This window comes from Pseudorasbora parva, chromosome 1 (assembly GCF_024679245.1).
Source record: "Pseudorasbora parva isolate DD20220531a chromosome 1, ASM2467924v1, whole genome shotgun sequence".
NCBI classification, from domain to species: Eukaryota; Metazoa; Chordata; class Actinopteri; order Cypriniformes; family Gobionidae; genus Pseudorasbora; species Pseudorasbora parva.
The window spans coordinates 12,388,197-12,460,285 of record NC_090172.1 but is presented as its reverse complement, the minus strand read 5'-3'; the positions used below and the strand labels follow the sequence as shown (position 1 = coordinate 12,460,285).

At 37.7% G+C, this 72,089-nt stretch overlaps 2 protein-coding genes across 2 annotated transcripts in view; one reads left to right on the top strand and one right to left on the bottom strand.

Annotated features, from left to right (window-relative positions):
* Window positions 1-28,816, top strand: part of LOC137046931 (sodium/potassium/calcium exchanger 3) — a 79,154-nt gene extending 50,338 nt beyond the window's left edge. The window contains exons 5-17 of the mRNA XM_067424467.1: window positions 3,386-3,470; window positions 5,702-5,805; window positions 7,125-7,199; window positions 9,408-9,433; window positions 15,359-15,412; window positions 18,772-18,914; window positions 19,027-19,193; window positions 21,028-21,238; window positions 22,450-22,616; window positions 22,772-22,886; window positions 25,605-25,717; window positions 25,813-25,878; window positions 28,232-28,816. Of these exons, the coding sequence (XP_067280568.1) occupies window positions 3,386-3,470; window positions 5,702-5,805; window positions 7,125-7,199; window positions 9,408-9,433; window positions 15,359-15,412; window positions 18,772-18,914; window positions 19,027-19,193; window positions 21,028-21,238; window positions 22,450-22,616; window positions 22,772-22,886; window positions 25,605-25,717; window positions 25,813-25,878; window positions 28,232-28,342 (1,437 nt within the window). The 3' untranslated portion in view covers window positions 28,343-28,816. The remainder of the gene's footprint in view (window positions 1-3,385; window positions 3,471-5,701; window positions 5,806-7,124; window positions 7,200-9,407; window positions 9,434-15,358; window positions 15,413-18,771; window positions 18,915-19,026; window positions 19,194-21,027; window positions 21,239-22,449; window positions 22,617-22,771; window positions 22,887-25,604; window positions 25,718-25,812; window positions 25,879-28,231) is intronic.
* Window positions 28,817-42,996: 14,180 nt separating this feature from the next.
* ywhae2 (tyrosine 3-monooxygenase/tryptophan 5-monooxygenase activation protein, epsilon polypeptide 2) lies at window positions 42,997-70,472 on the bottom strand. The gene is made up of 6 exons (XM_067424341.1): window positions 70,217-70,472; window positions 62,711-62,910; window positions 58,256-58,362; window positions 57,634-57,840; window positions 51,666-51,802; window positions 42,997-45,574 (listed from the first exon to the last, which is right to left on the bottom strand). The coding sequence occupies exons 1-6, from the start codon at window positions 70,278-70,280 to the stop codon at window positions 45,522-45,524; spliced, it is 768 nt and encodes a 255-aa protein (XP_067280442.1). The 5' UTR covers window positions 70,281-70,472; the 3' UTR covers window positions 42,997-45,521.
* Window positions 70,473-72,089: the final 1,617 nt, after the last annotated feature.

The following is a 72,089-nucleotide window of genomic DNA, read 5'->3' as shown; positions in this document are numbered from 1 at the left end:
ATAGGTCCACGGAAGTGATGCCTATGTAAGTCAATGACAAGCAGCATCCATGGTCCACACATGATTCCCTGTTCCAACACCTTATTCGTTAGTTTGATTCAGTCAGAATAATTTTATTTACATTTATTTGCATTTATTTAGACACATTTTGAACGCGTAACCTAAACCCTTCCCTAAACCTACCCATTTGTGTATTATAAAAAACAGGATATAACAGGCAGATACGACTGCAGGCACAATTTATTCAGAAAGTACAAATATTCCAAGTGTTCCGAGGCCAAACGATTGATTTGTGTAAAGAAAATCCCCAAAAGCGATCAGTAACATTGAGTCCATCTGGCAAAGATGAATACATTTCAAATATTTCCGCCGGAGGAAATGTCACATCAGCTTTGACAGCATTGGCTGTCGTGTGTCTCGTGACAATCGCGTCATTATGTCAGCTTTGATTGTAAAATGCAATTGGCTCTCATGTGTCTCGTGACCGATCGCGTCATGCTAAAGAGTCGTGTTTATCATTTGAATGAGAAATATGAATGAGTGTGTGTTCTGTTCACAATCATCATTTCAACAACTAAAACATTAAGATCAACTCTGTTCTTCACATGAAGATATCGTAAGACTTCAGAAGACTTGAAATGCAACATGAGTTAACATTTTTATACTGTTCTTGGTCAGTTTTTACAATAAATACCTGTGACCTGTTCTTTTATTTGCATGTTACGTGTTTTATATTGTTGAGTATAAATTACTCAACAATATAAAGAGTTAGTTGCTCCAAAATATAACATTAGGCTATAAATATTCATAAAATCATGTCTCCTTTTACAAATGCACATAATTAAATGTGTGTTGGGAATCCGTGAGTAGACCATGGATGCTGCTTGTCATTGACTTACACAGGCATCACTTTTGTGGACCCATCAAGGAATTTTCGGTGATTCCGTAAAACTGCCAGGTAGATGCCATTCGCTAATGACTTTTATATCTCATTGTTTTCACCATAATAGCCTATTAAATACATAATTTCTGTAAATAGCATGATTCGTGGCCATGATAATCTGCTGGTGAGGTGGCTGGACAGGCCAAGTAATAATAAATATCATTCCAGTTAATTGTGGGTGGGTCGTGGGTGGTTCGTGGGTGGATGAAATAAATCATTAATGGTAAAGTGATAAATAAAAAGTATCAAATAAAAAATACAAATAATTAATTAGGTCTTATTTAATTCTATAAACTATAATACTGATCTGCCAACATTGTCGCTCTATGATAAATTAAAATAAGAAGATAACATCACTGTTTTCTCCAAAACGACTGTACAGGCAAATCAAATTTTGTTGCAATATTATCCTGTTTAACACTGTGAAGCTGCTTTGAAACAATCGTCATTGTAAAAGCGCTATATAAATAAAGTTAATTGATTGATTGATTGATTGATTGATTGATTGATTGACTGACTGACTGACTGACTGACTGACTGACTGACTGATTGATTTATTGATTGATTGATTGATTGATATATTGACTGATTGACTGATTGACTAATTGATTGACTGATTGACTGACTGACCGACCGACCAACCGATTGATTGATTGATTGATTGATTGATTGATTGATTGATTGATTGATTGATTGATTGATTGATTGATTGATTGATTGATTGATTGATTGATTGATTGATTGATTGATTGATTGATTGATTGATTGATGAAGTGCAACAAAATCAAGTAAAACATGTGCCTATCCCAAAATTCATAAATGAATCACTGGCTTATTAACAACTGTACGCAAGTTGAGTTCTGAATGTCTGTATGTGTGCACGTGTGCTTTAATGAAGCCATATAATTAAGCAAATTACATTATAGCTTTATGAAAGGAGGCCTAAATCTGCCCGTGGCCATATGCACATGCATACCATGCATACCCAGAGGTTACACCACTGTATCCTATAAGATCAAGGGCCTCATCCTGAACTATTAAGAGAAGTCAGAGAGAACTTCATGGTAAAGATGATTATAACTGGATTTACCATCTCACTAATTTTTTTTGTGTGCATAGTCAGCTTTTATGGATGACCTCACTGTAACTACATCTTCATCCTCAGTGCTGCTTGGTAGGGGGATCTACCTGATCTCCCGGGCAAGGATGAGTTTTAAACCTGCCTAATTAAGGGCCATGGTGCTAAAGAGGGGTAAAGTGGTGGAAAAGTTTTGTTTCTTTTTGGATGGCATTGCGATTCCATTGATCACTGAGAAACCAGTCAAGAGCCTAGACAAGGTTTTTTTATTCTCAAGGGATGATGTGTCTATCCCAGCAACAGTTAAGGAGCTGAAAACTGGTTCACCACAGTGAACAAGTCTTGACAAGTCTCAAGGCTTGAATTTACCCATTTTACCTCAAGTCCTCTGGTTTTCTGCTGGTGTATGAAGTATGGTAGAGGAAGGTCAACGCCAATCTCCATAGATGGCTTGGTCAGCTTTGTAGCCTTATTAGTGCAATACCTAATGGGAGGAGCAACTAACTTTTGCTACTGATTAGCAGTCTCAATGCAGAGTTTAAGGTGGCTCTTACAAGACAGACAATGCTCTATCAGGACTCCAGAGACTCAAGAGGGGCAACAGCAGGCATAATGGTGCAGACAGGCAGGAAGTGGAGAGCTCAAGAAACCATGGAAATAGCAAAGTCTTGGCTGAGACACAGGGCTTTGATGAGCACAGTGGTGACAGTACAGGCAGTGCTGTGAGCCATCCCACAGCCACGCTATGACTAGGCCCAGAGTAGTGATAGACCAAGGTAGTAGGGTCTAGCAAGCAGAACACCAGCAGATTCAATTCTTAGTCCAAGTTTACCCAGCCAAACTAATCTCCACATTTGGGGCAAGAGCAATTCTCCCATATGCCCGCTGTGCCCCAGGAGAGGTTCACTCGAGCAAATCCTTAACTTCATTGAGGTCAGATATGGTATTAAAATCAAACTCTACAAAGCAGGTTTTCCTCATAAAGTTGATAGTTCCCTGGGAAGATCATATGTAGGAAGCAAATGAGCGGAAAAGTCTAACTACAAGGAGCTGGTGGATCAGTGCCAAAGGAGGGATTGGAAGGCACGCTGTAAGCCCATATACATGGGTTGTAGAGGGTTTTCTGGCCATTCACTGTGTAAAGTATATACTTGGCATATATCTGGGGCTATAAAAAGTATGCACAAATTTTTCACAAAGGAAGATTGGTTCATGGCATTTAATGTGGTGTCCATGAATGCAGATAAATATCTTGAAACATTGTGTAGGTCACTGTACAAGGAACTGTCTCTTTTTTGTATTATTTGCACAGTATTGCCAGTACCCATGATTAATATTCTATTGTATATAATGTTCTTCACTAGAATCTGCAACTGAGTGAAGACGTGGCCGGAGCTACTTTTATGGCTGCAGGAAGTTCAGCTCCTGAATTATTTACTTCCTTAATTGGTCAGTTTGCTTTTACACTACCTTTGATTACCTACCTCCACTGGATTGGTTATGATTTCACTTAAGATGTAAAATGTAAAATTTTATACATTACATTACAAAAGTACTCTCCTCAAAACTGTGATGATAAATAGATTTTTACCAAAAAATGCAATAGAATTAAAAATGTAAATCATCATGTACTCACTTTCACTACAAACCTATCGAACACAAAAGGAGAAATTTTAATATTGAAGTTGTTTTATTCCATATAATGAAACCATATGCAGTCAAATGCATTGTCTTTTCTGTCAAACTTATGTTGAAACTGTTAAATACTTTAAAATGTTATAAACATAATATGATTTTCTTTTACAATATATATACATGCAATTTCGTGTAAATCTGCTTTGAAACAATGTATATTGTAAAAAGCGGCATCAAAATAAATAAGACTTGTCTTGATTAAGTTACCAGGCACTGTCAAGCTTCACAGAGGACATAAATTGAAGTCATCATTTAGATCTCTTATTTAGATCCCATTGAATAAATAAGATTTGTAGGCTACAGTTGAGGGGAATATTACAAATGAATAAATAGTTAAATTTCAGTTTGTTCCACTAAAAGTTATTGAAAGTTATCCTTTTGTGTTCTTTGGAAGAAATGTTTGGAACAATATTAAGTTAAATTTATCCTAGGTGAAACGGGTTGAAAGTTGGGACACTGTACAAATTGTGAATAAAAAAGGAATGCAACAATATACAAATCTCATAAACTTATGTTATTCACAGTATAATATAGATAACATCAAATGTTGAAAGTGAGACATTTTGAAATGTCATGCCAAATATTGGTTAATTTTGGATTTCATGAGAGCTATAAGTTCTAAAAAAGTTGGGACAGGTAGCAATAAGAGGCCGGAAAAGTTAAATGTACATATAAGGAACAGCTGGAGGACCACTTTGCAATGTGTAAGGTCTACTGGCAACATGATTGGGTATAAGTGCCTCTCAGAGTGGCAGTGTCTCTCAGAAGTCAAGATGGGCAGAGGATCACCAATTCCCCAATGCTGCTGTGAAAAATAGTGGAACAATATCAGAAAGGAGTTTCTCAGAGAAAAATTGCAAATAGTTTGAAGTTATAATCATCTACAGTGCATAATATCATCCAAAGATTCAGAGAATCTGAAACAATCTCTGTGCGTAAGGGTCAAGGCCAGAAAACCATACTGGATGCCTGTGATCTTCAGGCCCTTAGACGGCACTGCATCACATACAGGAATGCTACTGTAATGGAAATCACAACATGGGCTCAGGAATACTTCCAGAAAACATTTGGATGAACACAATCCACCGTACCATTTGCCGTTGCCGGCTAAAACTCTATAGGTCAAAAAAGAAGCCATATCTAAACGCAGGCATTTTCTCTGGGCCAAGGCTCATTTAAAATGGACTGTGGCAAAGTGAAAAACTGTTTTGTTGTCAGACGAATCAAGATTTGAACGAATCAGGGGCGCCATGTCATCCGGACTAAAGAGGACACGGACAACACAAGTTTGTATCAGCTAAAAGGTATATCCAAGTTCTGGAACAACATATGCTCCCATCCAGACGTTGTCTCTTTCAGAGAAGACCTTGCATTTTCCAACATGACAATGTCAGACCACATACTGCATCAATTACAACATTATGGCTGCGTAGAAGAAGGACCCAGGTACTAAAATGACCAGCCTGCAGTCCAGATCATTAACCCATAGAAAACATTTGGCACATCATAAAGAGGAAGATGCGACAAAGAAGACCTAAGACAGTTGAGCAACTAAAAGCCTGTATTTGACAAGAATGGGACAACATTCCTATTCCTAAACTTGAGCAACTCGTCTCCTCAGTCACCAGACATTTGCAGACTCTTATAAATAGAAGAGGGGGTGCCGCACAGTGGTAAACATGGCCTTGTCCCAACATTTCTGACATGTGTTGCCCTAACCCTAACCCGATTCTATAAAATTTAAATCAACTTATTTTTCTCAGTTAACATTTTTATATGTCATCTATGTTGTATTCTGAATAAAATATTGAATACAGTGTCCCAACTTTTTTGGAATCGGGTTTGTAAACGGCTATACTGTGCATTTTTACCAAGTCCACTGAGTTCTTTTTTTATCATTTAAACCACACATGAAAATGTGAAATTATCAAATGTAATTTCTCTGTATCGCATATTGTTACCATTGTTCATGTGCTTGTTTGCAGGTGTATTTATCACAGAGGGGGATGTTGGCGTAGGCACCATTGTAGGGTCGGCTGTCTTCAACATACTGGTCATCATTGGAGTGTGTGGCATCTTTGCCCGTCAGGTAGACATACTGATTTACAAAACTGATCTCACAATTTATTATATACTCTCAGTTTAGGAGAAGATCTCAACAGAAACATACAACTGTGTAAAGAAGGTACAAAGTATTAAAGGGGTCATGACAAAAAAAGTTATTTTAGAGATGTGAACTTGAATATTAAGATATTTGAACTTGAAATTGCAAGTTATAAGCCTGGTTTCACAAACAGAGCTTAGATTAAGCCATGATTGTGTCTTGTTTAAATTAAGACATTTGATTAGCTTTTATAAACGTGCTTTAAAAAAAACATTACTGGTGTACTGGTTGTTTTGAGACAAAACAATGGAACTGATAGGTTGTTTTTAATTAAAACAGCTCATACATGTATTTTAGTCTGGGACTTTTTAAGACTTGCATGTGAAGTCAGAAATGCGAATAAATAAATTTGTAATTGCGTGACAAAAGTCAGAAAGTCAGAAAAGTTCTGAAATTAAAAAAAAGTTAAATAAATATTATTATTTATTTTTTAGCATAAAAGAAGCGTGTGACTCCATGATTGGTTAATTTAGTTTTGAATTTTTCACTAGTTGTAATTGTTACTAGTAATAGATGAACTCGTAATATCTGTAGTAGTAGTTGACCAACAAAGGGCTCCAGTGATATTTTCAAGGCAACACGATGTCACCCTAAAAAATGGGTGAACAAAATTAATTAAGGACTCCAACAGTGAAGGAAATTAAATTTTTTCAAAAACTTTATTGCACGGAATGAAAAGTGGAAAAAAGATGATGGCAAGGAAGATAATGGGATTAGGGATAATAATGACAAACAGGGGTTTATAATGGTTGTTGTTCATATTATTTTCTGGCAGTAATTTGACAACATAGGCTACTGTATTGATAGGCTATTATAACTATTGAAATGTTGAAGCAGCAGGACTTGTGTCTGAATGTGTATCGGGAATCAAAGCAGTACTGTTCTGACGTCCTAAAAATGAACAATCCACTTGTTCCAGATGCTGGGAACCTTCTAAAGTGTGTACAAAGATGCAAAATTGTCTTTAAGCTATGGCACTTGCAGGATGTTTTAATAATCCAAAGACCACTTACAGTAGACATATACGTCAAAGGAAATTTTCATTTCTCATGTCATGAACCCTTAAATGATGAAAATGCGTGAGTTGATGTTGATCCAGGAACATGTTGCACTTCTGCGTGTGAGGCACAACTGTACAGAGTTAGTTTAGCGATTCTTTATTATAATCACATTAAATATAAATGCACTAAACACTTGAAATAAACATATTACGATAGTTTTTTGTTTGTACATTTGTGCCCTAGGCGGTGATACTTACCTGGTGGCCTATGTTCAGAGATTCGCTGTACTACATCTTCTCAGTGTTGGCCTTAATTTTGGTGAGTGTATGAGTGCATATGAGAGAGGACAAAAGAGAAGAGAAATGGTAAAAGCAATTTATATTGTTTTATTAAGGCCAGGTTTTGCAAATTGGGGTTAATTGAATTGAACGTAACATTCAAATAACCAAATTGGGCTACATAATTCATTGCAATAAAACTAAAATAGCAATATACTGCATATTATTAAATCAAGATTATCAAATCAAAGAAGTTACCTTTTGAGCGTAATGTTATGCTGGGTAATGACGTTGACGCTAAAGGATCGCTTCTGCTTAGGGTCCCAAGCTTAGGGTGTGTCGCCATCACAAGACTACCATGACAGACGTGCCTTCGGGTACGGTCTTAAATGGTAGCCCAGCTCATTACTGCAGGGAAGGCAACCACATGTTGGTCTGGCAGATAACACTGGGATAGTCCCCTGAACAATCTGGATTCCAGATGATACAGCTTTAATGATAGCTCAGGAGCAGGGGTTTCACTGTGACCCACCGCGAGTCATAAGGGTTACATGCAGTACCCTTTCATGAAGACCCCGGCATTGCCTAGGGTCCCACTCTTGGGGAAGGTTGCTGTCACAGGGTTATCACAACAGATGCCTCCTTTCACAGGCTGGGGTGGATTTTCAGTTAACAGTCTGGGAAGAGACATCATCTCATATGACAGATAATTGCCTGGAAGAAAAGGGCTGTATTTCTAGCTATAGAAATACTTTTTCCCATATCTAAGGCTACTACTATATGTGTTGGTCAGGTAATGGATGACAAATCAGTAGTCTTCATGATGGGCTGGTTTGCATCCCCTTTTCAGTTTGGCACTGCATATCCTGCTCTGGACCACAAATGTGGACTTTCAAAGCGGTCTATATTCCAGGGATTTGAACATGGGATAATATACTGTCAAGCCAGAGGCCCGGGGATTGGAGACTCCACTCGGAGGTGGTGGAGTTGATTTGGCAGAGGTACGGCAGAGGGGAAGTGGACCTGTTTGCCTCAACACAGTCGACCCTCTCTTCAATCTGGTTCGCCCTCACATCTCCAGCTCCATTTGGGCTTAATGCCATGGTATAGACATGACAGAGGCTGCAACTGTACGCCTTTTCCCCCAGACGCTCTACTTCTGGGAGTCCTAGCGAGACTTTGTCATGAGTTCACCTGTAATTTGTGACTCAATTCTGACTGGCCCAAATTTGTTTCTCAGACCCTATGTCTCTCATGGAATCCTCTCCTTTGGAGATTTCTGACCAGGAAACACCTTCTGTCCCAGGCACAGGGGTTGACCCTGACCCTAAGATTTGGAAACTGTAGGACTGGCCCCAGAGGGGTTCCAGCTACTAGATTCAGATCTCTCAACTGAGGTTTTTTAGACCAACCTAAATTCTGTAGTACTTTAGGTTATTGCAGGAGTGACTTCTGGCTGGACAATCACCTGCTACCTGCTAAAGTTTACTTTACTGCCTTCGGCTTTTGATAGAGCACCTTTGGAGAGGCATCCTGTGTGTCTCATTGTATACATGGTGCCAGGCAGCTGTGGCCTATCTGCAGACTGCAATTTCCTTCCTGGCATCTTTCCATAGTCTCGGAAGTCTTTTTAGAGGCTTCGATTGAGCCCTTGGAGTCAGCTTCAGAGTTTCTGACTTTGCTTAAGAGAGTAGGAAACTTGCAGGCCCTTTAAGTTGCCCCCTCCTGCTTAGTTTTTGGAAATTAATTGAAGAGAGATTGAAAACATCTTGAAACATCTTCCTTAAAGCAATTAGAATCTGAAGACATGAATTTCATTTTCAATAAATTTTCATTTATTGGTCTTAGTGAGCCACTGAAGCTGTCACCTGACTATGCCGTTGACCTATAAAAATGGGATTTTCCAGATGTGCTTCAGGTACTGGCTCATGCAGTAGCATTCTCTTGGCATCCACGATATGATGCAGTGCCTTGTTCCCTCACAGTGAACCGGGTTACATACATAACCTAAGACATTTCCAGTATTTTACTGATATTAACTTAAGATCTCCTGGGATACTTAAAGTAAATATTTTACATCTTTGGATGAAAAAAGTTTGTGAACCCCTTAAAAGTATAACCAATCAAAAATGACTGGCAGCGGTAGTCTCTTGATTTAGCTGTTTTAGTGATTTAATTAAAATTATATATGAAGAATACATTATCCAATCCCAATATTTTACCCCTTCATTTGTCTACCTTTCTCCAGGTTATCTATGACGAAAGAGTTGTATGGTAAGTTTTGCATCTGTATGTTTCTTCTACACCCATGTCCACATGTTCAAGCAGAGTAGTCTCATTTTAAAGCATGTTAAAAGTTAATATATTTATACTTACACAAGAACATTATAAACACAACCCTTTTGTTTTTGACCCTGTTTTTCATGAGCTGAACTCAAATAATATTGTTTACAAATCTGTCTTAATCTGTGTTAGTGAGCACTTCTCCTTTGCCGAGATAATCCATCCACCTCACAGGTGTGGCATACCAAGATTCTGATTAGACAGTATTGCACAGATTATTGCACAGGTGTGCCTTAGGCTGGCCACAATAAAGGCCACTCTAAAATGTGCAGTTTTATCACACAGGCACAACACAATGCCACAGATGTCTAAAGTTTAGAGGGAGTGTGCAATTGCCATACTGACTGCAGGAATGTTCACAAGATCTGTTGCCAGTGAATTGAATGTTAATTTCTCTACCATAAGCCATCTCCAAAGGCGTTAGAGAGAATTTAGCATTACATCCAACCGTCCTCACAACCGCAGCCCACGTGTAACCACACCAGCCCAGGACCTCCACATCCAGCATTTTCACCTCCAATATCGTCTGAGACCAGCCACCCGGACAGTTGCTGCAATGATCGGTTTTTATAACCAAAGAATTTCTGCACAAACCATCAGATACCGTCTCAGGGAAGCTCATAGGCGGGTGACGTCATTGACCAGGAAGCTATAAAGCACACCCGGACCAAACAGCGTCAGCTTCTGAAAAAGTCGAACAAGTCGGTCATAGGCATGCCGGGAGTATGGCATAGCGACGCAGCGTCTCGTTCCCTCTTCGGGAACCATGTTTACATACGTAACCTGAGACGTTCCCTATTCTGAGAAACACTACGGGAACGAAATGCCCACGTCGCCATAGTCCCAAGTGTCTGATATGTGAAATAATCAACCCACAAACACCCGGGAACCTGGGGTAGAGGCTACATCTAAGTTGTAAAACCTCACAAAAGTGTGCAGAGAGGACCACACTGCCGCATCACACACCTCTTGAAGCGAAACTCCTGATACTAGAGCCATAGAGGCCACCATACTCCTAGTTGAATGGGCTCGGACTTTCAAAGGTGAAGGCTGTCCAGCCGACTCATATGCGATAGAGAGCCTCAACTATCCATTTACTCAACGTCTGCTTAGATGCTGATTTTCCCTTACTCTGGGACCCGAAACACACGAACAACTGATCAGTTTTTCACCACAGGGCAGCTCTGTGGACATATGCATCTAAAGCCCTTACCGGGCAAAGCAGATTTAATCTCTCCTGGTCTTGGTTAAGGAACGGAGGCGGAGAGAATGCCTGCAGCATCACAGGGCCCGCCACATTAGTGGGGACCTTAGGAACATAACCTTCCCTTGGGAATAAGAACGTTTTCACTATTCTAGGTGCGAACTCAAGGCAAGAGGGAGCTACCGAAAGAGCCTGCAGGTCCCCTATTCTATTTATGGACGAGATGGCCAGAAAAAAACACAGTTTTTAATGTGAGAAACTCCTCTGGTACCTCTTCAATAGGCTCAAGCGGGGCTAACATTAGGCCTTCTAGTACTATGGCCAAGTCCCAGGTAGGCACCCTCGAGCGTGCCGCAGGCCTCAGCCTCAGTGTCCCACGAAGGAAACGAGTTACCCATGGGTGTCTCCCTACCGATGCATTTTCCAAAGGGCTGTGGTAGGCAGATATAGCCGCCACATACACCTTTAAAGTTGAAGGGGATAACCCTGAGAAGACCTTTTCTTGCATAACCTCTAGTACTGAACCAACCGGGCAGTGAACTGGATTTAAAGAACGGCCTGTGCACCAGGCGACGAAAACTCTCCATTTTAGGGCATATAGTCTCCTCGTAGATGGTGCTCTGGAGTGCAACATGGTTTCTATTAGGGGTTGAACGACTTTTTCACAGCTGATATTTTTCACAGCTGATATGGCATATGACACAGTGCTGCCCATAAGGTTATTGATCCTACATGACAGCTTTTGTATTAGTTCTTTTGTCTTATTGTCATTATATTTCTCACAGATTTCTGTTTGTTCTGAATAAGATACAGATAAAGTAGCACAATAAAGATTACATGTATATGAATGCATTAGTGATTGTGTGTGTGCAGAAGTGATTGTGTGTGAATTAATAATACCTGGCAGCATCTCTCTACTATACTAATAGTGAAGCCATGAGTTTAAATTAATCAAGAAATATATGCTAGAACGTTTCAGTTTCTAAGCTATTTTTTGATAAATCACAGAACAGTGTTGACAATACATTTCTGCGCTACTGAATGGTTTTGTGTGAGGCGCGCGCGATCTCCGCATGATGTGTGATAGCTGAGCCGACGTTCGTCTTGTGTCCCAGACTACCCCCTAGAAAAGTAGTGCTCTGCTGAGGTGCCAACACACTTTTCTTCATATTTAAACTTAGCCCCAACACTTTCATATGGGCGAGAACAGCATCTCGATGCTGAAGCGCCAACTGTTTCGATTGCGCCAATATGAGCCAATCGTCTATGTAGTTGAGTATGCGAATGCCCTGGAGTCGCAACGGAGCCAGAGCTGCATCCACACGTTTCGTGAAAGTAAGGGGTGATAAAGCTAGGCCAAATGGCAGCACCCGATAATGGTAAGCTTCGCCCCCGAAAGCAAACCTGAGGAACTTTCTGTGCTGCGGAAGGATGGAGATGTGGAAGTACGCATCTTTTAGGTCTATTGTGACACACCAGTCCTCGGACCTGATCTGACACACGATCTGTTTCAGCGTGATCATTTTGAATTTTAATCTCTTTACTGCCCTGTTCAACTGACACAGATCTAAAATAGGCCGCAGCCCCCCATCCTTCTTTGGAACTATGAAGTACCGGCTGTAAAACCCTGACTCTCTGCAGTGGGGACGGACCCTCTCTATAGCCTCTTTTTGCGGAAGAGTCTGTACTTATTGCTCCATGACCAGAGCCTGCTCGGGGTTTACTACTGTAAGAGTAACCCCGCTGAATACGGGTGGGTGTAATCCGAATTGAATTCTGTACCCTCTTTCTACTGTGTGCAGGACCCATTGTGAGATATTTGGCAGAATTTTCCACGTTGCCAGAAAATCTACTAAGGGAACCAGCCTCTTGAGGCTGGCCTCTGGTTTTCTCCAAACGGTCAGCTCGGTGTCCTGTATCGGCATACCGGCAGGAAGCAACCAAACTCGCCTCTTGTAACCTCTCGATGACCGTGTTTACGGAGTCGCCGAAAAGGCCGGCCGGGGAGATAGGAGCATCCATAAGGAATTTTTATTTCAGATAAATTTAACCACAGATGCCTCCCCGTAGCTACCAGGGCTGCCATAGACCGACCAATAGATTTGACCATCTCCTTGGTAGCCCGGAGAGACAGATCTGCTGCTCTCCTAATCTCAGCTATAGTTTTTCTCCCCACTTCCTCACACTCATCGTCAATATCCTTCAGCAGGTCAGCCTGATAAGCTTGTAACACAGCTACCGTATGCAAACATGCAGCTGCCTGACCCGCTGCCGAATACGTCCTGCCACCTAATGCTGAAGTTGTTCTGACTGGCTTAGTGGGCACCTGCGGGGCTCTTAGCGACGATGCAGACTCTGGGGAGAGATCGCTCGCAAGCGTCTCTTCCACCCGAGGCATCGCCGCATATCTGTGTCTTTTCAACCCCACGATATTTGAATATTCACAAGTGGCGGGGTTGAAAACTCTAAACGATGCCGGTTTTGCCCAGGACCTCGACACCTCAGTGTGAAGGTCTGGGAAAAACGGCAAGCCCCGCTTTGGAGGTTGAGATCTTGATGGCAGAAAGCACTCGTCTAATTTACTAGACTGACGAGTTTCCTGTCTCTCGGCTGGCAAGTCAAGGCTTAATCTAGCTACAGCATGAGTAACAACCTCCAAAAGCTCCTCTTGAGAATGTGTGTGTATTGGCATTGTGTGTTCTTCGTCAAAGCTTACAACATCCAGTTCCTCGGAATTGGAATGCTGATCAGCCTGCGCCTCAGCACGAGCAGAAGAAACCGCGGAGCGTGCTTCTAACTCGTGAATTGAAGCGCCAGATCCAGCGGGTAAAGGCAGAGATAGGGGATCACCCATCTCTGACCCCGCCGCTAGATCCATTTGCGATCCCCAGGACGCGAGCCAAAGCACCCTCCTCGAAGAGTGTCCGGCGAGATTAAAGCGTTCTCATGTTTAGTTTCTCGCAATGCTCACAGTCAGCCCCCTCAAGGGCTGCCTGGGCATGCTCAGATCCCAAACACATAACACACAGATCATGTGTATCTCCACCCGTGATGTAACGTGGGCAGGGAGTGACACACTGTCTAAATTGTCTACTAGCCATTTCTTTTGTCTTTTGAGAGACAAACACACAGCAACTTTGACAAACAATATTTCACATAGAGCGCTTGTGAAGACACAGAAGCTGACGCTGTTTGGTCCGGGTGTGCTATATAGCTTCCTGGTCAATGACGTCACCCACCTATGACGTATCGCCATGCTATTGGACAGATTTCACGAGTGCTTCATGACGTAATCACACAGAGGCGTTCCCGTAGCGTTTCGACACAGCTCGAGTTCCCTCGGAAAGGGAACCCTGGAGTATATTCAAATGATTATGAAAGTAATTCCAAAATCTAGTAGCGGTGGCTTTGGGAGTGGCCTTGTAGGGCACCGAAGCATTCTGGGAATTGTTGTCTTTCCTCCCCATGAGACAAAAAATACATTTTCTGTCTTTTATCAGTCTAGAAAGCACAAGTTAAAAAATAATTTCACATTTCTACTACATTAATGACCCCGTTTATATACAGATTCATATTCCCAGCGCTGAAGTACTCCTTTAAGAGGTGTTTTCTGCACGGATGAATCCCGGTTTTTACTGTACAGGGCAGATGCCAGACCGTGTGTATGGCGTTGTGTGGGTGAGTGGTTTGCTGATGTCAACATTATGGATTGAGTGGCCTATGGTTGCTGTGGGGTTATAATATGTGAAGGCATATGTTGTGGACAACGAACACAGGTGCATTTTATTGATAGCATTTTAAATGTCTGAGGCGGTCAGGATCAGTATCTGGTGTGAACACCATTTGCCTTACGCAGTGCAACACATCTCATTTGCATACAGTTGATCAGTTTAACTCCTCTTCAATGGCTGTGTGAAGTTGCTGGATATTGGCAAGAATTGGAACACACTGTCATATACGTCAATCCAGAGCATCCCAAACATGGTCAATGGGTGACATGTTTGGTGAGTATGCTAGCCATGCAAGAGCCTATTATATTTTCAGCTTCCAGGAATTGTGTACAGATCCTTGCAACATGGGGCCGTGCATTATCATTCTGCAACATGAGGTGATGGTCGTGGATGAATGGCACAAAAATGGGCCTCAGGATCTTGTCACGGTGCCTATGTGCGTTGGCCACTCAATCCACAATGTTGACATCAGCAAACCGCGAACCCACACAACGCCAAACATGCTTTCTGCCATCTGCCCTGTACAGTGAAAACCGGGATTCATCTGTGAAAAGAACACCTCTCCAAAATGTCAGACGCCATTGAATGTGAGCATTTGCCCTCTCAAGTCGGTTATGATGACAAACTGCAGTCAGGTCGAGACCCCGATGAGGACGACAAGCATGCAGATGAGCTTCTCTGAGACGGCATCTGAAGGTTTGAGCAGTAATTCTTTGGTTATGCAAACTGATCATTGCAGCAGCTGTCCGGGTGGTGTGAGGCTGGTTGGATGTACTGCCAAATTATCTTTATTATCATTATCTTTGAGTTCAGCTCATGAAAAATGGGGGCAAAAACAAAAGTGTTGTGTTTATAATTTAGTTCAGCGTATATCCTATCTATGTACATATTCACTAACAATCTGTATATCCGTTTTTATAGGTGGGAATCCATGCTTCTGATTTCCATGTATGGAGTCTATATCCTTATCATGAAGTGAGTATAAGTCAAATACATGTTAAGCAAAAATATCTGGTTAGGTTTGAGAGGAACAAACCTTGGAAGGAACTAAATTTTTTTTAAATATAATCTCAGAGTAAATACTGGTTAATTTAATGCTACGGGTTAAGAATTTCCATATTCAAGTTAATGCATGACACGTCTTTCCTCCATATGAGAGAGGACCAAGTTTCATTTATTGTTTAGAAAGGAGCCTGGATGAGTAACAGTGTTCTACAAAAAACAAAGCTTCTAGAGACTTCTAGATGACTACAGTCTTCATTAAGAACCTTTTAATGCCATTAGGGGAAGCTTAAACTGTCTAAATATGCCTGCTATGTATTTAGGAAGCTGAAGCCTGTTTTGTTGCAGAGGTGCTGATAATACAAGATATTACATATTTATCCCATACAGATGCAACAATCCTATTAAAAATATGGAGTATATTATGAAGGCTGGTGTGCTTGATGTCCCCATGAAGTGCCTTAAGAAAACAACGGCTCAAAAACCCTTTGAGAAATGTTTGAAATTTATATTAGTTAACTGTGAAACAGCTAAATTTACAATAAAGCATTTATTGATACATTTGCAAAAACTAGTTTTAATAATTAACAACGAATTTTAAGAATTTACATTCTCATTCATCACATTCTTTTAAAAAATATATCATTTTAGACAACAGCACAGCTTCAGGCGAGTATATTGTTAATATAGTAATAATGAAAAATACTTAAAATATCTGATGAAATTAAATTAGATGAACAAGAACTAATCGTTTTCACAAAAAGAACATCAAAATAATGCTCTGATGCATTGTATATAATATGTTTTTAGCAGGGGCGTTGGACTGGGGGGTAAAGGGTACCGAGTACCCAGGATTTTAGCACTGAATACTTACAAGAAATGTGTCTAACAGCTTTAGAGATAAAGCATGATTAAGAATTGCTAAATAAATAAAAAGAACAATTACAGATAGTGCTGCTTTAGATACTCAAAACCCACCAGAGGGGGCTAAAATTATATCAGAATGCATAGGTATGCAAAAGCAGAAATACTACTGGTCAAAAATTTGGAATCTTTAAATGTTTTTTCTTTTTTTTTAAGTATTTAATGCTCACCGAATCTGCTTGTATTTGATTAAAAAAACAGTAAACCCACTAATATTGAAATATTAGTACAGTTTAAAATGTTTAATATATTAACCAATGTGGTAACACTGTTCATTAGTTAACTACATTAGTTAACATGAACTAATAATGATCTGCATTTATAAAGCATTTATTTATCTTTGTTTATGTTAATTTCAACATTTACTAATTCATTATTAAAATCTTGTTAACATTAGTTAATGCACTTTGAACTAACATGAACAAACCACAATCAGCTGGATTTTTATTAAAGTTTACAAAGATGAACAAATAGAGTAACAAATGATCTGATCATGGTTAATTCATTTTAATGAAAACGTTAACTAATGTTAACTAAAATGACCATTAGTCTAAAGTGTTACCAAACATTTTATTTATTCCTATGATGCAAAGCTGAATTTACAGAATCATTACTCCAATTTTCACATGATCCTTCAGAAATCATTATTTCTAATATGCTGATAAAGTGCTCAATAATTAATAAATGCTGCTATTATTATCAATGTTGAAAACCGATCTTTGATTAATAGAATTTTCAAAATAGCTGCATTTATTTGAAATAGAAATCTCCTGTAGCATTATACATGTCTTTTTGAAGTTATTTTAAAATGCAATGATATTTCACACTATTATTTATATTTTTAATCCAAATAAAATACAGCCTTAGTGAACAACTCCTTTCAAAACCATGAAAAAATCTTACCGACCCCCAACTTTTGCAAAAATTGGTACCTATATTGGTAACACTCTATTATGTTGCTTATAAGCATGTATATTACTAGGATACTGCAGGACCTTATTCTACATACACTTCCTTAATCCTTCCTACCTACCTAAACTTAAATGCTAAAAAAATTAATCCAACTGCTGCTTTGTGCCAGTCATTTAATGGTGTCAATTATAGGTAACAATTCTATGAGAGAAAAACAAACAAACAAAGAAAAATAGCTTAGACAACGTGCACAAAAACCCTGCTGCTCCTGACGAAACATGATGTCTTAAGAAACAAACCGATCTGTTTCTGTGAGAAACCGAACAGTATTTGTTATTTTTTTACCTCCCAACGGCTGTAACTCCGGTCTGATGAGGTCAAATTGGTACGACCATAGATATATATTATGTAGATACCTCATTTGACCGATCCACGCAGGCACTAATGAGGAATCTATATAGATATGTATATATATATATATATATATATATATATATATACATATCTATATAGATTCCTCATTAGTGCCTGCGTGGATCGGTCAAATGAGGTATCTACATAATATATATCTATGGTCGTACCAATTTGACCTCATCAGACCGGAGTTACAGCCGTTGGGAGGTAAAAAAATAACAAATACTGTATATATATATATATATATATATATATATATATATATATATATATATATATATATATATATATATATATATATATATATATATGATCGCACCAGTTTAGACTTATCAGACCGGAGTTACAGCCATTGGGAAAACTTGATGAGACTCGTTATGATATGAGGTAAAAAAATAACATACTGTTGTGTTTCTCACAGAAACAGATCGATTTGTGTATTAAGACATCAATGTGTTGTCAGGAGCAGCAGGGTTTTTGTGCACGTTGTCTAAGCATGTGTTTTTGTTTGTTTGTTTTGCTCTCATAGAATTGTTACCTATTCACACCATTATATGACTGGCACACAGCAACGGTTGGAGTTAAAAATCTTCATTTGTGTTATACTAAAGAAACAAAGACACCTACGTGTTGGATGCACTGGGGGTAAGCAGATAAACATCTAATTTTCATTTTTGGGTGAAATAACCCTTTAAAGTCAGCATGAAAAGAAAGTTGCAATAACCTTTTCTTACCTATCGTGACATATATCAGCGTGAAATGGCTTCTCAAACAAGAAACTTGTAGGGCTGTATTGTAATTGGGACTTGATTTTGTTTTGGAAATTGATTGGATTGTTGTGGTTTGCTATTGGTTGGTCTCATGTGAATGACAGGTTGTCACGCCCTTGCACCAGTAAACATCTCATCAGAGAAGAGAAGATATGTCACTGCAAGAGGGAGAAGTTGATCAAAGACTCCAAGACATAAATAATGTGCAACAGTGATGTGTACAGATGAATAATTTATAATACTGCAATATTCCATAAAAAGGTTGTCAATTGCCAAAGAATAGATTTGATTTCATGGTGATCTCATTCGCAGGTTTAACAGTCAGATTGGCAGCTTTGTCCAAAGATCATGCAGAAGTCCAGTCCAGTGTTGTGTCAGGAGAGAAATGTCCACAGATAAAGAGGGTGATGAAGTGGGAGTCAACTGCAACACCTCCATGGTGCTGTTGAAGAAAGGTCATTTGCATGCATGCATGTTTTTATTTACTATAGCAGGAAAGCAGCGCCTCCACTACTTCCACTACTGGTGGGCCATAATATGCATTTGTTTTCTCTGTGTTGTCATCAGCTCCAGCAGGCTCAGGGCCAGAGTCTCCAGTAGTGATGGTGGATGAGCTGCTGATCTTGAAGCCACACCAGCTCTCATTCCCGGAGGCTGGGCTGCGTGTCATGATCACACCACATTTCTCCCCACGTACCCGACTGACCATGGCTGGACGCATGCTCATCAGTGAGGTAAACTTGCATTTTTTTATGATACCTAATAGTACAGAGAATTTCTTTCAAATTCCAGTTTATTTCCCAAATTCGTATAATTAATATTTAAAAATATTTTGGGCCCCACTTTATATTAGATGGCCTTAATGTCGCTGGTAGGATAGAACAGAAGGATCCAATTGCGAATGAACAATAATTTATTTCTCTAAATACACACGGTCGATCAGAACAGTAATGTCTCATAAGGCAGAAAGGCAGCTCAATCCAAGAAGGGGAGACGGCAGGGCACTGGAAGTTCCTCTGTGAAGCAGAGAGGCAACAGGCAGACGGTCGGCTGGAACAGGAACCGCAATCCCACGACGAACACGAAACACACAGGAAACCCACAGGACACACTGCAACGATCTGACACAAGACTGAGTGAGACACAGGAATATATGAGCCTGGTAATGAGGTGCAGCAGGTGAGAGTAATCGTGATGAGTAATCAGTGACCACGCCTGCAACAACACCACACAACACAGACAGAATAAAACGATGAATTCATGAACCGTGACAGTACCCCTCCCCCTAAGAGAGCCTCCTGGCGCTCCCAGGAGGACCTACCTGTCAATTGAAATCATCGATATGGGAATGATCCAATATGTCCCTGGCAGGAACCCAACTTCTCTCCTCCAGACCGTAACCTTCCCAGTCAACCAAGTACTGAAATCCGCGTCTCCTCCATCTAGAATCCAGAATGCGGTTAACCGAATACATAGGTTCCCCATCTACGAGGCGCCGGAACCGGGGAACCGGGACTGGCGGATTTATGCTGGACTGAAAAACAGGTTTTAATTTGGAGACATGAAAGACGGGATGAATCCTCCCGTACACTGGAGTGTTTGAGGCGGACTGTCACCGGGCTAATTATCTTAGTGACAGGAAACGGGCCAATGAATTTAGGAGTGAGCTTATTACTTACGGAGCGCAAAGGAATGTTCTTAGTAGAAAGCCACACTTTTTGACCCATGACGTAAACGGGAGGCTTAGACCGGTGGCGATCGGCTTGGGCCTGGCCTAGGCCTACCGACATGGAGCAGAGTCTCACGGGCTCCATTCCATGTGTGACGACACCTCTGGACGAAGGCATGAGCGAAGGGGACCGTGACTTCGGATTCCAGACTGGGAAAGATAGGTGGCTGGTACCCTAAACTACACTTGAATGGAGAGAGGCCCGTAGCCAACACTGGTAACGAGTTGTGAGCGTACTCAACTCAAGAAATCAGTTGGCCCCAAGAGGAAGGGTTCTTGGCAGCAATACATCATAACACTCTCTCAAGATCTTGGTTGGCTCGTTCAGTTTGACCATTTCTCCATTACATAGACAGAATGAGACGAAGAATTCATGAACCATGACACTTAAGTACTATGTACTTACATCAACAAAAAAAAGTACAATGTACTTACTGTGTTCAAATTGCATTACAAAACACATTTTTTGATGATATTGAGGTGTGATACGGGTAGAGTTAGAGACAGGTGTGCAGGTGTGGGTCAGTTTAAGGTTAGGTTTAGGTGTAAGGGAAGTGTGTAATTACAAATGTAACTACAGAAATTAATTACAGACGTAATTACATGCAGGTATTTTTAAAATGTAAGTACATTGTAAAAACATGTATGTACACAATAAGTGCATCGTATAAAATGATTAATTACAATGTTAGTACATAGTAGTTAAGGCCACCTAATATAAAGTGGGTCCATATTTTGTCATTTCTTTGAATGGCAATTAATAAACTCTTCCTGTCATTCCAAAACTGAAAATTCCTCACTTTGCCTCCTCTTTACCATATCTCTCCTGCTCATTTCAGAGACAGAGGCTCCTCAGGGAGAGCAGGACCCCAGTGAAGACATTTAGTTCTAGAGGGATAGTAAATGGAGGAAGTGCTGAAGCACAGCAGACACTTGAGGACACGGAAATAATGGATGGTAAGAAAGGAGTAAAGGTGGAAGTGGAAAACAATCAGCCTGAAGAAGAGGATGAGGATGGGGATGAAAGATTCAAGCCTCTCCATATTCCTGGTTAGTACATGAGAGCACATCAAAATGCAATGTATTAGTATTGAAAACATGCAGGTTTCGCTTAGTATACCAAGCATTGGTTTATTCATTTGGTAGGCCATGAATCTCTAGGAGAATTTTTAGTTACCTTTATCTAATATGTATTTTAATGTATGCAATAATTCAAGTCATTTATTTATGTAGTGGTTTATGCAATATAAATAGTTCACATGAATAAACAGGAAGATATTAGTGTTAATGTTGTAAAATTATGAAACATTCAATTTCAACTGTAGAGCAGCTTTACAGAATACAATAGTGTCAATATTCAGCTCAATTTAGTCCACCGTTGATACCGTTGAGTTCAATAACTGTGTTAATGCTATAAGATTCATCAGCTCTGAAATTAATTGGAAAGTTATGAAATTTGGTACACAGATAAAGGACAGTCTGATATGCCAACATAGCATATTTGGAGTCTCTAACTCAATCGCTCTAGCGCCACCAACTGTCCAAAGATGCACATACATTTATGCTAATAACTTTTAAACCATAAGGAACAGAAACACAATCTTTTTCCTCTCTCATTGGTTCAAGTTAATTCAAACACCCTATGATGTCATTTTCTACCATTTAGAATTTTCCGAAAAACCTACTTTTTCGAACTCCTCCTAGGTTTCATGAAAAATTAACCAGATCATCTTTAGACTATGGCGATAAAAAGTTATGGAATTTTAAGTTAATTTGTCTAAACGTTCTCGAATAACAAGTAATCAAATTTAACGAAAAGTGCGGCAAAATGGACGCTAGGCCATCTCCACATTGCGTAAGCGAATTCTGATGAACCTTGGTGTCTGTTATGACAACCATGCCCTGAGGTTACCTGCACAGTTCTGGCTAAGTGCCAGCTTTTTGCTTATAATTTCTCTTTAAATTGGATGCAGCATGCCAAACTGAAAGATTCCCAATTTTTCCATATCAGTCATTTTGAATTTTGCCTTAAAATGCTATATTTTACGAACGCATTGACACATTACTGTCTTCGGCACCATGCCCTGATGCTACTGGTTATTTTTATTTTTTTTCTTAAGATTAATTTGATTCTTATTGATTGATTCTTATTATTGTTCATTTATTTGTATTTGTTTTACAAAAAATATCCTGAGAAGTAATCAAAATAATGCTTTGATAACATTTTATGGTTAATTTTCTCTGTGTATTGTGTGCATTAGCTGGTTACTCTGCACGTATAAAGTGGTGTGTATCGTGGCCGCTGGGTGTTTTGCTGTATTGTACAGTGCCTAACTGTGTTTTGCCACGTTGGCATCGCTGGTTCATGATCACCTTTTTTGCTTCAACTTTCTGGATTGCTATTTTTTCCTACCTCATGGTGTGGATGGTAAGAAAAAAAATATATATACATATTTATTTTTTTTAAAGGACACTTTCTTCTTTCTAAATATACCAATCTTTACTTTCTTGTCATTCCATTGGTTGGTCCATTTTGATGATTATCATATTATCATGATTTGGTGTGTTGATAATGCTTTGCAGGTCACTATCATCAGCTACACACTAGATATTCCGGATTACATCATGGGAATAACTTTCCTGGCTGCTGGAACTAGTGTCCCTGACTGCATGGCAAGCCTTATTGTTGCCCGCCAAGGTGTGTAACCTTTGTATGCACATACAACTGTTTATATACATTCTTGTATTATCTTTAATATAATATTAACATTTTAGCGTTATTTACTAACAATGAACAATATTTCTAAAGCATTTATTATATTTATTATAATTCTTTGTTAATGTTAATCTCAGCATTTACTACTACATTTTTAAGATCCAAAATTGTATCTGTTAAAATTAGTTAATGCACTGTAAAGATGGATATTTAAATATAAGATTAACAAAGGTTATGAAACTCAGAAAGAATATATTGCTTGTTCCCATTCAGTCGGTCACTCTCGACGCCACATCGGATTTGCCGACGAATAGGAATAGGAACCTTTTTTCGTCGCCAACTCCGACGTAGCGTCTCCGTTCCCTCCTTCGGGGAACGAGGGTTACATATGTAACCGAGACGTTGTTAGTTCATGTTAATGTTTTAACTTTGTTAATAAATTAATTAGGGCTGTCCTCGACTAAGGATTTAGACAATACAATCAGAATTGTCGAATCTCTCTATGGTCGACTGATAGTCGAATCATCTATGTTCTCAGCCACTCCCTCTGTTCGCTGATTGGACCGGTAAAAATTTGTTCGGAGAAAACCTAAGACTACACAGCAGTCCCAGACGTAGTACTGAAGGAAAATGAAAATTGAGCGGAAGTACGTAGGAGGGCAGAGCCAGGCTAATCAGGAATAGCTAAGAAAGCAGTCTTGCATGCCTCCCAGAGTTCATCAATATTCTTTGGTTTCGTCTTCCATGCGTCCTCTTTCATCCTACCCCACATATGCTCAATGATGTTCATGTTTGGTGACTGGGCTGGCCAATCCTGGAGCATCTTGATCTTCTTCGCCTTGAGGAACTTTGATGTGGAGATGGAAGTATGCGATGGAGCACCGTCTGGCTGCAGAATTTGGCCTCTTTTATGGTTGGGAATAAGAGGTAGCTAAGATTTCTTGGTATTTTAGACTATTGGTGTTGCCTTCCACCCTGCAGATCTCTCGCACACCCCCATACTGGATGTAACCCTAGACCATGATTTTTCCGCCACCAAACTTCACTGTTTTCTGGGTGAATCTCGGATCCATTCTGGCTCCAGTAGGTCTCCTGCAACATTTGCGGCGACTGTGGTGTAATTCAACAGAAGAATCATCTGAAAAATCCACCTTCTGCCACTTTTCCAGCATCCATCCTTTTAGCAGGCTGTGGGCCTTGGCAAATGCCACACGTTTTTTCAATTGTCTTTTGTTTAGTGCTGGCTTCTGGGCACTAAATCGACCATGGAGGCCATTTCGAGACAGAATCCGACAAACTGTTCTGGTTGACACAGGGACTTCAGGTGACCAGATCTCATGGAGCTCTGCTGCAGTGAAAAATGGGCTGGCCTTGGATTTTCGAGCCAACAAACGGTCCTCTCGAGCAGTTGTCTTGCGGGGTCTGCCTGACTTGGGCTTGTCAAAAACGTCTCCAGTCTCTTCAAATCTTTTTTTTATCCTCTGTACTTGACGATGAGACACATTGAAGGTGTCTGCCACATCAGCAGTGGATCTGCTCTTCAGCCTCTTGATAATCAAAACTTTAGTCTCAGGGTGAATCTTAGGCATGTTTGCAGAGGTCTAGTTGCAGTTGATGTGAAGGTCTAGTGTACTGGGGTTCTTTTTATACACACTTGAGACCTAATTGATCCATTATTAGTCACAGGTGAAGCTCATATGACAAGGTGACAACACTTATGTCTTTGCAAAAATTGACTCAATGGGCTTTACCAAGCTGTGAATATTAGAATACTTTTTGAAAGTTTAGCTTTTCACTGAAACATTATCACAAAAGCTGGTGGGATTAAAATGAGCCATTTCTTGTAAAAAAAAATCTTGATTAGAAATATATTTCAGCGGCACTTTAGGTAAATTTGTACACAAGACTTTTGTCAGGGACTGTATATAAAAGAACATTTTGATAAATAAACCTAAAAAAATACCTGCCTAGAGAGGAAAAGAACACTTTGAGTGCGTTTACATGCACGTTCTGAAGCCGATTGTGCCTAAAGTGGGTGAAGACGTACGCGAAGCTCAGTTTTGCGCGCCTCAGGATCTCACTCACACCGCCACCTGACGCGCACATTATATACACGAAAGCGCTCTGTGGTGCAGCAGGATTTTAAATAACGTCCCGAGTGGCCGCGGACAGGCGCTGAATGCTGCCGCCAGTGTGTGTACACTCATTGAACGTGTTCTAATTTTAAAGGCGTGGTGCGAAGCTCAGCGCCCTTAAAGGGGTCGCACACCGATGCTCAGCGCTGCGACACGTCTTTAAAATATTGAGCTTCCCCATATTGCCAAAATGGTATGATCCTCGTTTCATAACACCCGCGAAGATTCGACCGTGACATCGGTGGTCGAATCAGTCTCCGCATTTCGATGCATCGAATCTTCGACTATTCGGGGTCACCACCTAAAATTAATAAATAATATGCATAATTTCATCATCTTCCTCAATCCCTAAATTACACACACACGTTTCCATGTTTTATGGGGACTTTCCATGGAGATAATGATTTTTATATTGTACAAACTGTATATAAAAACCACCATGTGTTCCCAGACAGACAAGGATACTGCGATCTTTGTGGGGAAAGTAGCGTTTACCAGGACCACACATGCACACACACAATTATTTTGAAAACGTATTACATTGATGTTGTATTTGGTGTCTCAGGTATGGGGGACATGGCAGTGTCTAACTCCATTGGCAGCAATATCTTTGACATCCTGCTAGGACTGGGCTTCCCCTGGGCTCTGAGAACTCTAGTAGTAGACCATGGATCTACAGTGAGCATTTTATTTCTTCTATAACCAAGCTGTTTGTCCAAAGCAAATGTGTTCCCGTCGATGCTTTCATCTGATTGGTCTGTCTTTTTTTTCAGGTATTCATCAACAATAAGGGCTTGGTCTATTCTGTCATCCTGCTGCTCGCATCAGTCTTCCTCACTGTGAGCAACCCAGTACTAAAACATACAATCCCTACACCAGAGATTCTAAAAACATATTTGGTCTGCGGATTAATTACAGTGGAAATTAAAAAAAACCTACAAATATTTTGATAACACTTTAGTTAAAGGTCCAATTCTAACTATTAACTAGTTGCTCATTAGCATGCATATATCTAGGATATTGACTGTTTATTAGTACTTATAAAGCACATATTAATGCCTTGTTCTGCCCAATACCTAAACTTAACTACCTTAATAACTAGTAATAAGTAGTAATTAGGAGGCAAATTGAGGTAAAAAAAAAAGTCGGAATTAATACGTAGTTTGTTAATAATGAGAATTGGACCCTAATCTAAAGTGTAACCAATATTTTTAACAAAAGATAACACTTTATTTTAGAGCATCCTTGTTACATACTCAACTATAACTAACCCTAAACCAAAATCGGTAACACTTTATTTTGTGACATGTACTTAACATAGTAATAACAGTAAATTATGCATAATTAAATGCAACTAACCCGCAACCAAACCCTAATCCTACCCTAACCCTAAATTACATGTAGTTACTAAATATTACTCACTACTTAAATATATAATTACACTGTAACAACACCGTATAAAGTGTAACACCAAACTCTACCCTATAGAAAGTACATGAAGTTAATTAATGGTCTGTTTCGATGCGCGCAGTAAAAGTTGTTTTACTATTCGAATCAACAGTGGAGTTTAAAAAATACGACAGATGGATCGACAACGAGGTTCAGGCTTTATTAAGCTTGTGGAGGACGAAATTCACAGTACTTTAGACTGCGATGGAAACTCAAACAGCAACAGGTCTGCCAATTCTCTTAGGGTGCGTTCACACTTGTAGTTCGGTTCGTTTGGTTCGTTTGGTCCGGACCAAAAAACAAAAACAAACATAATAGTCCTGGTCCGCTTAGCGTTCACACGGGCATTTTTAACAGCGAACCTAAAGTTATCGCACCAAAGGCACAGGGAGACGCTCACAACCTGATTGGTCGGCTTATATGACGTAGGAGCTCGTTTACCGAACATGCAAAACAATGCTGTGTGCGGATTACACGCGCGGGCATTTTATGCGTGTACATATGGCATTATTTTTTACCAGAGAACTCATGAAGAGCTCATGAAATGTTCAAAACAACGCTGTGTGCTGGATTAAACGCGGTCATTTTATGCGTGTAACACATATGGCATTATTTTTTTTACCAGAGAACTCATGAAGAGCTCATGAAATGTTCAAAACAACGCTGTGTGCTGGATTAAACGCGATCATTTTATGCGTGTACATGTGGCATTATTTTTACCCGCTGAGAACTCATGAAGAGCTCATAAAATGTTCAAAACATTCTAAACAGCAGCAGGATTTCCTCCGTTGTGCAAAAGAGACGGCCGTTCTGTCGTCTGTCCCTGCTAATAATGGGCAACACAGGAACTTTGATGAGAAGAGCCAGGTATGCTTTTTGTGTGTTTTTTTCTAGCATTTTCGAAACATGCTCGTCAGACCAAATATTGATGAGGCTCTTCCTCGTTGCTCTACGTTTGCCCTCTAACGTTAAAGTTACTAATTTTGGATAACGTACACCGATCTTTCCGCGTCGTCAAATCAGCTGCATTATGCGTGGCATCTTGTGACATTATACGTCCGGTTTTTGGTCCGTTTACATGTCTTTGGTCCGTGTTGCGTTCATATATCAATCGAACCGCACCAGAGTTCGTTTGGAAGCGGACCGAGACCCATCTTTTTAGCGGTCTCGGTCCGCTTGTTTGGTGCGCACCAGAGTTCGGGTGGCAGCGTTCACATATGTTCAAATGAACCGCACTAACCGATCAACCGCACCAGGGTTCGTTTTAATCGAACCAAACATGACAAGTGTGAACGCACCCTTAATTCTGATTTTATAACAAATGTGAGAATATCAATTCTTAGCAAAAAAAAATCTGAATATAAATAAAGATATGTCCAAATTGTGAGATACAGACTCGAAATGATCTTTTTTATTCTTTTATTTCGTACTTTCCATTGACTGCTACTGCAGAACTCATTTTCTGTCACCAGATAGGCTCTGTCCACTAAAAACACTGTTTGCAAACCCCTAAAATGATCTATAAGCCGGAAACTTACATCACCATATACTCTGAGAAATAGGAAATGCACCCCATCTGAACAGAAGCAGAAATCAAATTTTCCCCTCAGGGGATGAAAAATGAACCAGAAATTGGGATATTAAAAAGCAGAGGCAGTACAATCCCCCTAATCACACTCCGACTACCCACATACTCAGTGCTATTAGTGTCCATGTTACAGTAACTGTGTGTGTGTTTTATAGGTCCTGAGTGTGCATCTGAATGGTTGGAAGCTGGATCGGAAACTAGGTCTTGGTCTCTTGCTCCTATACTCCGTTTTTTTGCTCTGCTCTATCCTCTTTGGTCAGCTCTAGAGGCTTCACACGAGTTTATAACCTACAAATACTTTGGGGTTGAATTTTATAGTGCTTTTTACTGTAGATCAGGTACTAAATCTTAACTGATTTCATACCTGCATCCAATGTAGCAGCAAAAGGGAATGTTGTGTTCTACAGAATGGTTTTCGAAGCAGTCAAACTGAAATGACAGTGCTCAGATCCCATCAGTTATTTGTTCTGTCCATTAAGCACTGCTTCAAGCTGGAAGGTATACTGTATAATATAATGGTTTCTATCTTCAGTCTGACATCCTACAAGAACACTAAAGTATTAAAATAAGTGACTGTTTAGCTCCTTATAACTCTTTGCTGTGTTAAACCCTTGTGAAAAAGAAGTACACTTTAGCATACTTTTAAAAAGAGTATGTATTAGGGAAAAACACCTTAAAGTCTCCCTGTGGTGAAAATCAAGATTTTAATATTGTTTATGTTTATGTGGTGTTTTTAATATGCTTTAAGACACAATTCATAAATCAATGATAGTTCACAAGTGAGTATTTTCTCCTTAAAACTGCAGTGAACCAAAGAACTACCTTTTAACCAATCCTGTTAACGTGTAATTGTCAACGAGTAGATCTCTGAGCATGTGCGAGTGAGTGGAGGCGGAGCTAAATTGCATATTTATAGAACCGCATATACTGAATGAGCCAAAGGTTTAGAGTTAAATTCAAGCTATTCCAAGGATGACGTTTTTTCAAGGTTAAATATGTAATTTTGTTGATCAAAGAAGAGTTTTAAGGGATTGAATTATTGACTACAGGGAGACTTTAAAAGAACATATGTCAATATAAACTGAATGTACTGTCTTCAGACTCTAAATCAAAATGTATAATTTAAATTTATATTAAATGCGATCAGTTGAACTTTTGTCCCACTTCAGTTGGACTTGGGTACATCTTTATATGTAATTTCATAATTATTTCTATTGTCTTTGAAATATGGTTAGAGCACTACCGAATATATCGACATTAATTTATGGTAACCTAAAATATACTTTAATATAATTTCTGTTTAAACATCTATGGCATGTATTTAAATATATTACTAATTACACATTTGTAATGATGAATTTGCAATTTAGTACATTTAAAATATATCAACTTTAACTGTAATATCAGACCCTGTCCACACAAACATGGGTATTTTCAAAACCACAGCTTTTTCTTTGTGGCCTGGCCGTTCGTCCACACGCAAACGCAGTATCCGGACACTGAAACCACATTTTTTTGAAAACTCCTGCCAGGGTGAACATTTAAAAAAAAAACTCTGGTTGCAGTGTTGTCGTGTGGACAGTTGAAACCAGAAATTTTGGCTTGATTTGGTATAACCGGCAATACCATTTTTTCCAGGTTTCTGATTGGCCAACTTGGCTTTATGGTTAGGGTTAATATTGCCACCTGTTGGTTTGGCATGCTCTTTACAGCTTCATAGCGTGTTTTGAGTTTTCAAGTGGACATGATTTTTGTTTCGTTTTTTAAATCGAGGGGAAAACATATATAACATTTTGGTAACACTTTAGTATGGGGAACACATATTCACTATTAAGTATGACTTTTGCCTCAATAAACTCCCAATTTATTGCTTATTAATAGTTAGTACGGTAGTTTTTGTAGCATTTAAGTTTAGGTATTGGGTAGGATTAAGGGATGTAGAATAAGGTCATGCAGAATAAGGCATTAATATGTGCTTTATAAGTACTAATAAACAGCCATTATCCTGGTAATATGCATGCTAATAAGCAACTAGTTAATAGTTAATGACTGAACCTTAAAATAGTGTGTTAAAAAAGTGTTACCAATTTTTTTTATAAAAATACCAATGTACTTATAATTTATAGTGTATTTTTTTAAACTACTTTAAAGTAAAACTTTTAATTTGACTATTACAAAGTACACTTTTTAAAAAGTGTGCTTAGTCAACTGTCATGACTGTTTATTAGCACAATTTTGAAAAGTGTACTGTAGTAAAAAGAAAATTAAAAACTTAATTTGACATTAAGTATACTTAAATGGCCTTTTAATTCAATTATATTTTTTCTGCAAGTACAGTTTTAAAAAAATATATAGATTTTTAATGTTTGAATTACATTACAAGTGCACATTCAATACAGTTAAGCGCACTTCTTTTTCACAAAGGTATCTGTGTTGCTGTGTTAATTTATACAACAGTTCAGTTAGTCCTCAAATCTGATTGGCTGAGCTCTTCTGGGACGTTTCACACAGTTTGTATTAGTCTGCATGTCTGTGTTCAGAGATTTCCAGCCTCCATGTATACGGTCTCTCTCACTATTGAGGTAATGTAAAACTCATAGTGGAGCTGGACTTGAGTGATTACAAAATGCTGGAAATGTTTTTTTTTTTTTCCAGCCTTACTGATTTACTGATGTTCCAGACCAGCTTTCAGTCTGTTACTTGGTGACATCCGAAACTTCTGGAATTACATTTGAGGTTGCATGTGTGCATACACCTTGCAGAATATAAAAAATGTCAATTTAAAAATACAAAAATAAAAATGGAATCACACAAGCCCCCAAAAAAATTAATTTAGACAAATAAATCAGTTCAAAAGTTTACACATACTGCAGTTACGTAGATAATCCATGTTTTATTTTTTTTATTCAGCTTTTATTTTGTCTTGTGGACTTTATGTAATATTCTGTGGTGTCTGTATTCAGATTAGCTTATTTAGAGCAATATTAAATTCAAAACAGAATGCAGTTTTTATTATTCCTCATGTATTATTTCTTTAATTATTAGAATTGTGCAGTATCTAAAAGGTGTTTGTAAACGTATGACTACAATTGTATTTCAATATAGTTCTAAACAATACTTTATGAATTTATTGTTTATGGGGCAGATGTATAGAAATGAAATCATACTCACAGTCGTGCTGTACACGATATCAGCATTCAGACGTAGATAATTGCAGGAGTGTTAATTCAGAACAACATACTGTACCACATGACAGCATTAAACAAGTTGTTTTAGGTATATATATATATAAAGATCAAGCATGTATGTATCTAAGCTATATACAGTGTTTATGTAACTTAAATTAAATGGCTAAACATTTTTTATCAATAACTGCCTTTTAGATTACACGTTTTAAGTATTATAATTTAATTATTTTGTAGCGCTTTTGCTCTAATTTATTTTAAAAATGCGGTTACATTGTTCCAAAAAAATATTATCAACTCAAACGGTTTCTTCAATAATTGCACATTTTGATGAAAATCACTACTTTTTGAAGGAAAGGGATAAGTTCGCCTGAAAATGAAAATTCTGCCATAATTTTCTCACCCTCATGTTGTTCCAAACATTTATGACTTTCTTCGGTGGGAAAATGTTTTGAGTAATTCCTTTTTTGTTCCCAATATATATTAGGTGGCCTTAACTACTATGTAATAAACATGTATGTACACAATAAGTGCATTGTATCAAATAATTAATTTTAATGTTAGTACATAGTTACGGCCACCTAATATAAAGTGGGTCCCATTTTTTTGTGACATTCAACTGTTTCATTCCTTAAAATATCTTCTTTTGTTATAGAATTTTCATTTTTGAGTGAACAATTTTAAGTATCATTAAACACCACTTTCATAACACAATAGTAAACTAGTTAAAATAACAGCAGACTATTAAGTTCACTAGTTACTTTTGCTGTTGATCTTAATGTTTTGGAAATCAAGATCACATAAAGATCAGCACATCACATACAGTTCACTATTAGTATATTACAATTTAATTTACTCATTTATTGCTGTTGACTGATGGTAATAAAATCAATATGTCAGCATGAAAAAGTAACTACTCTGATTTTGTTTCCTTTTTCAAAATGTCATGTATACTCTAATAACAAGTACTTGGTTTTGTAAATGGATTATGTAATAGCACTGATTATATAAAGACTGTTTATTTACTGTAGTTATTGACAAAGTAATCACGTTGCGGTAATTGTCATTAATCTGTTAGCACTGACTGTAGCAATACTTCTGAATTCATAGACTGATGATTTGATATGTCTTTGATGATCTTTGTAAGTGAGTGTGGGAATACTTGTAAAAACAAAAGTTATTTAAGCGATAAACAAAACAACAACACAGGTTTGCCTGTAGTAGTAATTTTACGTGACTGTATTTTTGAAAGTAGTTTTTTGAAAGTTTAGTTTTATTTGAAAGTGTTTTTTTTAAACGGTTTGTAACTGGTTGTTATAGAATATAATACGTGTGTTACATTTTTTAGATATTTTCCCCTTCAAAAATGGTTCATTTTAATAGTTGTAAATGGAAAATAAAATGTTCATATTATATTGAAAGATATTTAGATAATTTTTAAGGATATTTGTTATTTATATAGATTTAGGCTTGTTTGTTATTACATGAGAGTACACAAAGTTTTACTGTCTATATTTACTACAATTTGCCTAGTTTTATAAAGTCAAGTTAAAGTGTTTATAATATTTCTATAGACATGAATACCTTCATGGATATGGTGTGAGTACTGTAGTGGTGTGTTAGGCTGGAGAAAATCAATGAGTGTAACAATGTCTAGTTTATGTTCTGCTAAAAGTTCACTAGACTTTTTTTTACTTGTCTTGTATTGATGTTCACATGTTTTAAAATGAAGTATCCTGCTGTACATTTTCACTATTGATACCATTCCTTATGTTGGCATATATATAGATATGCATTCTGTTACTTCTGTCCTGTGAGATTCAGAAAATTTGCAAAAACATTTGCTTCTTGTTTTAGAAACTGAATGATAAGTGCAAAGACAAAACAGTGATGCCACTAAATAATAATAATGGCTGAGAGTGAAAATCAAATGCTTCATGGCTTTTGTTCAACAAAAAGTCAATTCTTGTGTGCAATAAAATGTGCAATAAGGAGTGGTTCTGTCAGTGTTTATCGAGACACTATAGTTTTTATTTACTGTTTGATTTAGTGTTTATTCTTATGTTTTCAGGTTTCAGATTTTTCTTTTTCAGTGTGTATGTATATATATATTTTTATTTTATTTTTTATATATATGAAGAGTTAGAAGAAATTAGATAATGATACTGAGTGAATGCTGACGTTCATAAAATATCTTTACTTCAAACCCACTAAATCCCAGCATTTGCCCATTTACACACACATCCATTCATGTGTGTGTGAATGGGTTGGAAGGGGCATGACACTAGTCAGCAGGAGGGTAAAACTATTTTTATTTTCCTTTATACACTGCACACAGCAACATCTTTTAATAAAGCGACCAAAACTGCCTGCCAACTGAAAGACAAACTGACTATGGCTTTCTTATTTAGGTTTAAATAAAAGGCAATGCGATGGATAAACATTTGTAAAACGTTTTCTCATAACATTTTAAAGCCGCGATCGAAATACAGAACATCACACAAATATATAAAAGAACATGTAAAAAAAAAAAGAAGCTGATTATGCCTAAAGGGGATCGCACATCGGACGGTCAGAGCCGCGGTCTGAGGTATCTCAGGTAGGTTATCTCACACGCGCGAGCTCAATTTTACATCGACTTCTGACAGAAGAGCTCCAGGATGGGTGTATCTTGTAGCACAGGGTGAAATCAGTATGTACATAGACAATTTAAGGGGAAATATAATATAACTTTAATATAAAACCTTGAAATGGCGCTCTGTGGCGCAGCAGGATTTTAAACAACTTCCTGAGTCGCCGTGGACAGGCGCCGAATGCCGCCACCGGTGGGCGAATTTTAAAGGTGCGACGCTGAGCTTATCACCGGCTCATAGCGTCTTTAAAATATTGAGCATCCCCATATTGACAAAATATGGTATGATCCTCGTTTCATCGGTGGTCGAACCTGGCTCCACACATCGATGCTTTGAATCTTCAACTATACGGGGTCATCCCTAAATGTGTGTGTGCGTGTGCGTACAGGTGCTGGTCATATAATTAGAACATCATCAAAAAGTTGATTTATTTCACTAAGCCCAGACGAGACGCTGCTGACGCTGTCTGTTGTTCAAGAGTGGCTTGACACAAGGAATGCAACAGCTGAAAACCATGTCTTGCATGCGTCTGTGTGTAGTGGTTCTTGAAGCACTGACTCCAGCTGCAGTCCACTCTTTGAGAATCTCCCTCACATTTTTGAATGGGTTTTGTTTCACAATCCTCTCAAGGTGTGGTTATCCCTATTGCTTGTATATTTTTCTACCACATATTTTCCTTCCCTTCGCCTCTCTATTAATGTGATTGGACACAGAACTCTGTGAACAGCCAGCCTTTTTTGCAATGACCTATTGTGTCTTGTCTTCCTTGTGCATGGTGTCAATGGTCGTCTTGTCAAGTTGACAATATTCCCCATGATTGTGTAGCCTACAGAACTAGACTGAGAGACCATTTAAAGGCCTTTGCAGGTGTTTTGAGTTAATTAGTTTATTAGAGTGTAGCACCAGGTGTCTTCAATAATGAACCCTTGCACAATATTCAAATTTTCTGAGGTACTAAATTTGGGATATTCCTTAGTTGTCAGTTATAATCATAACAATTTAAAGAAATAAGCATTTGAAATATATCAGTCTGTGTAATGAATATAATATACAAGTTTCACTTTTTGAATGGAATTAGTGAAATAAATAAACTTTTTGATGATATTCTAATTAAATGACTAGCACCTGTATACAGTATATTATAAAGCACTATTCTAACGAAGCAATATTCTAACAAACCAATAGTTATTTTACTATATTTATTTATTTCATTTCATTTATTCTCATTTCACACATCATGGATTTGCATTCAAAAGGTTTTCTATTGCAATGGGAAGTGTATCATGTATTCCTATAATAAACATACATATGTAATCATACCATACAAAAATGTGAAAGTAAAATGGTATAAAAAATAAGTTCAATCCATCTAGTATATAAATCAATTTGTTGTATAATCAAACAAACAATATAATCCTTGTTCAGTAATAACCTGATTTGAGATTAAAAAATATATTAAAAAAAAATATTACACAACTGCCCCATATGTAATATGTACTGAGAATCAGTAGCAGCTCCTGACTGTAAAATTAGGTAGGGCTGATTTGGGGTAATTGCTAAATATAAGCAGAATGCTTTTGGCTAAGGTTTCGTTATTCAGCCTGAGGGTGGTGCTCTAATGTTTACAGGCTTTAACAGGTTACTTCACCAAAAATTTTAATTCTGTCACCATTTACTCACTCTCATGTTGTTCCAAACCCGTAAGACTTTCATTCATCTTCGGAACACAAATTAAGATACACTATATTACCAAAAGTATTGATACACCTCTCCAAATAATTGAATTCAGGTGTCCCAACCACTTCACCGGTCAACTGTTGGTGGTATTATAACAAGTGGAAGCAATTGGGAACAGCAGCAACTTGGCCAAATAAAATCATAGCAGGGACAGCGTATGCTGAGGTGCACAGTGGCCAGAAGTCACCAACTTTCTGCAGTCAGTAAATAGTTACAGTCCTCCAAATTTTGTATGGCCTTCAGATTAGCTTATGAACAGTGCATAGAGAGCTTTATGGAATGGGTTTGGTGGAGGGGGGATTATGGTGTGGGTTTGTTTTTTAGGGGTTGGTTTAGGCCCCTTAGACATTAACTCTTACTTTTGGACAATTTCATGCTCCCAAGTTTGTGGGAACAGTTTGGGGAGGACTCCTTCCTGTTCCAACAAGACTGCACACCAGTGCAAAAAGAAAGGTCCATTAAGATGTGGATGAGCGAATTTGCTGTGGAGGAACTTGACTGGCCAGAGTCCTGACCTCAACCTGATATAACACATTTGGGATGAATTAGGCCTGAGACTGCGAGCCAGGCCTGTGAATGATGTGTGAGTTGATGAATGTTTATATGTGAATAAAAGTCTAAAATCAATCTGTTCATCATATAAACCAATCAAGTCTTTTCAGAAAAATTGGACTAAACCACTCAATATGGATTAGCTTTGCATTCTCTTTATGAATTTTTTGACGCATCAAAGTGGTATTTGTGTAGCTGTCAATGGAGGGATAGAAATAACTCAGATTTTATTAAAAATATCTTGATATGTTTACCAAAGATGAACGAAAGTCTTGCAGGTTTGAAATGAAACAAGGGTGAGTAAATGATGACTATAATTTTACATTTTGGGTGAATTAACCTAAATGTAAAATTAACCTTTTGAGTACACATGAAACATGCATAGATTGCTATCTTAAAAATTAATTTGATGGACCTACACTGCACCACATAGGAAGAACAGATATGTCACTGACTTGATGCAGATTAATATACACACAGCTGAAGCGGATTGACGTTGTCTTGGTCTGGAACGAGGTTTATGTCAGGTAACATTAAAAAAGGGGGTCAGTCTGAAATCTGATCCAGTGGCTCTCAGTTAAAGCATACTGCAGTTCCATTTTTTCACTACAGATTTACAGTACACTGGAAAATAGTGGGGCGCTGAGCTGGGGAGCACCTGCTTTTTCTTAGCATTCATTTCCATGGTGACTCCTGGATTCGGCTGAGACTGAGAGTTCAGGGAATTTGTGACGGTAAGTTATCCTTGCTTTATGGGGAGTATTCAGGAAGCAGGTTATGACATACCTGGGTAATGCCACATTCCAGTCAACCCGTAATCGTGTTTTTCCAACCTTCCAGCAGTCAAACTTCCCCCCTGTGAACTCGTACAGCAGATCAGGCTGGGTTTACCCAGTCTAAGTTTGGCGTGACTTTGCCTGGAACGCTACAAAGTCGTGAGTCATGGTTTGCTGAACTTGTAACTTACAAGCTCAAAAACCTGCCTGAAATGCAGCATTTTGGAACCATCATACCTCGAGTAAGCAAGGTTCGGGTTAATTAACCTAGAGTTCAGGGTATATGTGACGGTAAGTTTACCTTGCTTTCTGGAATACCCCCCACTTCTTTAATTACATTTGCATTCCAAACTGCATGCAGCACTTCATTCACGATTGAGGTGGGTGGAGTTATGAGGTTTTATCAACAGGATCCAATGGAGTTGGAGTAGTTTTTTACAATTTTTAGTGGTTAAATATTAGCAAAACCCACAAACGTTAAGGTTTTATGAAAAACAAAACTGACGAAATATGGAGATACAAAGTTTTGATGCTTAAATTGTATTATTTATTTATGAAATCATTATCTTGGAGTTTTAGCATTATAATAATAATACATAATTTAAAAAAAGTGTAAATACACTCACCTAAAGAATTATTAGGGACATCTGTTAAATTTCTCATTGATGCAATTATCTAATCAACCAATCATAGGGCAGTTGCTTCAATGCATTTAGGGGTGTGGTCCTGGTCAAGACGATCTCCTGAACTCTAAACTGAAATTCAGAATGGGAAAGAAAGGTGATTTAAGCAATTTAGAGCGTGGCATGGTTGTTGGTGCCAGACGGGCCATTTACAATCTGCTCAGTTACTGGGATTTTCAAGCACAACCATTTCTGGGGTTTACAAATAATGGTGTGAAAAGGGAAAAACATCCAGTATGCAGCAGTCCTGTGGGCGAAAATGCCTTGTTCATGCTAGAGATCAGAGGAGAATGGGCCGACTGATTCAAGCTGATAGAAGAGCAACTTTGACTGAAATAACCACTCGTTACAACTGAGTTATGCAGCAAAGCATTTGTGAAGCCACAACATGCACAACCTTGAGGCGGATGAGCTACAACAGCAGAAGACCCTACCGGGTACCCCTCATCTCCACTACAAATAGGAAAAAGAGGCTACAATTTGCACGACCTCACCAAAACTGGACAGTTGAGGACTGGAAAAATGTTGCCTGGTCTGATGAGTAGAGTCAGAATTTGACGTAAACAGAATGAGAACATGGATTCATCATGCCTTGTTATCACAGGCTGGTGGTGGTGGTATAATGGTGTGGGGGATGTTTTCTTGGCACACTTTAGCCCTTTTAGTGCCAACTGGGCATTGTTTAAATGCAATGGCCTACCTGAGCATTGTTTCTGACAATGTCCATCCCTTTATGACCACCTGACCACCATGTACCCATCCTCTGATGGCTACTTCCAGAAGGATAATGCACCATGTCACAAAGCTCAAATCATTTCAAATTGGTTTCTTGATCATGACAATGAGTTCACTGTACTAAGATGGCCCCCACATTCACCAGATCTCCACCCAATAGAGCATCTTTGGGATGTGGTGGAACGGGAGCTTCGTGCCCTGGATGTGCATCCCACAAATCTCCATCAACTGCAAGATGCTATCCTATCAATACGGGCCAACATTTCTAAAGAATGCTTTCAGCACCCAGAATCAATGCCACCTAGAATTAAGGCAGTTCTGAAGGCGGAAGGGGGTCAAACACAGTATAAGTGTGGTGTTCCTATGTGTGGTGTTCCTATGTGTTCCTATATGTGTGGTAGGTTTCCTCATTAAAACGAGTACGCTTCCACATCTTCCAAATGTTACTACAACCATTATGTCTTTAAAACCCTAGGTTCCAGACCTGCTTTTTTTTTTTTGAAGCCATTGTTATTCTGAACCGCTAGGTGATGATAACATACAGCCCCAAGAAATGGACAGCAGAAATAGGCAGTCTATTTGAAAGGACATGGAGCTAAGCAACAGCAACAACAGACATTTTATGAGGTTTAACAGGCAGACATCCTAGAGTCAGCTGGTTGAGATGATGATCAACACAGGTACATGAACACGGGTCTGTGAATCATCAGTGATGAGACAGGCTGGACTCTGTCAGAGTGAAAGCGCTGGATATTGGATGAGGGAGTTCACATTTACAGAAGCGTACTGGGCTACAACCTTTTTCAAAATGCAGATAAAATAAATATTTTATTATTTTTATTATTATGTCTGCAATGTGAATACTGGATTTTGACTGGAACGTGTGCATTAAACCCTGTAATGCATACATGGATTATCCCTAAATTATGAACACTGACTGGACAAAAAAATCCTGTTTGGATTTAAATAGGCAAATGCTTAAGATCCTTATTACAGTGATTATGTTTCTATCATGTTATACATTTGGCAACAGTTCTTCTAACCCTAATTAATGGAGTGTGTAGCTTTTAATTTCTTAATCAACCATGTAGGAAGACACATCATGGCCATATTCCAGGATGACAATGTCAAGATTCATCAGACTCAGAGTGTGAAAGAATGGTTGGGAGGGCACATGAAGAATCATTTTCACACATTTTCACTTAAATTCATTGAAAGTCTTTGGGATGTGCTGGAGGAGACTTGACAGAGTGCTTGGCTCTTGCATTGTCAATACAGGATCTTGGCCAAAAATGTATGCACATTTTGTTTTGATGGAAATAAAAACACAAGGGTTATTTCCATAAAGCGGTACATCAATTTCACAGTTACTCAATAACATCCGCCTTTAACTGAATAACACCCAAAAAAGTTTGCTTAAAGGTGGGGTGAAACACTCAGTTTCAGTCAGTGTCATGTCAATCTTGAGTACCTATAGAGTAGCATTGCATCCTGCATATCTCCGAAAAGTCTTTATTTTTTTTATAATTATATAAGAAAGATGCGCTGTTCCGAGTCTTTCCGAAAAAAGCCGAGCGCGTGGGGGCGTATCGTGTGAGCGGAGCTAAATAATGACGTGTGCGTGTGCGCGCTGCTGCTATTGTGTTGAGTCGAGTGCGTCGTAAAGCTGTGTCATCCCTAACAGCGGGAAAAAAACTTTATTCAAAATAAAAATATGGCTTTTAATCAGATACAGCCATACATCTATGATCCGGAATCAGACCCAGAGGCTGCAGTTGAACAGGAGCAGCAGCAAAAACGACTAGACCAGGACGTCTCTATGTGGTACAAGTTATACACTAATTATATAATATGCTTAGCGGCTTGTGTTATTTACATATTTATACTTGAATTATATCGTCGTATTTTTGTCTTTGAAGGTGTACATGTGGGAAGTGCAGTTGTGCACGTGTGTGTGTGTGTGTGTGTGTTTACGCGTGGTTTGTGTAGACAGTAAGCGGACTGGTTTTGCACGGCAGGTTAAGTTAGTGTTTACATAGAAAGACACGGAATAGTAGCGCATTTGAATGAAGAAGCGCGCTTATTAAGTTCAACATATTTCCCCCCTCTTTGTGTATTGTTGTTTGGAGTGCTTTTACAATACACAAACATAAAGTTACACATATAGTGGCCAGCTAAACAAATGTACACGCACTGCACATCGCATGCTCCATTGATCAATTAACTATACGTGATCATGTTTGGGCTACTTCATGAGCATTGGCAAAAACACAGACATTTGAAGCAGTCTCACTCACCGCCTGCGGTTCTAACGTTGGGACTGCTCCATCATTCAGCATTAGGCGATCGGGAAAATCCGGCGTCGAGCTGGGCCTTGTTTATGAAACAGTCGGCACCGAAATGCAGCGAACAGATATAAACATTCGCGCAACTCAGTTGCTGATCCGGAAAAGCAAATTCCATCCACTGTTGCCTTAACGCGGGGTTTTGGGGAATCTGTGCAGGACTGTCTTGGTCTGGCAACCAAAAACGCACTTTTTTGGTGACATTGTTATGTGCACATCACCTGTCCAGCATCCTACAAGCCAGCGCTTTGATGGGCGTAGCCTGTTACTTTCGCTCTCTCCCTCTCTCTCTCACGCGCTTCCGGTAGAATTGTCCGTAAGGCCCATACAAGGAAATTCCGCCCCCATTAACGTCAAAGGGGACGCATGATCTCAAAAAACTTGCCGAAACTTATGACTAACCGGAAGTAGTATTTTTGACAAAGAAATACTCCCATCAAACGTCCACCTTAACTTTTGAAACTTTGTCCATGTTTAGTATGGGAATCCAAGTCTTTAACAGTGTAAAAAGATCAGTATGCATGAAACAGCATTTCACCCCCCCTTTAATAGCAGAAAACATGTGTTTGGCAGTGGCGTTCCTTAAAGTTACGCACAGATTTTCAGACTTTTAAACTCTTTTATCTCTAAATGATGGGACCTATATATATAAAATAAATGTTTTAAAAAACAAACAAATTAGGATTTGCAAAAATGATATCAATATTTTCACATGTTGAAATTTCGGGGTTAGGGACAGCCATCTCCCAATTGAAAGTACCTATTGTGGGATTCAGATAATAGAAGGATCTTAGTAAACATCTAAGATTTAATTGCTTTTTAAATAAGATAGCAATTTACACCAATTCTGTAGAAGAGAAGTGACGTGTGGCCAAGTATGGCGACCCATCCAAGTGCACACACACCCAGAGCAGTGGGCGGCCATATTGCTGCATCACCCGGAGAGCAGTTGAGGGTCTCACAATATCTGCTGGACCAGAGACTCAAACCCGTCGGGTTACAAGTCTGACTCACTAACCACGATTGCCCAGTACATTTTCATTATTGGGTGAACTATCCCTTAAAGTTGGCCCTAGGACAATTCTCAAGTCATTTCATTTGCTTTTAATAACATTAAGATGGTGACTATGTAACCTTATTCTATACATTTGTGTTTCAATTTTAAATAAAATATTATTGCAGTACGTTCTACAAGAAAATAAAATGTTGATTTCATTTCTATCAAAATATCATGTTTAAGTTAATGTTTTACTTGCCATTTCTTTGTAATGAATTGTGAAATTTACAACAACAAAAATGCCTTGTATGTCAGGGTTTGACTAGTGAAGGCCAGTTAGAGGAAAAAATGTCCACATAAAAAAAAAATTCAGAATAGAAAATGTAAATATTTCATATTATTGCCAATGACACTTTCTTTTCTTATTAGCTTGATTGAGCATTTATTTGTATATTTTTAATTTAATTTTCAATTTGAGTAATTTTGCGGTGCATTTCACATCACATTTATTAGTTGTTTTATTTTAAATGTCAGTAGAGTTATTAATTTAAATATTTTTTAGTTATTTCAATACATCAAGGAAAAAAAACTTAACATTTTAATTTAAGTTTGATTTTAGCAACAAAAAAAGCCTTTTTTATGGTTTTAGTGCTTTAACTTTAATATCAGCGTTCCCAATCTTTTTCAGCGAACATTTTCCAGGACATTTTCAATTGTACTACGTCGAGGATAAAAGACAAGGATCACACCCTAAAGTCATATACTGCTCTCGAAGTCTATGGAAGTATATGACCATGGAAGCTTTTTTACACCACAGAATAAAAAAAATGTAATCTGACTTTCTTGCAATTGCAAGTTATATAGTCAGAATTGCCATGGCTCAACTATAAAAACAGTTTTTAACATGAGCTCTAAATCGTACATTATGACAAATTCTTCATCCTTCATTCGTTACCAGTCGATATCAACGGAATATCAACTACTCCCACGTGTCAAAACTCAGCGTTCCTGTTCCTGTTTTGTGCCAGTGATAAACTCAAGATTTTTTACAAAAAAATAAAATAATAATTCTATTTTTTTCCCCTCTGGAAATGTTGCTATCAATTTATTAGGAAGAGTGGGAACCCTGAATAACCCTTTCCAGTCTACTGCCTTTCAAATCAAACTCAGAATAGTCACTAGTGAAGAAGGAGTACATCCAAAATTTTATCATAATTTTTTTTCAGCCATTATAAATAAACATCTTTAACACCAATAAATCAATAAAAACAAAGAGAAAGGTTAAGATAGTGTTTTATTAATTCATTTATTAAGTCTTGATTTATTCGGAAGGTCGAGTCGATCTCATGCTGTGTCTCCATAAGACGACAGGTGTTTGTTGGCTTCAGGCAGAATAAACAGTACAAATCAGATTCAAGTTACATGTACTGAACAGAAGAAATACATGACGATGCAGACCGAAGAGAGAAAGAGTCAGAATGAGAGTAGATACACAAAGAATTGAAATCCAGGTAACACTTTACAATAAGGTGTCGTGCGTTAACATATTAACATTATTTTACAGTATCCTTGTTACGTTACATGTACATACTACAGTATTAACAGTAAATTAAGCATAAATACAAGCAACTAAACCCTAGACCTATAGTAAGAAAATGTCTATTGATATTGTATAATTACATTGTAACAAGAACACTTTAGTGTAACCAAACCACTATAGCATTCAGCCTTTACTGATAGTAAATGAAGACGGTTGTTAATTGATCACGTTAGTTTAGAGTGCGTTAAAGGGATATTCACCTAAAATTAAAGTTCTGTCCTCATATTTACTCGCCCTCAAGATGTTCCGAAACTCTTTCTGCTGCTGAACAGCGAATACTGGAGGTCAATGGGGTCCATCCACTGTCTGGTTACCCATACTCTTCAAAATATTTACTTGTGTTAAGCAGAAGAAAGAAACTCGTACAGGTTTGGAATAACTTGTGGGTGAGTAAATGATGCAAATTTTCATTTTTGGGTGAACCATCACTAATGTTAACAAAAATCTACTAGTAAATGTTTAAATGAACATTACCCAAGATTAATAAATGCAGTAGAATTAGCGTGCATTGTTGCTTTATGTTAAATAATGCAGTTAACTAATGTTAACAAATGAAACCTCATTGTAAGTCTTACCAAAATCCCTTTCACCTCATAGTCTATTGAAGAAAAACACAAATGCATCTTGCTTGTTTTGCATCTGATCTTCAGAAAGATCTGTTTTTTTTTTTTTTCCTGCCTTAAAACACAAAAAGCCTCTGAGGCAAAGCACAAAAGCTTTGACAACAGCTTTATAGAAATATTTCTGCAGCAGCGACGTTTCGAATAACAGTGAGGCAAGAGTTGCATTCATTTATAAAAAGCGTATAGTTACTTATTGTAACCAACCACAGGACACCATACCACAGACAGAACTTTCTGACAAAATCCAGCGCTTTAGAAAAGGAGGGAGAAATATTTGAGGCCAAATTTTACGATACACAGCTTGAGTTTTTTTTTTAAACTCTCGGCTGACCTCAACAACAACAAAAAAAAGCTTCTAAAAATAAACATCTTCAATACTGTCCATTAAGCTCAACCGAACAATCGACAGAACAACACTAATAAAGAAATAAGCCAAAGCAAACTTAAACGTGTGATTCTCAAGGAAGTTCACAACAGGTAGTAAAGCCATACCTGAGAGGAAACTCTCCATTCTGGCATTATATAATCATATAAAGATCTAAGTGAATAGTTTATTAAAAAAATGCTTAAGATTTAAAAAAAATAAAATAAACCCTAAAACCTAAAAAATATGCACTACCGCTTTACAAGTTTTAATGTTTTTGAAAGCTGTCTCTTCTGCTCACCAAGGATACATTTATTTGATCAAAAATACAGTAAAAAAGTCAAATATCATGATGATTATTATTATTTAAATATTTAAAATGTATTCCTCTGATGCAAAGCTGAATTTTCAACATCATTACTCCAGTCTTCAGTGTCACATGATCATTCTAATTCTAATATGCTGATTTAGTTTTGAGGACTACCATTCAAAAGTCTGGGGATTTTTTTATTTTTTAAAGAAATGAATCCTTCAGTAATACTAAATTCAGCAAGGATGTAATCATTTGATCAAAAGTGACAGTAAAGATATTTATATTATGTTACACGAAATTTCTATTTCAAATAAATGCTATTCACTTGATCTTTTTTCAAAGAATTCTGAAAAAAATGTTTGTGTTTCCACATACGAAGCAGCACTACATTTTTCAACATTCATAAGACCCATTATTGAGCACCAATAATAATAACGGAGCAGCAAATCAACATATTAAGAATGATTTCTGAAGGATCATGTGACACTGAAGACTGGAGTAATCCTGCATCACAGGAATCAATTACATTCCAAAACATTAAAAACAAGAAAAGCGTTCTATTAAATTGTAACATTTCACAGTATTACTGTATTTTGATCCAATAAATGCAGCCTAGTTTTTGAAAGAAGCCTCTTTTGCGCTCCATGAAATATCTCAACGAATCCAAACTAGTTTAGATGGTCAGATAGATGAGAGTAAAGGTACGGAAGAAGGAGAGAAGCGAGAGGGGGGAAAGGACAAAGTGATAAACAAGGAGGGACAACAGCATTCAGCATCTGAACTCTTCTCTATGACACCATGTGGTTCCCTGAGGGCAGGGATGAATGAGAAAGAGAGAGCAACAGACAGACAGAGAGAGAGAGAGAGACAGAGAGAAGGTTTAGTATGTTGGCGGTGACATCTCACTGGGTTTCTTCTTCAGCCTCTGGCTGTGCTGGTTTAGTTTGTTCTTCACCTGAAAGAAGAGTCTCTGTTATTACAGTGATGGGTGAATAAATGACAATGTTTATTTTTGGGTGAATAACCCTTTAAAGGTTTAGCTCACCCAAAAATGAAAATTCTGTCATTATTACTTACCCTAATGTCGTTGGACACCCGTAAGACCTCTGTTCATCTTTGGAACACAAATGAAGATATTTTTCATTGACACCAATGTCATTTCCTCTTTCAAGACCCATAAAAGGCACTAAAGACGTTGTTACAAAGTCAATCTCACTACAGAGTCTGTACAATAATTTTATGAAGTGACGAGAATAGTTTGTGTGCAAGTGAAGGGCCAATTTCAAAACGAAGTTTCGAATGGTTATGAATTAGTGTATTGATTCACGATTCGGATCACCAATGTCACATGATTTCAGCAGTTTGACATGTGATCCGAATCATGAATCAATACACTAATTCATAACCATTCGAAACTTCGTTTTGAAATTGGCCCTTCACTTGTACACAAACTATTCTCGTCACTTCATAAAATGATTGTAGAGCCGCTGTAGTGAGATGGGCTTTGTAACGACGTCTTTAGTGCCTTTATGGGTCTTGAGAGAGGAAATGACATTGGTGTCAATGAAGGCCTTTCTGAGCCATCGGATTCCAACAAAAATATCTTCATTTGTGTCAGAAGATGAACGAGATGAGGTCTTATGGGTGTCAAGATATTAGGGTAAGTAATTAATGACAGAATTTAGATTTTATTTTTTTCTTTAAAGTGTGCTTATGAGAAACAACATGTATCGATGGAGCCAGTCCTGGTTTGACTAATTACCATTCATAAATATAGCATTATTAATCAATCAATACAATCCTTTCTAGCCCGAGTTCTAACCTTTATTTATTTTCATAAATAAAAATAAGAACTTATACATTTAATTATTTGTTTGTTTTAAATCCCGTCATGTTCCCTTTCTCATGAAAATACATACTTGAGTAATTAAAAGGTAGGAGATCTAAAACACTTTTGTCCAAATCTTTCTTTATATGTCAATACATAATTAAAATGTAAGTACTCTAAAAAAGAGAGTATAAAAATCGAGTGACTCTAGACTTTTTAATCTGCAATAAACACCGCTCATTATTTTCATTCGGGACGAAACAAATTATTGGCTTATATTAGGGCTGGACAATAATTCAATATCAATATATATCGCGATATAATTTTTTTCAATAACGGTGATATAATTTTTAAACACATTTCCGATATTTCGATATGACTGACGTTCAGGGCGCATGCCATCAGAAAGAGCAGAACACGATTGGCTTCTTGCGTGATGACGTACACCACGGACACGCAGCCAGTGCTCAGCAGTAGTAGGCTGATAGATCCAACGCGGCACGTTTTAGCTACAAAGAGAGTTTCCCTGACCGCAACACAAATGTGACTGAACGAGCTTCCACAAGTAAGGAGAAATAAATAGTTGATAAGAGAAGAAAGACTAACTTTCTTTAGTGGCGTGGAAGTGGTTCGTCTATCTAAAGCACTATTCGCACGGGATTAGTATTATCTAGGGACCTCTGTGATTGAGAAATGACTCCCCCACATCTGAGTTTTGCGTGGCGCATTCGCACGGGATAAACAAAGCCTGTGATTTTACTCGAATTTACTGACTTCTCCCGGATATGATGTTCGTTATAGATAGCTGTATGAAATCACAGGCATCGATATCGTTTTGATTATTTTACAGTAGCCTAATAAATAAATATAATTTCGTTCAGTTAGCGAACAGATGTCATGAACTGAGCTCAGACCAGCGGCAGGAATCAGATTTCATTTATCACGAGTGAGAAGCTCACAATATACGGCGGAAGATTCAGTTTCAAAACTAAATGTAAAAGCGCCTATTTAAACAAGATTGTCATTGTACTATACTGTTCTGTTATGTTTTTCATTCAGAACAGTATTGATGTTAATATTAAACACACCATTCAATCAGATTACTCTCAAATTGATACTCATTCTAAAGTGAAAGTATAATCCGTGTGGGCGCGGCTGCACGGGAATTAACGGTGCGCATTATGAATGCAGACTTTATTCTTCGTGAAAGATAAAGATAGAAATGCTCACAGGGAGAAGAAAAGCTTGCAAAAAGTATATACAATCCGCCTAATCCTGGCCAAATCACAGAGATGTAGATTCGCACGGGACTAATGTTATCACAGGACAGGTGTTCGGCGAAATATGGTAGGTAGGCCTAGGCTAATTTGCGGGGGAATTTTTACTTTACAAATTACAGACATGGCCGATTCACACGGGATTAAGATCACAGACATTCTCTGCAATTATTACATCCCCAGATAATACGAATCCCGTGCGAATGGGGCTGATATTAAACTTGTGCCGGAGAGGTGCCGACTAGGGGTGTAACAATACATCGACATAGATTCATCAATCTAATGTCTAACAATACGATGCCAAGCGTTACAAATAATCCATGTAGACTATTTATGTAAGAGGCAAGTGGCACATTTGTTTTAATACTTTCCACATTTGCACACAATGTCATTAACACCAATGCGTTCATTCTCGTTTAAATTACCTTTCAAAGCTTGTGAAAGACGGTCTGACATGGCTTCACGAAAATGTATCATTTGCTCGTGTTTAAAGCCTTGCAAAAAGCAGCGTGCACTCATCTCAAACAGAGCACAAATAGGCCACTGAATTGAGTCTTATTTTATTTATTTTTTTGTGCATCAGTAGATAAAGGTATAGTTTTGCATAAAAGGAGAATATAGCGCTATGAATCGTTCTTCACTGAAATTTAAAACTTAAAAGAAAATGCTCAATAAACTGCGTCTGCGAAGTGAGTCTTGTTTATTTGATGGTGATTTCACATTTCTTGTTCGTATAAAGGCTAAATACAAATAAAAGGTGAACATTAATTTATTTGTACCGTTTTTATTTCTAAAATATTATATAGTTTTATAGGAGGAGGTTTCATAGACTTGGCAAATTAATTTGTCAGAAGTTTGTAGGTACAGAAATCCTTTGTGGCAGTTCTTGGTAGTTTTTCTAAAGCTTTTATATAGTTCATATCGATATCGAAATTATATCGTATCGACCAAAATTAAGAAATATATCGTGATATAAATTTTGGCCATATCGTCTAGCCCTAGCTTATATCCTTATATCATGGGCGACTGTCACTCTCTCTCGCTACCATGGCGACCACCGCTTTCACTACAGGATCTGCCCACATGCGCGCGCTTGTTTAATTTGAGCAGTTCAAGAGGCAAGAAACCGAGGCAAAATAATGGCAGAGAAAGAGCATTCAAAATTCACAGTGCAGGGTTTTACAGTCAGCGAAGGCAAACAATGCAAAAAAGGAAGCCAGTACGAGAAAAGGCAATGCACAGAAAGTCTTTGGATAAACAAAGAAATCAAACGCAAGTAAATATCGGCGTGGCTTTTCAACGATGGCGAGAACTGAGGGACCTCAAGGACACCTTGATGGCTATATTTCTGCTGGACAGGTAATCTTTCATTTTGATTATACATTTTTTTTGGTTTATGTTTTCATGGAGCATGTATCACATGTAGCTGCCTAATATAGCTAATAACATTACTTAGCATAAAATTACAATATTATACACTTATAGCCATTAGTAGAGAGGATAAATACTCGATATGCTTAGCTCAAGTTGATCGCTGTCGTGTTGAATTTAACGTTAGATTAAAAAAAATGCATGTGTAAAAGCTAGTACACCGCATCCAGGAACTTCTTTTAGAACTAAGTTAGCTTTAGCTACTACTAATCAACAATGCTTTCATCATGGAAACTCTTACATGCAAAACACAGAATATGTTATGAATCTTACACGAAACTCATCTTCACAGTATAACTGATGTTAATGGAAAAACATGTATCAATTAGGGCTGTATTGCCAAGAATCTAGCGATACAATACATATCACGATACAGGGGTTATGATACGATATATTGTAATATATTGCGATATTTCTTTTTTGTGTTTTTTTTATTATAATTTAAAAGAATGAAGAACACAACCATATGCCTAAAACATGAGACAAAGTATTTTATTTAATTAATATAGTATTATTTATATCACTAATCACTATTTTGTGCAGTCTGAGTAAAGGGAAATGTAAAGTGACTGCATTATTCTTTGTGTGTATATGTTTTAAAGGTTCACAGTATAGCATTGGCTATTTAACAACAGAAAGTGCAGTCCATTTCATGACTGAATAACTGTTTGTTTTATATTTAAGCTTATTTTTTTTAGTTAAGCTATTTTCTATAAAGCAGTCTATTGTATAAAGTGCTATTTCAAGTAACGTTACTGAACTGCAGAGCTGGTGCATCCATATCCACATCACCATGATCTTTCATTCTGCTGCCACTGTTGTCAGTTTTGGTGTGTGTTTATTTTGTTACTGAGAGGAAAGCGTGCAGTACATTTTATCGAAACGCTTCTCAGCAGCGCGGGTGACGTCAGGATGTTAAGCGAGCTCTCAGTTTCAATGTGTTTCCAGAGTATTAGATTTTAACTTGGCCTATTTTGCATAGACTGTAAAAAAATATGGACGTAGTGTCCGTGACGTCACCCATAGGATTCTGATAAGCCGTTCTGAAGCTTAAAGTATGGGCGAGCTGGGCGTTGCCATCTTGTGAGCGAGTCATCGCGTGTCACTCCCGGATAACAGAAAATGGGCAAAAAGGCGGGATGTGCGGGGAGCTAAGGTGACGCAATAACGCAATAAAATTCACCCCCCTCACAGTTGTCATGAAGGTCAAAATTAGCATTATAAGCCAAAACCACAATTTGTACCAGGCTGTAAACATGTTTTTTTCTGCTTTAAAGTTGAGAATTTTAACATGGGGCTCAATGAGATTCTGCTCCCTACTGGAGCCTGTCCCTAGTGGCCAATTGAGGAATTGCAGTTTACATTACTTCCGTATTGGCTTCAAGAGAGATCGCGGGAGGTTGCCGCTTGCTATTTTGCAAACAAAATGATTCTTGTCGATTTCCTTAGTGGCTTATTTTTAGCTGAAGCCAAAATGAGTCCACACTTCAGCTCTGTATACTGCAGGAGCAGAATAATTCTTTCATCTTGAGAGCTGGGTTTGCTAATGCAAACACTAGCGATGCACGCACTTTTACCTCGCGCTTCTCCAGCTCCGCGTCAGTTATACGTTCTGAGATAACACTGCCATCTAGCGGTTGGGTGTTATACATTCTGTGGTTTAAACTGAACACAAAGCCACGAATCTTGGATGTAAATAAATAAATATCGATAGTGTTTTTAAGAAACGATACAGTATCACCAAACATAATATCGCGATATTCACGTGTATCGATATTTTCTTACACCCCTAGTATCAATGCTACTCAAGGGAGAAAGTGGAGTGAATGGAAATAATGAGCTGTCTTTAAAACAGTCGTAAGAGGTCTGCAGACACTCAAATTTTATACTTTCTTTTTCAGAGTACTTGCATTTTAATTATGTATTGATATATAATGAAAGTTTAAACAAATTTGGGAAAAAAGTTTAACCAATTCTAACCTACCCTACATTTAAAAAATTATAGAAACTATCAATTAAAAACAAATATAGAAATAGAAACTAAATATATATTTAAGATCCTTGTTTAAACTAGAATTGGGTTAATTGAGTAAAAAAACAAACAAAAGGGAATCAGCAGATTAAAACAATTTGATAATGCTAAATTATCATTAATGGATAGTAATTGGAGTCAATCAATTCAATCGTCTTTAATTGTTTATTTGTTCAACTCCATGTCAATTTCTTATTTCATGAGGATAATCATACCTAATGCGTTTGATCTCTCAATTTTAAAACTCTTAATCACAACACCAATCAGGTCTGTTACCCTCCAGAAATGTTTTATTGAAAATACTAATTAAGAAAATGATTTTTGCATTGCAAAGTAAGTCACGCACTGACTGCATTCAGAGCAATTTTCCTTTATAATCAGTATCTACTCCAGAAGTGAATTGATTCTGCGTCTCACTGTTTGCTTCCGTCTACTACGGCAAAGCAGCTTCCCCTTCTCTAAGGTGTGCATGTCTCACCGTCTCCCTGCATGTCTGAAGTCCACAGCGTCAGGTTGTCCCGTAACAGCTGCATGATGAGTGTAGAGTCCTTGTAACTGTCCTCGCTCAGTGTGTCCAGCTCCGCTATCGCATCATCAAACGCTGCCTTCGCCAACCTGTTGGAGGAGCGAGTGGAGTCAGGCTGGCGTCTTTATTAGAAGGCACTGGTTCTTAACCAGAGGACTGCAGGATGATGCATTTAAATGAATAAATGAATAATAAAAATAAATTATGATCAATCAAAATATGATCTAACTCTAAATTAGATGCTAAAATAAATAAATAAAACAACGATCTAGACTGAAATCATATTTCTTTTTCTGTAAATAAACCCACATAAGTGAAAGACATCTAGACAATGATCTTACCGAACACTGATATTAAAATGGGCAGTCTCCATAGTCATCCTTATTTTTATTTTCACAGCCTACTTATTTTTACATTTAATTTTTTTGTCAGATACCATCCATGAAATGAAAGCATGCGGAAGATTGGTGCGCAAACGGAATCTCTGGTAGGTCAAAAAAAACACATGGGAATCGTTAGAATTAGAGATACACCGATACTACATTTCTCAGGCGATATCGATTATTCAGAATGATATCCACCGATACGATACCAACAGTTTGATTTTTCTTGTGGAAAAGAAACCTCCCCCCAAATAATGCTGTAAACTATTCAGAAAACTCACTCATTTGATACACAATAATATTGGTTTTAATATTAGGTATTCTATTAAACTGCTATTTATTTTCAGATACAATAGGCAAGTAAAATATCAAAATCTGAAATGCTTGTATACAACTCGGTTGCACATTTTTTTAAATGGTATTTTTCATAAGTCAATTATGACAGTAAGTAACAGTAAGTAAGCTCCTCTCTAGTGTTTCTTTATTGCTAACTAAAACTGAACATCAGATGATTTTCTTGGGGTAAGTTAGGCTAAATGCAATTTGAAGTGACTTATTTTGTACAATAAATTCACATTATTCACTAGGGCTGTTTCGAATGCCATTTTTTGAGCTTCGAAGCTTAGGTGGCAATCAATATCGAATATTCGAAGCTTCGGTGGGTGGGGCTAAATATATAATAATAGTGTCGGTTTGCATTTATATCATCTTTCACGACTTCACGTTTCACTCTTCGGCATCGTAAATGTGTTGCGGCAGACCCAGTGGAGTGCAGTGTTGCATTTGGTGCACACATTCAGATCAGGTGGCACACATTCTTTAAATATTAATAAACATTTAATAATCTTTTAAATAGAACAGTTTCTGGTACGCATTACACGGGCAGGTTTATGCTCCGAAAACGGACAGTGCACAAGTGATACAAAACACAGTCTGTTGAGAGCAAGAACTTTAATAAGGTATTAATAACGAACCTTTCTTTAAAACAAATGAATCCCAAAACAGAAATTAAATTAGTAACACACAGTGATTTCAATGAACTGTAATAAATAAAGAACACGGTAGCATGCTTATAAACAGTTGAATAAGAATAAATGAATTGTTTTTAAAATGACACAAAATGTAATATCTATTACAATTAGTTTTATTCTATATAAGGGATTTATTTTGTCTTATTCTGACTTTTTGTTAATTTAAATCTTTAAAATGCGCGATGCTTTTATTGAAAGCATGTTGCGGTGTTTTTTTAAATTTATTATTATTATTTCAAGCATGAGTGAGAGAATGAGTCTGCGACGGAAGTCACGTGTTGAAAAAAAAAAAAACGAATATTCGAATCTCAAAACTGAAAATCGAATGCCACCTCACCGAACGAATATTCGAATATTCGATTATTCTAGTACAGCCCTATTATTCACATAACGTCACATTATTTTTTACTGTGACGTCTTTACGCAGTTGAAACACTGATTGAGTGATTACATGGGTCATGATACGGATTTTGGTAAGTTGTAGTGTCTTTCAACATACCTTTTGATATTCATGCACGGTTTTCAAGATGACTTGGATTAAAGGAAGCGATGACGCGATCACTAGTCACTACAGCAATCTGTCACATAGGAGCGTCAAAACGGCATTTATGGTTTGAACTGAGATCAAATTGACGGACTTTAAAAGATTCTTTTAGGGGTCCTTTTAGAAGTAACAAAGTACCTTGATAATTGCAATTATTGGATAAGAGGCGTGCCACAAATAATGTTTGGAGACCTGGAGAAAACTGGAGATCTGGCAACCCTAGCTTGAACTAAGGGTGATTCATACTGTGCGTTCACACCAAGGGGGCAATCTAGCAACCGAAAAGAGTACCTTCCATAGGGGCGGCTATTGCTAACCAAGCCATCACCTATTGTTAGCCTCCCATTGACGCCCATTCATTTTTGCATCACTTTGACAGTGAATAACTTTACATCTGAGGGGTTTAAAGACTCCATTTGTCCATTGTTTATTACTAAATAAACACGACAATGTATAAAATGCTCCATTACCTTGTATCTTACACTATCGCCCCGTAGAAGCTGTTTTTGTACAAATAGGCTAACGATTGCGTCATAACCAACGCGACTCTCTGTCGCACCATGGAGAAATTAGCGTATAGACAGGAGGAGACGCTCGCAGGCATGTACTGATGTTACATTTTAAAATCCTATGCAAAATTACAAAATTAATCAGAATGCTTAACAAAAGTTGATTCTGCTCACACTCTCCGTCTCTGCAAGATCTGGTGATTCAGTTTTCACTTTGCACAACGACTAAAAAGACTTACAACTGTCACAACAGGTTGCTCACATCACATCTAGCTCAGTCTGCGGCTGCGCAGTTCGCTCAGCCATCAGGAAGTGAGTGCTTCTAATTGACATCACTTTTCACCATTGAAGTCTATGGGGTCGCTGTGTCCATTTCTTTTACTGACTATGTTTCACACTGCCGCCGACGAGAGCCTTAAACTTAGCTCTGGTTGCCCTGCCAACGATGCTGGAAAAAGATTCGTAGACGTGCTGACGTAGATCGAATGCTTGGTCTCTTTTTTGCTAACGAAATAAAACAATTAAAAGCCATTTGTGTGTTGTGGCCCTTATATATATATCGTTAAGTGCTAGTCTAATTTGTGTGCAGCCTACATTACAACCACTGCCCTGGTCCATTAATGCAATTGGTCAAATCAGTGTTGTTTTGAGCAAATTAATAGCATTTCTGCTGAAAACCAAGAGTTCTAGAGCATGAAAATGATGTCTATATATAATGTTGCGCGCCTTCTTATCAAACCCACCACAGCAAAGATCAACCTCTCTTCCATTTAGCTTGGGAACTTATTGTGGTCCGAAACAAAGTTTACCGGACTGCGTTCTCTGGAATCATCTCAAGCAGAGCATTTCTACATTCCGACTGGTTGCCGCCGAACCGCGTCATAGCTCATTTCCATAAAGTTGACCTTATTTCAACTCTGCTTGACGGCCAAATCGTCCAAGATGCGCCACGCTCGCCAGCGGCAGTGAGTCGAAATTGATTCAGTAACTTTTTAGCCAAAAAATTAAATCATTGTGACTGAAATACATGCAGGTGTAATGTATTAAAATCTATCCCAGCCACTGCTACTTTCAGTAATGAAGACTTCATTACTGAACTAGGGTCAATAATAATTTAGAATAATAATAAATATAAAAAAGTTTATTTAAAATAATATCTTAATGTTGTGTAAAATAAGATATTCCGGCTTAATCCCTCATCCTAGTTTTGTGCAAAAGGCCCCTGCTGGCACGCGCGTGGCTGACTTCACATTAGGGATGGGCATTTTCCCAAAATATTGTATTCGAATATTTGGGCTCATAAAAATCGAATATTCGAATATTCATTTATTTAAATTAGGTATTTTGAGAAAATGAGAGAGATGTTTCTTTCTTTTTTTCTCTAAACATGTCGTCACCATTTCTGAACAAGCTTATGATTAGGCAATGTACACAACACGCTTACGTTATATCTTAAGGTTTTTAAAACATTAAACAGTGTGTAAAAAAATGCCTAAAGAACAAAAGCATTATAAGCTCAAGGAGCACGAGCGCAGAGCGCGTCAGTTAGCGTGACGTACACACACACACACACACACACACACACACACGCGTCAATAGCCTACCGACCTGTGTGTGTGTGTTTGATATGGCTGATGTGTTTACTTTGTATTGTTTCACATTTTCATGTAGAGAGAAACTATAATATTGGATTATGATATTATTCTCGGGTGAGAAAATGCGCCACTGACAGGCGTTGCGGAGACAAAGATAACGGTTAAGTGAAGTTTGAGTGAAGAACTTTGTGTTTTCTGTTCATAAACCCTCAAAGAACTTTAAAGGAAGCATTTGTCTCGAGATCATTTTGCTATCATAAGTTATCTCACTCTCACTCGGGATAACTTAGCTACAGATGAGCTTACCTGCACTCCTGAGCAGTGATCGCTCATTCCACTGGTGTTTGGATTTCATGTGATTCTCGTTTGTGGTGGTGATATCATTATAACTCAGTTTCAGTAATTGATTTCATCAAAAGTATCTCCATTTTGTAACGGCATTTTCAATTTTCATCGAAGTAATTCCAAACATTGCGAGGCAGATGACGACATTGTGATCAAATGCACTGAACTTATTAACCTCCTCCACAACGCCACCCAGTGGATTGAGATATAACTGCGAGATTTAAAGGGATTTCTCATGGATTCACTGTGTAGCCAGTTGCTTGTGACTTATTTTATGTCATCCTACTTTTATTATTTTATTTTACCTTACCTTATTTGTGTTGAAAAAAATATTTTTGTAAATGTTTTAACTTCATCAAAACTTAATGTTACCCTTTCATTGTTATTTATGTTTAATTTTCAATGGTTCCAGTCGGGAGTTCCTACCAATTGTTGTAGCTTAGGATGCGTTATCGCTTCCCCTTTAAGCGTTCGCGCTCAGTCTGACTGTGAATGCAGACGGGGAAGTGCGGAGTGAGACAGTAGGCCTTCCAGTGTGTGTGTTTTCTAATTTTGCTCTAACCTACTTTTTTTTTTAAAGGAAATAAATGTACATCCTTCATCTCATCCAGGTTTGGCTGTCCTTCTGTCCTGAGGGTACCACTTGATATCTGCTACAACTGCATTTACTGCCAGCCAATTAACAAAATAAAATTCGAATAGTTTTTAAGTTTTCGAATGTTAATTACAGATCGAATATTCGACTATTCGAATATTCGTGCACACCCCTACTTCACATATAGGCACAGTAACGTTAAACGTGCTAAGAAAAACATCCATATAAAGTCTGACGTGATTAAATTGAATGTGTTATTTCGTATTATCGATACAATCGATTGATTACCTTTTAAAACAATATTAGATCGATATATGTAGTCCAGAAGGCCAACTTGCCAAGCACAGATCGATGTAGTTGGATCATTGGAATATAAATCGATACATTGATGTACTAGATAAATCGTTACACTCCTATAGAAGAATACAACAACAGCAGCAATCACAGACAGTCGCAATCGGACAGTAAGATTACTCAGAGGACCGTTGATTTTGCCAAAAACAAATTGGGTAATTTGCCCTGGATTTTTTTTACAGAGGTTGTGAGAGAAAACACTGACTTGGCAGATTCAGATGGGTTTAAAATTTCAAAGTACATCTGTGCAATGTGTATTTCTCTAACATCCCCCTAGTAAACTACCCCCATTCAAGAAGGGCTTCAAATCTCCTTTAAAACGAGATGATGCATTTGGAGGAGTTTATCCTAAATAATTTGTTTATCCTAAATAAATTAAGCGTTTTTAGCGATCGGTCTGCGTGACTTCGCCAATTCCTGTGGAGGTTTTTTTTCTGTAACTAACGGACTAATTCAAATTTGGTTGAAAGAGCCGCTTGTCTTTGACTAATGTTGAGTGCAGCCCTCGAAGTTAACATCAAACAAGCATTACACTCTAAGTGAGGAGAGAAAAAAAACACCAACCTGCATGCGCGGTCGGGGGAATTAAGGATCTCGTAGTAAAAGACAGAGAAATTGAGTGCTAGGCCGAGCCGGATGGGATGTGTGGGTGGGAGCTCAATCATGGCAATGTCGCTGGCAGCTTTGTACGCTACCAAACTGTTCTCTGCTGCTTCCTTCCTGTCATTACCCGTGGCAAACTCTGCTAGGTACCTGTGGTAGTCACCCTTCCTGCAAACACACAAAAACAAGTGTGGGGGAAAAGATCTATTCAATTTGCATTAGCTAGATTGACTAATTGATGTCAGAAACGTGTTCAAAACAGTAATGAAATGAGAAATGTCATGATTATTAATGAATCGTCTGATCATGGTTGTTTGATCTAATCAAAGTTATTTAAAATGTCATAAAATGCACGATATCATGTCTACTTTTCTGGTGTGGAGAGTCATAATTTGGTAGGGAGTAAAGAATATTAAAAAACAATGATTAAGCCAATGACTTAGGTGAGAGTACAGTGCCATGCTCTACAGAAATGTGAAAATAAAGCTAATTTTCATTTCATGTACCAAACATTCGCCCATCTAAGTGTTGTGTAGGAGACTCTAAAGCTCTAAACGCATGTGCTCTGATTTGTCAAACCTACATCTTGTAGTAGAAAACTTTGGATTCTCCTGTGTTGGCTGCAGGAATGAGGTGTTTGTCCAGTACATCCAGTATGTCATTACAAATAGATTTCAGCTCATTCTCAACCTGCAAAGGGTTAGATGAGAAATGGCACATTAATTATGGCATCACATACATCTAGATTACATGATATAAAAAACTGCCTAAAAGCCTTTCACAAGACACTATGTAACACCATGTCTACAGTGGATGCGAGTGGTGCGATGTGATGCAACAAAGGAAAATAGAAGCCATTATAATCAGAGATGCTGTCTACACTGAATTTGGCTGGAGCGACATGACAAACCCAGAGAGTAAAACGGATGCTTGTTCTATTTATGACGTACCACAAGCATTTGCGATACTTCTCATAGTAAGGACAAATGGGTTTAAAATGGTTACTTTGTCGCGTCCAGTATAGACAGCTTCTAGGTGTTGTGGCAGATCTAGACTAGACACAGTGTCAGTCTCTGAGCCATAGAGCTCACAACTCAAGGCATTTCAAGGTATGGATTTAGGTATTAATACACTCTTAAAAATAAAGGTTATTTATTGGCATTGATGGCTCCATGAATAACATTTAACAACCATGGAATCTTTCCAATGCACAAAAGGTTATTTACTGTGGGGAAAAATATTATTTAGATCTTAAAAATGTTCCTCACAGTTAAAAAAAAAATTATAATTAAAGCTACAATGTGTGATATTTCCCCCCCATCTAGCGTTGTAAAGGTATATGACAATCCAGTGATTATTAGTTTCTGTTCCTCTCAATTTCGATTTCGTTTTAACTCCTACGGTGGCCGATTTAGTCCAAGATTAACATGGCTTCCAGTTCGACCTCGTTCATGAGTGCCATCGAGTGTTAAAAGGCGAAAGGCGAAGCTTGAATTTATGGGTATGTCCCTCTTTGGCTAATGTACTTTCAAGATGGAGGGGCAACATGGCAACCAGCATTCGAACCCCTCACCCGTATGTATTTTCAACGGCATATTATAAAGTGTTTTTAGCTAAGAATAAACAAAAAAAGTTCCACAGTGTAGCTTTAAGAACTGATCACTGAAAGGTTCTTTGGGGAACCGAAATGGTTCTTCTATGAAGACTTGCACCAGGTAGAAACAGGGTGGTTCCCGGAAAAATAAATGTTCCCCTAGAGCCATTTTCCTGAATGCATTTAGTTTTCACACCAACAGTAGGAACACTGAAAGTGACGCAAGCCGGCCAACAGCGACGCCATTTAGGCTAAAGACAAAATCTCAGACAACAATTTGCAGTGCTACATATCATTGAGGCTGAGAAAAGTACACACCGTAGACAAAAAAAGTACAGACAAAGGCGAAAGGTAAATCTTATATTATAATCGTTTGTGGAGTTAGTTCTTTAAATAAACAGTGTGTTTACAAGGCTTTTTAAAAATGGCGGTGCCGGTTAAGCGGTGGAAGGGGAAAAAAGAAAAGAAAAAAATGCATTGCGATTCTCTCTAACAATTCAGAATCGATTCTGAGCTTAGTTTTTAAACGCAGATGACACTGTGTGTGTGTGTGTGTGTGTGTGTGTGTGTGTGTGTGTGTGTGTGTTTGTGTGTATTTAAGAAACACCCACATTCTGATTGCTTCTAATTCCTCACACACACACAGTCACACCACTTGAACCTTCCATAAAATAATCTTTAATTAAGTTAGGAAAGGTCGAAGAGAACTAAGGACATTCTCGCAGGATGCGCTGTGAGAAACGTGCACTTGCAGTGTGCGGTCTCGTTTGCTGGGATTTCCCTTAAAAACACTCTGCGAAGGCATCATTTATGTCGTTTGGAATGCAGTGGCATATTAAAAACACAAAACTCACTAACAGAAGGCTGCTTTCAATTTCAAACGCTCACGTGTCTTTGTGAGTGCTCGTGCATGCGGCTGTGCGTGACTAAGTGGTTTAATGTACTTGCATCTAAAAATGCTTTTATAATGCCAAATCAATATAAACACAGTCAGTTATGTCTTAAGGGATTAAACAGACAGGACAAACCGCATCTTATATTTCAAGTTCTGTGCATTAGTGTGAATGCAGCTTATTAGATCTCTCGCTGTCTATGATGTCATCAGCATTAATCAAACAAAGCTGAGAAAGAGCTCTTGAATGTGAAACATTCAGATACTCTTAAAAACTGAAAGAACATTGTTTATTGCTTGTAATATTCTTTTTATTTCCTTGTAACTTTTGTTTTGAAGCAATACTACTTTATTAGGGGTATAACGTTACACAAAACGGACAGTTCGGTTTGTACCTCGGACAGCAGGGAAGAGAAAACTAAATATAAAATAGCTTTTATTTAAATCAGTGGTTTCCTTAAATTGCGTCTATGCTTAAATTAATTTAACTATAACAAACTTTCTTAGGGATGAAAAAAAATATCTCTGCTAATGCTGTAAACTATACAAGGAGCCCTTACTTGCACATAACTATAATATTAAAGATTAACAAACTAGCAAACTATTAGCCTTGAAGCAGTTGCTATTTATTTTTAGATAAAATAATCAACACTCAAATAACATTTATGCATAAATGTAAACTTCACATAACGCAGTTTTTGCATTAACTTCTAAATTTTTAAATTATGTTTTACTCCAATTTGTTATTGAAATATAATCATTTATACACAGTGGCTTTCATTTTCATGACTTATTTAAACATATATTAAATAATCAAGACATCACTAACAGGTTCAGTAGAATATGATGAATTTATAGGCATGAATTGATAATATATAGTGAAAGAGTTCATCTCTCTAGCGAACTAACCAGCTGTGGACATTGAATGACCACTGAATGAATACAAGATTTATAAATAAGATTAATTAGAAAATAAGTAGATATAGAATTGCTTTGAAATTGGTTTGTGACTCCCAGAATTGGAATCGGATCGGATCATGAGGTGAGATCCGCAGCCATGGGTGTTGCTAGGCCCTTTTTAGGGGGGCTTCAGCCCCTAAAATTACGCCTCACCTCACCCCACCTAATAATATGTGATTAAACTTTAAAAAATATGAAACTGGCAGGAGGCTTCGGCTTCGTCCCGTCTTTTAGTCTGTCTGTATTTTGAATTCTTCAATCCGCAGTGGCGCCAAGCAGAGCGCACGTCAGAAGCAGAGGTGTGTGTGTAAATCTGAGCCTCATTGGTCTGTCACCGCTCGTCAATGTCAAAATATTTGAGAAAACCAATCAAAACAGAGTAGGCGGGCTTTATGTTCACACAGAAACTGCTGAGGTTGAGTGCAAATTTTAGCAGTGCAACTCTAAAAGCTGTTGCTTTAAGTCAAAAATGTTAACCAAAAGACAAAAATATTCAGACAAATGCATACATTTTTGTCTAATTTCATCATTTTGAGTTGAAAAAATGCCTATGTGATTCATAATGTAGGCCTAATTAACGAACAAGAAATTTTAACAAAGCCATTTTCATCAGATCAGGCATATTGATAATGAATGTGTATATATTGTAACTTAATATAATTCCACTTGTAACCTTCTGCTTTTTTCAGCCTGTATTGGGGATAAGATTAGTAATAAAAGTGTGTATATATTATTTTTAATAAACTAAAACTTTAATAAACTTTTTTTAATAAAAATATATTTTTTTAAATAAAATATATAAATATCAGTATGTTAATATGTAAACCATACGTTTACTTTCTTCACTGACGAAAATGGATAAACTAGCCTATATCAGTCAAAGTTCAGCGTTATGAGGGGAAGAGACAGGGCAAGATAAAAACAGAGAAAAAGAGAGGTGTGGAGATAATAATCTACTGCCCAGTGACATGATTGCACATGAGTAGATCATAGAAATCTAAATTTTCTTGGGGGAGCATGCCCCCGAACACCCCTAACATTTGGGATCTTTGTGATTATAAACCTGCCAACATTATTGGGTATGATTAATGCATGTAGGCTACAATATGGCCATGCAATAAGGTATTAATATGAGCTTTATACGTAATAATTAACAGCCAATATCCTATGGGTATGCATGTTAGTAAGCTACTAATTAATAGTGTAATTTGGACTCCAAACTAAAGTTTTTTTCATAGGCTACCCTCAATGGGGGCTAATCCCCCCTAAAATAAAAATCCTAGAAACGCCTGTCCGCACCCCTAGTGCCGGTGTTTGTATGGCATGCGTTTGGCCAATCAACGTACACTTATGTCACTGGTATTTCCTATTGTTCTGGGTTAGACCGTACTCAGAAGTATGAACTAATTTAGTTCCCCCAATTAAAATCATTCCCGGTTCCTTTGCTGCAAACACTGCAAAAGCAGGTACTTCCGCAAATAGTTATAGGAACTATGCAAATACTTATCTGGTGCGAAAGCTAAATCTACACAAAACAAATTTTTAAAAATGTATGCGAAATAAAACAATTCAAAAATAAATTGTAGTTTCACCGTTTGTCTGTATTCTCGGATCATTTTGAGTTTGTCCTCTCCGCCCTTGCTCTCCTCTTTCTGCTCGATGCTGCTGATTATCCTCCAGGAGGCTCTCCGTGCACCAATCACATTCTTATATGCAACGGATAACAGGTTTCTCTCCTCTACTGTGAGCTCGATGTCCTTCCCTGCAACATTCTTCATTGTCTCCACCATTTCTGAAACAGAGAGAGAAGGTTGATCCTAATGACACAAAGTGAACCCAACAAAGATCAAAGGGAAAAAGGACAGAGAGCTCTTCTGTCACAATTCACAAATGTACTCCATAACAATGCACAAATGTCACAGACTGCGTAGTGAAATAAGGAAACCTGAGTGGTAGAACAAAAAAAAAAGACTTTTTTTTGTTCAACCTGTTAGGTTCACTTATTTCATTAGCCAGTATATAAATTGTAACTATAGTAAAATTAGATATCAGTATTGTTTGTAGTAGAAACAGCACAGACAAATAAATTACATATTGCAGTTTTAGCAAATACAATAGAAGTGTTTGCTAAAATACAGCACTACACACATTTCAGAAGGGGGGGAGGGGGTTCCAACGTATGTGATTCTTATTGGGGGGTAATTTAAGGGAGGAGTTTTCGGGATCTTAATTTCAATCTTTGAATTAAATTGGAAAAATACAAATTAAAAAGAGAAAGGTTTTGGGGTATGTCTAACACTATTATTCAGAAATACTACAGAAACTGAATAAAGCCATCAAATGTAAAACAATACTGGATAGTCTTTTAGTCCTGTATAAATTAAAGGAACACTTTTTAAAAATAGGGCTTATTCAACTTCTTTCCTACCTTTAGTTATGTGGGCAAAAGCATTTGTCTCAGTGCATGCAGGTTTAGTTTGGCAGGGTCGCCGCTAGCTTAGCATAATGAATGGAATCCAATGGTACCAGCTAGCATGACCCAAGTAAAAGTGATCAAAAAAAAAACACCTAATTACTTTGTGGCCTGCGTATTCAATACGTAGTACAAATAGCGATGCAGATTAAGACTAGGCGATTTCCTAGACTGATAATGACTTATTGACTTGGGACTATATTATGGGGAAAGCAAAGGCGAAGCATTGCTACTTGGGCGCAGAGATATCACGGCTCTCATTCTCAGGTCCTCAGGCTGTTGAGTGATCGCAATGTGTTGTGTGATATCTTTGCGCCCAAGTAGCAGTGCTTCACCTGTGCTTTCCCATAATATAGTCACTCACAAGTCAATATCTGTCTAGGAAATCGCTATTTGTACTCGTTGTGAATACGCAGGCCACTAGGGCTGTCACTTTTTATTCGATTTTCGAATATGCATTCAAACTAGGGATGGGCATTTTTGTCAATTTTTCATATCGATCATCGATAGGTCTCAAAAATGAGTAATCAATTAACCGTGGGCGGTGCTTGTGCGGGGGGCGGGGCGTCTCCGTCATGGAGATATGAAACTATTTTAAGACTGTTACGAAAATGTATGCTGACAAAAACATGAGATGTCTATGCAAATATGAAAATGACTGTAAAAAAAATAACTGCTAGATTATGATGCATAAATGTATTTGAAAAAGAAACAAAATAACCGTCTTAAAATCAATGATTTCGGGCATTGTATTTGAGCTAAAACTGTGAATACACCACCCCGCAGAGCTTTGATAGAGAATTAATAAACTCAGTCAAACCCATCCTATATGAGATTAATCAGATATATGCCTATTACAATTTACATCTGCCCAAAAGGACGCAAATGCGCACGTGAACTTGGCCATGCTGTTTTACAGGCTTGAAAACGAAACTCATCTTGAATGCGCTCTTCCCTTAACAACAACGCTAATGCACGGGCAACGAAACTACAGATTATTTTTCAACGCTATTATTGTGTTATAATTCTATGCAGCCTACACGAGAGATTGGCGCTGCACATAACTTTATTTTTCATGATCAAAGTGAGTACAGCATCACTGCGCGTTTTCGAATCCATGAGAAACAACTTTAAAACAGATCTACTGTTAAAAAAATGAGTAACACTGCTGCATTATTAATATCATCAATGATTTTGAAAAAGAAATAGCCTATCTAAAAATTATATGACCATCTCAAATAACCCAGAGTCGATAATGTCGGGCTGTTCGCATTTGAATGAAGTGGAAAAGAATAGGGATGCACGATATTATCGGCACGACATCGGAATCGGCTGATAAACGCTAAAAATATACAAATCGGCATCGGCCGATATGAAAACATTATGCCGATATGCCTTGCCGATATGATAACGTGTTGATATGCGCCTGCAATTACTCACGTGTGCAAGGAGTGCTACAGCGATAAGACCATGTCAGCACTGCGGTCATTCTTCAAGTGAAAACAAGAAAATACATTGCATGTACAGTGATTTATATTGACTGTTTTTAAATGCTGCCTTGAATTTCTGAATGCACGTACAGAAGGACGTGACCGTCAGCAGCAGATTTGCCACGTTTTCACAACAAAACTAGCCCAAAACAAGCCCAATCGCGTCTCCCCAGTCCCACTCTCTAGCGCGTGCGGCAGCCTCCACAGCAGCAGAAGCTCCTCCAGGTCCTAGTGCCCTCCAGCTAGACCGCTATATATTTATACATGTAGTGGGTGCGCTGTTGTTACAGTAATACAATGAAAAGTAGAATACACAAATAAATTGAAGTTACTTCTTGTTCTGAATAAACAAATCAGTAATGATGTCATAAATCACAAGCATGACACTTGTAAATTAAATACTTTTATATACAGTGTGTTAATGTGTAATAAAAATTTTACGAAATGGATGATGAAAAATAATCCAAGGAGATCTACAATAATTGTAGAATTAAAAGACAGCATCAATGGATGTCATGCCACCCCCACTTCATGTGCACAAACGTTAAATCCAAAAATACAATATTTAGGTTACAGCTGCATCTGGGGTGAAAAATTACTGACTTTATTATTGTTATTTTCAGAGCTTTTAATATACTCTCATCATAAAAAAGAACTTTATTAACATTTATTTATCTTCAACAAGAATCCTTTTAGTAAGGATACCTCAGAAATCTGAAACCAGAATGAAAAAAAATAGTTTTTGCTCAAAATGGTGTTGTTTCCAAACAAAGTTAACAAATCAACATATATCGGCATCGGCCAAAATGAGCTGAAAAATATCGGCATATCGGCAAAATTCCAATATCGTGCATCCCTAGAAAAGAATGAACACCAGCCGAAATAACAGCAGCACTTTGCTGGTTATAAAACTGACCCAAATGCCGTTCTATATGAGATTAATCAGATATAGACAACATATAACCGAGTATTAAACAAGTAATCTTACAACATGCATCTGTGGAAAAGGACGCGGATGCGCAGATGAACTCGACCGCGCTCTGACTCTCGTTGTGGATTTCCTTTAACAGCGCGCATGCGCTCATACATGGGGAACCAAAGCACGGAGAATACAAAATTATTTTACAATCATGTTCTAATTATAATGCTGTGTATGTGACAGATCAGTGACGCACATTTCATGACCATTCAAAGTGTTTCAGGCATCACTGTCTGCGTGCTTCAGTTACACTTTATTTACATTTACATTTATGCATTTGGCAGACGCTTTTATCCAAAGCTGTCACATTGCATTTAAGGGGTACACCAGGGCGATCATCGTTTTCATGATCGATCGTCGCTGTCACGTTCGAGTACTGGAGTACTCGACCACTGTTGCCCATCCCTAATTCGAACATGACGTGAAATATCCGTAATCAAACTATAAATATACTATCTGGTTTTTAAAGTGCCATGTAGCGCAATTTTTTACAGCCTGGTGCGTTTACTAGGGATGGGAATATTGGGAAATGTACTTTCAAGATGGAGGAGCAACATGGCGACCGCCCATAGACAGTAAAAGAAATGGACGGAGCGTTCCCATTGACTTCTACGGCGTTCAGTGAAGTCAACCTAGGGGCACTCACTTCCTGATGGCTGAGCGAACTGCGCAGGCTCAGACTGAGCTTGACGACGTAGATGTGACGTGAGCAACCTGTCGGACAGCTGTAGGTCTTCTAGTAGTTGTGGAAAGTGAAATCTGAATCACGTTGTTTAAATATTTTCTCCCGTTGCTTTTGGCTCACTATCGGCTTCTCCCCATTCTTCTCCCTTGACTTTATCAGACTTTATGTCTCCACGTCCCCCCGACTGCCTCATAGACAGTAAAAGATTGCCTGCGAGCGTCTCCTCAGGTCTATACGGTAATTTCTCAACTGTGCGACAGAGTCGCGTTGGTTATGACGCAATCGTTAGCCTATTTTTACAAAAACAGCTTCTGCGGGGCGATAGTGTAAGATACAAGGTAATGGAGCCTTTTATGCATTGTCGTGTTTCTTTAGAAATAAACAATAGACAAATGGAGTCTTTAAACGCCTCAGATGTAAAGTTATTCACTGTTAAAGTGACTCAAAAATGAATGGGAGTCAATGGGATGCTAACAGCAGGTGATGGCTTGGTTAGCAATGGCAGCCCCTATGGGTGGAGCGCTTTCCGAGCGCTAGATTACCCCCTTGCGACCGCCATCCGAACCCCTCACCCGTATGTATTTTCAATGGTATATTATAAACTTTCGAGAATACTTTATTACTTGAAAGAAGTAAATATACATTAATGAGCACATATATTTTTGAAAGAACTAAGTGATTTTTGCTAAGAATAAATTAAAAAAGTTACACAGTGTAGCTTTAAGATTTGCCAGCTTTTAATTCTCTTTTGCAATCTGGTCCTCCGAGATTTCGATTTCCGTGAATTTTAACAATAGGCCTAACGTTAGTCCATTTTATCCCACGGGACATCTCGTTTCTTTTCCCAAATCTTCCCTCGCGGCACACTCCTTTTTGCAGGGAATTATAAGCGTTTCTTCCTTTCGTTTGCTTTCGTTTTTGTCTATTAAACCCGTTCACATATTTTATTTTGGTAAAGTAGAAAAACACTATAGGATGAAATATTATTTAACACAGTTTGTGCTTGTTATTAGACTTGAGGCGCGTCAAGTTTATTTGAATAGCGCCGTTCACGTGCACCCAGCGGTTTTACTTTCGCTTTCTCTTAGCAGTGCATAATCAAACATAGCCTAAATGGCTTGACCTTGTGGAAGATGAAATTCACTCTTCAGACGTTTTACAACGTGTTGCTTTGCAACATCAGGAGAAAACATGAAGACGAAGATATTCGAGACGGGGTCTATATCCAGCTCGTGTCCCACATTCAAAGCGCAGACCGGCTTGACGCAACTTTGCGGAGCAATAGGCTATAAAACATTTTTTAAACAAATATTTACTTTTCTTATATTCTTAAGATTACCATTATTTACTTATAATCATTTAAAAGTTTTACAGGCTGTAGGCTGTGAAAAGGATGTTTGCGCGTTTATTATTGTAAAATGTAGGCTATAGGCTATATATCTGGAATACAGTACAGTATTTAAAATAGCATATATGCATTAGTTATACTCTCAATTTAATTTACAAAGCAAACTATAGAAAAAGATGAATGTGTATGTGGCACTCACAACAAGACGCGCAAGAGGGGGCGCGGCGCCACGCCTGTTGCATGTCTTTTTTTTCATATCTCGGGTTTAAAAGCGTTTTACCGCTGAACCGCGGGAATTTCTTGCTTTTCAACCACGGTAAAAAAAAAAATCATACCGTCCCAGCCCTAATTGACAGGCGACTCGCTCAAACGCTATGCTGAAACGTCCCGGTCCTTAGTTAAAATAGCAATTTTCTCACAATTTACAAATAGTTTGAAACATTTGGGATATTGTAGGTACTCAATTGAAAAAAATATATAACACCGCCCTAGTGGTTTTTGGATATTTTACTGCAAAAATACTACATAGTGCACCTTTAAATGCAAGGTTTTTGTTGCTTAACTTTGTTGTTTATTTGTCTGGATGCTAATATAGTTATGGTTCTTGGTGTGAACGGGCCTTTATGTTGAAATGCTTGAAAGCAGCATGCAACAAAATTTGAGATTTTATACAATCAAATAATTTTGTTTTATCTCATCAGTCATCTAAGTGGTCTATCTATTGGTTTATTTAACAGTTTGTCTGTCTATATCTATCTGGAAGTCTTTGTGTATTTTTCTGACTAGTCTGTAAAAACTCCCTTTTAGAATTTCTAAAACTATTCTATAACTATGGGTCTATGTCAAGCAAACAACAAAATTTGGTTAGAACTTCATCTATCTAGTTCTTCGTTATCCAGCAATCCAAAAGATCCATGTAACATCAGCAGTACAAATACAATATTCAAAATTATATAACTTTAGCAGGAGATTACACTGACATATTTAATGCACCCAAGAAATTCAGCAAAATGAAAATGTATTCTATAGTGCGGGGGTTTTCAGACATTCTGACATTCAGGGACCAGCAGGGGGCCACAAGGGAATGCTAGGGAGTCTGGGAGTGAAAGTCTAAAGAAAAACAGTGTAAAAAATAAAACAATCTAAATTTTATTTCAGTCTTTATACATGAAAATATATAGGTCTAGTTGTCTTTTACATTTTGGGTCCCTCTCACCAGAATGATCATATTTGTCGATACATTGCATCTAAAATAATATATTATATATATATATATATATATATATATATATATATATATATATATATATATATATATATATATATATATATATATATATATAAATAATACATACACACACACATACATACTGAACACCCCTGCTTTAGTGCATTTTGAAATGCATATTTCATATGCTCCTAGTCAGGTAAAAGTTACCAGCAAGGCAACTTATTGTTCTATTAGCATGATTTTGAAAGACCCAGCCATTAAAAATTAACCATTCACAGATTTTACGGAACAGTTCTTGGCAATGAGAACAGATCAACATTTACTTTAGCACATTAACAATGCAGTATAAGCTTAGGTTGGGTTAGTTTAGATGTGGGGTTTCAATATTTTAAATGCCACAGAGCCCAAAACATTTGCGAGCGACCCCATCCTAAAATGTTCTATTAAGTTACTTTATTATATAAAAAAAATTCTACTCACCATAGTAATGTACAGCTAAATATAGTATTTACTTATTTTTAATATATTTCTTTATATCCATTTAGTATGTTTTTTATCTGATTTAATAGATTCATACCGCGTTTTTATTTTGCACACTTTTATTCATGTATTTAAATCTTTTTTTTACGTTTTTTTCTCTAGAATTGTCCACGGAGCCCAGTTTGAAGCATTAACAATGCGGTTGAGTTGGGCCTTTCCAAACGGATATTTCTTCCCATTTCTTTCACCTGGACGTGCGCATGCGAATGGCCAGCGCTTTGTTTTTTAGGGTTCAACACACAATTTCACGAATAATAAGACAAACAAACCCTTTTCTGCTTCTTCTTTTTCTCTCTCTGCCGTAATTCAAATGCGTGACAAGACAACACAAATCGCCAAAACATCAACTCACCATCGTATCTCTCAGCTTGCTCTGCTAGTTTAGCTTGGTATACCAAGTGCTCTCGATCTGCCATGGTTACTTGGGGATCGGGAGGAGGTGGAAATGGTAAGCGACGATGTTTGTTTGATCAGATGGATGCGAAGGTTAAGAAAGTGAACAAATACACGATATTAGGTTACTTAGTGGAGAAACGGCGGCTTAAAATCCTCGTACACTGCCGGCGACCCTGCACTAAATATGGCGATAAAACTCTATCCGGGAAATGCGCAGCGAGTCCTGCGCACTTCCTTCGCGACGAGCGTAGATACTCCTTTTTTCCCTGTTTTTTTCTACTTCATAAACATAATCAAAACACACATTTAAAATAGCTTTCAGAGATGTAAAGGAAAACAGTAAATCCAGTCACGCAAATAAATTAAAAACAAAAATGTGTTTAAAAAAAATCAGAAACCAGTGTCCCATCACCCGATCACATTTAGAACAGTAAGGTTTTGTCTTCATACACTTGCTTTTAAATAATCTACTAAAAATCAACTTTAAATGAATGACAAATTCATCCTTTTGTCATCCAACCACATTAAAAAGTAGGCAGGGGCTGGACTTTTGTTTCCAACCAATTAGACATTAGGCTATCTTACAAGAAAATACTTCAGTGCATGCAATAATAAAAATTAAAAAGAAAAAAAAATTACATTGACAGAAACAAAAAAAAAATAACATTTTGTCAAATTGACAAAAAATATTTTATAAAAATGTTGTGACGTCACGTAGATACTTATTTGCCTGTTTTTATGATGTCATATAGCCTACCATATACCTGGGGGGGGGGGGGGGGGAATCATCTGTCACAAAACATTTTATAATTTAAAGCGTCACTATGTGTAATTCCAGATATCAGTTATTTATCAAGGCACTGGACATATTTTAGTTTTATTTGTAGAAATTGTAATTAAATAGCCTATCCACAATTGAGTTTTTACTAGCCTAAGTAGAATCGTAATTAAATTATGAGTAAAGTTGCCAATTCCAGATATGTCTTTTTTATCTGTCATAATTCTAATTTATGCTATTATTATATCTTCATTATAAATTATCCAGAATATATTTTTGATATCTGAGACTAAGATATTATTAGGCAAAATGGCCTAGCATTATAGATACATAAAGTTTGATTTATGACAAAACATAATACTTACTAATTAAATGTCATTTGGTTTTTCAAAGTTGTCATTTTACAGTAAATCCCTAATCAGTGTATTATAGGAGACATGTCCTATAATAAGATAGTATGGCAAGCCAAATTACCTTATGCTTTGGTTTGGCAATCCATAATTATATTTAAGATATTTACAGTTGTGTTTTGACAATTCAAAGTGAGCATTAGAGATAGTTGCAATTTAAATTTTACTAGTAAGAAATATGGTTCGAGATATTTTTGACAAGATAGAAATGCAACATTTTCACATAATGAAATATTGAAATGGTTTACTTTCTGTACATTGTTTAGATTATCATAGTTAAGCATGTAATAATTTATCAAATTTTTTATTGTTTGTTTCTACATCAGTTTTAATAATAATTATAAAGTTGAAATACCATAATGTTTATCATGTAGATTCAAATTGCAGCTATTGTTTATATATTATTAATCGTCGTATACATTTTAAAATCTTGCTAATTACTTGCAAAGCACTAAATGGTTTAGCTCCCCATACTTGAGCTCTTAACACATTCAAATTCTGGCCAGTTGATAATACCTAGGATATCTAAATCAACTGCAGGTGATCGATCCTTTTCCTATTTAGCACCTAAACTCTGGAACAGTCTTCCTAGCATTGTTCGGGAAGCAGACACACTGTCAGTTTAAATCTAGACTAAAACA

Excerpts from the sequence above, each read along its gene's own strand:
- ywhae2 (XM_067424341.1), bottom strand. The coding sequence starts at position 70,280 with ATGGCAGATCGAGAGCACTTGGTATACCAAGCTAAACTAGCAGAGCAA. Across the intron at positions 58,363-62,710 it reads TCCGAGAATACAGACAAACG|GTTGAGAATGAGCTGAAATC; the intron begins GTGAAACTACAA and ends AACCCTTTGCAG. Across the intron at positions 51,803-57,633 it reads TCCCCCGACCGCGCATGCAG|GTTGGCGAAGGCAGCGTTTG; the intron begins GTTGGTGTTTTT and ends CTCCTCCAACAG.